Source organism: Lepidochelys olivacea (assembly GCF_965140295.1).
Source record: "Lepidochelys olivacea isolate rLepOli2 genome assembly, chromosome: 18".
Lineage (NCBI taxonomy): Eukaryota > Metazoa > Chordata > Testudines > Cheloniidae > Lepidochelys > Lepidochelys olivacea.
In genome coordinates, this window is record NC_140428.1 from 12944252 (window position 1) to 13014018 (window position 69767).

Consider the following 69767-nt stretch of genomic DNA (forward strand, 5'->3'; position numbering starts at 1 on the left):
CTGGGCTAGTGTTTGCCTCATGGGGCCGCCTCTAAACCCCAGTGGGCCAGAGAACCACTAGGCAGCTGCAGCAGTAGCAATGCCCTTCACCCAAGAGTTCCACAGTGATTGAAGAAGCCCGGGATGTAGGCCAGGCTTACCAACCCCATTTTACAGGTGGGGAAACTGAGGCACAAGGCAGGCAAGTTACTTGCCCTGGGTCAAGTAGATCAAAAGGGGAATAGACAAACCCCAGTGTCATGGCCCCAGTCCCGTTTGTTCTAACCACTAGGCAACACTGCCTAACGCTTCAGAGGCAGTGTGGGTCAATGGTGCAGACACTAGCCTGAAAGTCAGCAGATCTCAGGTTGGCCACGTCTAGATTTTCAGTCCATGGGGTTGCAGCCAGCCCAGGCCAATGGCTAAACCCAGGCAGCCAGCGGCTCTGGATGGGCATTTGGGCTGGACTCTGCCCCTGCGTGGTGCCCATGGAACCACCTCACGTTTCTCAGCAAAGCACAGAACACAAGCAGCCATTCAGGGTTCCACGCTCTGGGTGCAGGGCCCAGCTGGGACAGTGTCTTTGCAGAGTTCGGTATCTTTAGCCTGGCTGCACGTCCTGGATGAATCCTGCCGTAGCCTCATAAACGACAAGCCAAACATTGCCTTTGGCCCGGGCACCAGATTCTGTTGTGCTCGCTGCAGCCATGTGCTGCATTTACACGGAAGGACCGGTATAGGCCGAGGGCTCCTCGTTAAATGGCATGGAGCGCTTGGCTGGGCCGGTCACTTTTTACGGTGGAGACCACCAAAGCAAGCCCCCAGCCAAGTGTTGCTGTAATTACCAGAGCTTCACCGGCCAGGCCTTAATGACACAGCCAGTGCAGGCTGCCTGGGCAATTTGGGGACGTGTGTTAAAATGCAAACAAGCTGCATTTCCAAGGCCAGGACAAAGGGGACTTCTTAAAGAAATGCTTCTCTGGACAAAGGCGGCTCACCTCATGCTGAGCTCTCCAGGGGCCTTAGAACAATGCCGCAGGGAACGGCTGTGTAAAAGCCAGGGCGAGGGGAGCAGGGGCCTCCCTGGATCAGCCTGAAAAGGGTCCGTCAATGAAGACATTAACTTCTCGTGGCGGGAACATTGGCCTGGGTCCCCAGAGGCAGCCTGGGCCCTCACCGACACTCCCACTGAGTTCAGCTGGCACGGCGGGCGCTCAGCACCTCTGGAAATGAGGACTGCTTCCCAGAGAGCCTCAGCAGCCCAGAAGCTCTGGGCCTGGATACCTTGGTGATGGGCCCAGGGGAAGAACCTGAACAGACCAAAGCCACAGGCAAATTATCCCTCCTGTGGTACTAGCAGCAGCCAGGAAGGCACAAGAAGGCCAATTCCCCATCCTCAGGCAGTGGCATCAGACGGGACGGTAGCTGCCCCATCCCCCGAGCGCTTGCCGGGAGCATCTCAAAGGGCTGACCTGAGACATGTCCTAGGCCCTGTATTATGAACAGAGACAGCGGACTCTCCTCTAGCTCAGCCAGCAGGGAGCGGGGCCGCTGGGGCGGGCGGCGTTGGGGGCGATCCCCACTGTGAAGGGTGAGCCGGAGAGTAAGACGCCTCGATTGATTATGGCACTTCCTCGTTTGACGGCTTGCTGGTCTCTTCTGCCTCACCCTATCATTGCTAAAATCCCAGGAGACTCGCTGGCAAAGGAACATCGCTGGTACAAGGACAGAATGAGCTCCGGTGGCAGGGAGTTGAATTCAGACTAGATCTAATGTGCAAATGTCTAGTGAGCATAATTCACAACTGGGCCAATTGCCCTAGGTGGGCCATGGCAGCTTTGTCACGGGGCATCTTTAAATCAGCACTGGATGTGCTCTAGCTCAACCGGCTGCTCCAAGCTTCCTGCAGGAATCGCCAGTTGAGGGTCTTTCCATATCATAGAATCATAGAATATCAGGGTTGGAAGGGACCTCAGGAGGTCATCTAGTCCCACCCCCTGCTCAAAGCAGGAAGCTTTGATGACTATGATGGTCCCTTCTGATTTGACCATCCGCGGATCTATAAAACAGCCTGTGGATTGGGTTCTTCTTTCAATCTAAACATCTTTCTTTAAGGGCTTTTTCCCCTCTCCCTGCCTTATTCGGAGGACTGGGACAGTTGATGGATTTATTTCTTCTTGGCTTTGAAGGAGCAAAAAAGGGCCGTGTTTATCGGTCATTAACCTCCCTCCCTGTTTGCAGAGAGGCCCAGACTCCCGGAAGCCAGAGATAGGAACAATCATTGAATTTTGAACCCAGGGTTTACCCCTCACAGTGCTTTGCTGACCATGATTAGATGAGACGGTTGGGTTTTAAAACATGACATGATGCAGAGGGAAGATGCTCAGGGTGATGCCAGTGCGCTTGACACGACACCGCTAGGGAACGATGCACCGAGGCCAACGCCGCTCGGTTTCCATCTCTGAACCAGGCTTCAATTTAAAGGTGGAATCCGAGCCTAATTGAATTGCTTATGGTTAACAATCAGGGCCGAGACTTTGTGAAATATGCAACTCCTCTGGGCCAAGGGACACTCGCTTGAGAGCTGCTGGCAAGCACAGTGAGGTTACATTCCTGCTCGCTTTCATGCAGACATTGGTTTGGAGAGAGCACATCCGCTTGCAACCACTGTGCTTGCCTCAGCTCGGCTGGATCAACTTAGGGGAGAACCACAGGGTAGGCCCCTTTGAAAGGAAGGCAGACGTGCAGAGCCATTAAGTGACTTGCCCACGGTCAGTGGCAGAGGGCTTGATCCTCAGAGGAAGTGCTTAACTCCTATGGACTCAAATACCTTTGTGGATCGGGGCCTGAACTGGGACTAGGACCCCACAGTCTCAACTGCCAGTCCCTTAGTCCAGAGGCAAACACTGCTTCCTGTTGAGTGGCCCTGGAAGCTTACGGGTTAATTGATTGGTCCCTTTGTGCTGTTTAATTTGCCATTAAACGGACCCCATTAAACTACTGCCATCTTAGTCAGTCTTTGCCACAAATCGTTGCCAGAACTCTGCGAAGAAACAGTCTCTCTGGGAGGCTGCATATGCCTCTGTGCGGAGGAAACTCTTTCCCATGTGCTGACCCCAGCACTGCCCTTTGCCTTTCCAGTTTTATCTTGTTCCTGTCATTTGGGAGTCGTCCTTATGGGAACAGGCCTTCAGCTAGGTCCTCATGTGCAAAGCCTGGCTTATTCCTTTAGGAGCATTCAGCTTCAGAGCTGGGCTGGAGCGATTTGTAAGCCGTGGCTCTAACGCAATCCTTCCAAGGCAGTTTTGCAATCTTAGGAGGACGCTGCTGACTAAGCTGGGCTCGGCCATGCAAATAAATCTCCTTTGCCTAAGAACTGGCTCGGGCAGCTGGCAGCGCCAATTTGTTACTGCGAGCACGGACACGTTCCCACACAGCAAGCAACCCACAGACACCTCTCTGCACGGCGCTGGACACGCAAGGGGAGATCTTGTGCTGGTGCAAAGTCTGGCACTGGTGCAACTCCACTGTGGGTACAGAGCTGCACGGGGGGGCCTCACCCGAGCCATGCAGAGGGGGGGCACAATGGATTCTCTGTGCCACCGGGCCTCTGTCCAGAACCCAAACTGTATTGGCCTTTTCTCATTTGGTCTGAAGAGTGAATCTCCAATGAGAGTCGCACCTCGGAGGTGTCTGACCACCCAGCTGGGCTGAGTGAAGCCCTCGGAGCCCCCGATACACATGCAACAACCCCTGGCTAAGCTGGCAGCAAACACTGAACCTGGCACCTGCTGGCATGATGATTTGACCTGCTGGGGAGCTCAGCAGCTCGGGACAAGCTTCTGCAGGAAGGATGGAGGGAGGTCACACATCGGCAATGGGCTTGTTTACATGGTGGGGTAATGCGCTCCGCAGGCGTGGTTTCCAAAGCACAGTGATGCGCTGGGCATGAGCTGGGCGGTGTAGACCCTGCTGACAAGCTGTAACGTAGTGCAGTGTGAAACAGCGCTGCATTAAAGCACATCAGGGAACCTTTAGTGCACACCAGCAGGGGCTCCACGGACCAATTAATGTGCAACCCCTCTCTGTGCTTTAGAAATCACACCCCGTACAGTGAATCACCCCATGGGGACAATGCAGAGATTTTATCCTAGTAGAACCACGTGGGCAGGGGGTGGGCTGATTTTTACTGATAGTTCTACCAGTACAACTCCTTGTGTGGATGCAGTTAAAACAGCATGCAAACGCTTTATACCAGTATAGCTTATTCTCCTCCCCATCTGGGGCTAGCTATACTGGTTATCAGTGCCACTGCATCCACACCAGTGGGGTTGTACTGCTTTAACGAGCCAGGTTCAATCCAAGGGAGACAGTTTTTGGGTGTCGACAAGCCCAAAGCCTACAGTGTGTGCCCCCTGCCCCTCTTTCCAGAGTGGGCAGCCCCTGGCGACTGCTTCCAGCTTGGGTTCCAATGCCCAACGCACTCCGGGCAGGTCAGCTTGTCTGCATGGCAGCATCACCTGAGTTGGCACTCAAGTGCGATGCTGCTGTGAATTTGAGGTGGCCGGCCAGAGCGGGAGTATAGGGCAAAATCGGAGTGAGCACAACCCATCAGCTGCTAACGGGATCGCTCTGTAATGTGGACGCAGGTTAGCTCCCCTCAAGCGTGGCTTGTCCTTCAGCGCCCCCCCAGAATTCCCCTGCGCCCTACCTAGTCCCTGCATCTGGACCAGAAATCCATCTCAAAGTGGGAGCTGGTTACATAGCGACTGTTTATGCCTTTTAAAAACTCCCTTAACCCACATGCTTAACATCAGCAAGTATTTCAGTCCCATTGAAGGGAACGTCACATGCTTTAATAAATTAGCTGACGCAGTGAAGGTCTCTGCATTGAATCTAGGGGCTGTGGGGTCAATCCCAGCTGATGACCCAAGCAACGGGTCAGTCTGTATTACTGTGTCGATTCTCCAAATGTGGTGCAAGCAATAAAGTAACCCTGTGTGTTCCCTGCACCACACAAGACTGCACACTCAACGGAAAGTATTTTAAAAAAACCCTGCACATTTTATTAAAATCGCAGAACAAATTTTCCTGGAACCCATGAGTAAACTCAGTTCCATTGGCCTGTTTTAATCTGAACAGCAATTTTGAGAAAGGGCAAAACCCCTCTGATTTCCATCAATAAATATAAAAAAATATAATAAATTACATTAAAAAAGTTAACACTGACAGACTAGCATAGGGCATCTAGCAAAACACAAATGAGCACAGGGTGGGGAGCGGAGTGGAAGAATAAATAGAGAGAAGGAAAATGGTTACAAGACCTTGGGCACAGCTATCAACTGTCATCTGCAAAGCTGCTTCACTTGCTACCAGAGCAATGTCAAATTTAAGGCACTGGCATCTGTCCTTCTCTTGTGGTACAGACAGGAGAATAAAACTACTGAGCAAAAGGTCCTTGATACAGCCAGTTGCTTAAAAAGCAAACACACGGGAGCAGCGTATCGGTGCCCGGTGAAAGGAAGTGAGCAAGGAAATAGATTAAGCCAGGCTTTGGTTCAGCCTGGCCAAGATGCAGGTTCCCTGCACCTGGAAAGTTGGTTGTTTTGAAGTTTAAACGTTATCATTTATCATTTTATTTAATCTTCATCCTCTTATAAAGAGCAAAGGAAAAATCAATGTTGCTTTGTCACAGCAAAGTCCCGGCCTACCCTCTGCTTAGAAATGGAGGCCATTCTGGAAAATCCACACACTCCCGCCAGTCAGGAGAGGGTCAGCAAAGCAGGGAACAAAAGACAAGCCCGATGAGCCCCGCTCTGCTTTGGCCAGCTCTGTGCAAGCAGCAGGTGGAGGAAGAGTTCGCCACGGGCCACCTCAGCAAGCACAGAACCTGCCTGACATCCGGCCACGAGGCTGCCCGCAAGGCCTTCCAAGGATGGCAGCTGGTGCCCTGGCCAAACCCAAGGAGGGCATTCCTTCAGAACAGGCTGGGCCTAGCGCCTCCCCCTGGAGCCGGCTAACATTGCAAAGCAGCGGTTGCAGTGTCTAGGCACGCTAGAGATCACCCAATACTAATGGCATGAGAGACTGGCTGACTCTGCTCTGGGCACTGCCATCCAGGCGGTCAGTGTCCTCAGAGGCTCGTGGCTGGGGAACGATGCCAAGCGCACTTCAATTCTCCACTTCAAGTATTTCCCAGTTTGCCCAGCTGCTGAGTGTCGCTTTCTCTCCCGTAGTGATTCCTTCTCCACACAGGTGGCGAAGCGGCCTGGGCTGGGGCTGGCTTCTGCTCAGATAGGGATGCCAACTGTGCTCACTTGCTCCTTCAGCCCCAGCAGGCTGTAGGCGATGCGTTTCTGGTGACCCGGCAGGCGCACCCCGATTTTCTTAATGTCGCTGGGAAACAAAAAAGCAAAGGGGAATGTCAGCCGGGCCCAGCTGCTACCATGATGCATGAATGCCAGGAGTGGGCAAGGGACGGCCTTCCGGTCCAAGCTGGTTTGACCTGCTATCCCCAAGGGGAGAAGGACTCATCTCACATTTACCAAGCGGCCATGAAAGTTGGCCTAGCAGCCCGAGCGTGTGGGGCATGGCCAGGGAAAGGGGGCATGGTTGGAGTGCGCCTGTGCCCCTGCCATCCCTGTCTAGTCATTAGCCTCCCAGGGTCACAGCCAGCTGGCAGAGCTGAGAGCAGCCTTGAGGCTGCCCTAAACTACGCAGCTGATGGTGTTGAACTGGCTTCAGGACCAAGGAGCCACCTGCACCTCTTGTGACCACCACTGAGGACTGGTGTCCTCTCCTGCCTCCTCACGATCTCCCCCTGCCCTATCTTCATCCCCGTTCCTCTCTCGTCTTCTCCTTCCCCCTCGACCCAGCCTGATCCTTCCCTGCGGACAACTGCCGATGGCCCAATCCAAAGCTAGTGAAGCCAAAGGAAAGACTCCCAGGCTCCAGTGGGCTTTGGGGGAGGCCCTGTGTTCCCAGCTGGAGCTGGGAGACTCTTTCTCATGCCCTATCCTGACACTGCTTCCTTTTGGCAGCCCCAGCGCTTGAACAATAAGGGGAGGGCAGACCAGCCTGCCTGTTAATGAGCCTCTCCCTTGTTTCCCTGTAAAGCCAGTTAATTACAGGGTGCGTGCTCAGATCGGCAGCACCTCTTGAGACATCGCTGAGCCACCTTGTGGGCTAGGGCAAGGCCAGCAGAGAAAACAAGCAGCTCCACACACCTCCACAGGTAATTAACAAGGGCAATTAGTCTCGTTGGGCTCTGCAGCATGTCTCCAGGCCCTTCACAAAGGGAGCTTTGTCATCATTGGGGAACTCAGGTAGGTGGGCGTGGTTTTGCCAAAGGTCACAGGCATGGCAGAGCCAGGAACCAGATCCAACACGCCCCCTGCCCAGTGCTATGCTCTAGCCACTAGACAATGCTGCCTCCCTACAAACATAGAGGAACAGGCCAGCAGTCCAGCTAGTCTGCCTTCCAGCCTTGGAAACAGCCAGCTCCAGAAGATGGGTAAACTCCCCCAGCCTTGCTGGCAGCCCAGGAACACCGAGAGGCCCCAACAGAAATCCAGCCCCAGACTCAGCCCTTGCCCTGAACAGCTTAGAGTGGAAAGGGAAACTGAGTCAGGGGGGTGGGGGAGGGGGGTGACTTGCCCAGCAGGCTGGCGGCAGAACTGGGAATAGAGCCCAGGTCTTCTGAGTGCTAATCTAGTGCCCTAGCCACTAGGCCACACTGCCTCCCCTGCATTTAGAGCAGACGCACTGCAGGCAGAGGCTCCCCAGGCTGGGCGGCAGAGAATCCCCTTGGGCAAAGCTGAGCCAGCTTTGTTTAGGGAACGTGATGTTCTGCAGCTATCCCCGGATGCTCTCCCCCATCTCTGTCCCTGGGGCATACAGAAAACATTCCCAGCCTGGTCCAGCAGCCAGCCAGCCCTGCTGTTCACACAGGCTATATTTAATCTACAGGGCTTGGGGTGTTGTTATTTCCTGGGGGATGAGAATTTGGAGGGGGGAGGGAAGGAAAAGAGGGTCCCTCCCCTCCTTCCAAGAGTGCCTGGGGGAGAGCAGGGGGGAGATGACAGCGCTTCTCCCTCCTGGGTGACTCTGAGCAGGGTCCCAGCACGGAGAAGGACGCGGCTTCCCGTGGCTCTGCCAGGAACCACTGCGGGGGTTGGGAGCAGGGAAGGCAGAGGGGCAAAACTGAGCCCAGACCACCAGCTCTAAGGAAAGAGAGAGCCCGAAGGGAGGCTCCATTTCCCCGCGTCGGCCCCTGGCCCAGCCGGGGACGGGGGCAATGCAGAGAGGGGAGGGGGCAGCGGTTAGCAAAGTGCAGTGCACGCAGCAGCTCTGGGCTCAGCCTTCCGGGCCCGGCCCCCCTCTTCTGGGGCCAGCTGGAGCTGGGAGTGCTGGAGAAAGGTGAAACTCTGGGGGGTGGGGAGCTAGCAGGTTTCCCCCACTCTCTCTCAGGGACAGCTGATGGGATCCTGCCCTCCTTGGGCAGAAAACAGGTACGGATGGGGGAGGTAATGCCAGACGGCGACAAGAGCAGGAGAACGACACTGGCAGGGAACCAGAGGTTTCACCAGGGGAACAGGGACAGCTCGGCCCTGGAGAGAAGAAGAGCAGCTCAGCGGGCATCAGCCTGACAGCCCTACGTACCAGCACAAGGGGGACTCTGGTGCCAGGCCCAGTGTTGCCCCTGGATCAGAGCTCTCTCCCCCACACCCAGGGCTCAGTCCCGGTGGCTGGCAAGGATCAAACTGACGGGGCTTTAAGAGCCAGGTGATCTGGCTCTTTTCCGAGTGCCACAGGCAGAGACAATTCGGCTCGCGGTCGGTGCCTGCTGCAGCCTGTCTAACCTGGCCAGTGCTGGAATGCCCAGGACCCACTCGCCCTGGCAAGACACGAAGCAGCCAGTGTGGGAAGCTGGTGCACGCATCTGCCTGCGGAGCCAGAGCCTGCCTGCAGTGAAGGACTGGGCCTGTGGTGAGCAATCAGATCCGCACGGAGCCCTGCCCTGGAAGCCCTCAGAGAGACGTGAGACAAAGGCAGCAGAGGGGGGAGTGTGACTCACTCGTTGCTCATCTGCACCACTTTCTCGATGGCGTTGTAGCCGCACGACAGGAAGTTCTCCGTGTACTGGTTCATTTTGATGGAGTCCAGCCACTCAGAGACTGTCCTGAAGGGAAGGCCCTCCGAGCCGCTGGTGCTGGGCAGGCGGATGGACACCCTGCAAGGACACAAAGCCCCCAGACGTTAGCGTCCCATCTCCCCTGGGCAGGGATGGATTCCTCTGCCCAACACCCAGGGCAGTTAGACCAAGGGGAGCAAGACATGGGGGCAGGTACCCAACAGGTCACTCCTCCTTCCTCCATGAGCCACATGGGTAAAGCACCCCCATCCTCCATCCCCTGAACTGCAGGGAGATTCACACATCCCATCCTCAAGGTAGGGGCATGCTTCCAAGCCCCCGCCATGCCTCTCTTTCATCTCAAAGGCGTCAAACCCCATGGGAGGAGGTGCTGAGCTACAGACGTGTCAGGACTGGAGAGCGGATGGCATGCACTGATGGACTGAGCACAGGGCCGGGAGCCAGGATCCCTGACGTTCCAACCCAGCACTGCCACCAGCTTGCTGGGTGACCATGGATAAAGAGCTTGAGCCGTGCCTCAGTTTCCCCATCTGTCAGAGGAAGGTGGGGGTAACAAATCCCCGCTCCATGGGGCAGGGTGGCTGGGAGGCTTAATTGCAGCATGTCTGTAAAGGGCTGAGTCAATGCTAAATGCTTTTTAACTACTGCTCGTTGTTAGTCTGGTGGGGGCTCGCTGGGCCCAGCTGCTTCACAGCTTTCACAGGAGCTTGGCTTCAAGGGGATCCCTGGGGGACGCGATGGGGGACAGAAGCCGTGGGAGAGCCCTGGCTGCCTGCACGCTGCAGTGAGAGGGTTCCCACCCCTGCCAGTCTGTGCTCCAGGCGTCCCACATCTGCTGCCCCATGGCCTGCACTGGTTCAGCCTTGGCATGGCCCTGTTGGCTCGAGGCCTGGGTTTGGCCCTGTGTCCCCTACACTTGGTCCGAGCCCTGCCCCCGGGCACCAGCCAGTTGGCAGCCCATCCCATTAGCACCACCTGGAATTCCCCGACCCCGAGGCGCACAGGTCTTCACCTCCCTGCAGCAGCCTCCTGCCAGTGCCACAAAGCGCTCAGGGACACTGGCGCGCTGCACCCAGCCCTCGCTTGCTTTCACAGCTCCTGTTGCGGTTCCCACCCTCTGCAGGCCAGGACCCTGCAGAAACACCCTCCCCTATCGCCCACGTTGCCTGGTCGGCTGCCCTGCCTCCTCTGGGACCAGCCCGGCCTGAGCCCCTGCTGCCAGGCCCTTATTTGATGGTGCCAGCTGTACATGGCTCAGTGTCTTGTCCTCAGGAAGCAGAGGCGGCTTGGACCAGCTGCCTCCTGCTGCCCTGGGTTTGCGAACCCCACCCTCCACCCAGAGCAAGCTCTGGCTGAGCAGGGCCCAGGGCCCGGTGGGTGAGCTCCGGACAGGGGGCATGTGGAGAGGGCTGGTGGCCAGCTGCCTACCGAGGGTCGAAGTCCGCCATGGTCTTGAGCGACTCGGGGGCCCGGATGAGCTTGTCAAGGATGCTGACGATGTCGTTGAACTTGGGCCGGCGGCTCCTCTCCTGCTGCCAGCACTGCATCATCAGCTGGTAGATGGCGGAAGGGCACTCCATGGGGGCTGGCAGCCGGAAGCCTTCGTTGATGGCTTTCATGACCTGCCAAGGGAAGGCGCACGGAGGGTGAGAGACGTGGCCTGCAGATCAGAGGCACTCACCTCTCACGTGCTGGCAAGGCGAACGCAGCTAGCTCTGTGCCATGCGTTGCAGTCAAGGGGGTGGCCTCCCAGCCTGGTGCTGCGGAGAGCTGCCCGGAGGCATGTGGGGCAGGCAGGCGGGGAGCTCTCCCATAAATCCCTGGCTAGACAGGGAGCGTCTCCTTGTCTCTTGCTTTGAGAATGGACACATGGCTCAGACCATCCCAGAGAGCCCCACAGGTGGTCAGAGCGCCTTGTTCATCACCCGCCGAGCAACCCAAGTTGTGCCTGGAGCATACACCAGGCTGAGTAAGGCGGGGCCTCATGCTGCCCGTCGTGGGGGCTCAGGAAAGCCCCTTGCCATGTTAACCACACCCATTCCAGATGCCCAAGGAGGCAGCACCATGGTGCTGCCAGGCTAACAGCCGTGCAGGCTTCCCCCGCGGTGCCTTGTGATGTGTCCCCTGCTCAGCCCAAAGGAGGAGCTCCGTCTTCATGGCCCATTCGCTCCCTGGCCCTGCAGCTGCTATTGCTGGCCACAGCGGTGGGCTTTGTCCTGTGGGCATCTGTCCCCGGAAGTCTGGACCCCCCAGTGCATTTCACATGGGCCACAAAGGACCATCAGACGGGGCAGCATTGGACAAACAAGCCAGGCTGGAGTCTGGTCCCTAGCCCCTCCCCGTGCCTCCATCCAGGCCTCTCGGATATCCAAGCCCTTCAAGACAGGTGATGGATGGGTGGAGAGACATGGACAGACAGACACTTTTATCCTCCCCCCAGATGCCGACCATTGTGTTGTCAGTGCCAGGGCAGTGGGCACAGCGAATAGCTGGTGCGTGGGGCCGGATCCCCACTCTACGGACATGCAGCGGCCATTCCCAGCAGGAGCCTAGCTGTCCATCCCCATAGGGCCGTTCAGACAGACAGGCCGGCTCTGCCCCCGTCCCCCGCCAGCTGTGCTCACCTCATGGTTGGAGAGCTCCCAGTAGGGCCGCTCGCCGTAGGACATCACCTCCCACATGACGATGCCGTAGCTCCATACGTCGCTGGCCGAGGTGAACTTCCGGTAGGAGATGGCTTCCGGGGCTGTCCAGCGGATGGGGATCTTGCCGCCCTGCGAGAACCACACAGCCCAGGGATTGACACTGCTGCCTGCTTGCTCCATCCCTGGCTTATACCGAGGGAGGGTGCAACCCACAGGGCTTCCTCCTGTGCCCACGACTGGGCATGCCGGAGCTTGCTGGACCCAGAGGGGGCTACGCGGGGGGCCGCACCAGCAGGGCCCAGACCAAGCTGGGCTCAGGCTCAAGGAGCCAGGCGGGCTCTCATGGCCACGCAGCCCCACGGGGACCGACTGTAACTGATGCGCTGCAGGATTCTAGTGCAGGCGGAAACGTGATCCTTGCTGGGTGTGGGGAGAAAGAGTTTCTCTGACATCCCATCAGCCCCAGCCAACATGCCCACTTAGTGTAGGTCCTTCGCCAACAAAGAGAGGCAGGCACAGGCCCCGGCTGCAGTCCCTCCATGCCGGAAGGAGCTCAGCTGCCCCCAGCCCAGGGGTTTGTCCACCCACCGTGGCTGAGGGAGCAGATTTCCAGGGGGGCTCCCTTCGTGATCTTGGGGACTCTTCTACTGCCCTTCGCCATCCTGAGAATGGGGTGGGATCAGCCCATGCCCCAGGGGGGAAGGGGGGAGTCATCTGCGTTCCCCTGTGTCCACCAGCTGGGACTTGTTCCCTGGGAGAGACAGAACAAACTCCTCTTGGCCAAGGGGAGCACTGTAAGGGCAGTGGGAGCAGCAGGGGCGTTCTCCAAACTCCCGCTAGCACCAGGAACAGTCAGGCCTGGATCTGCCGCAATGGTGCTGGCTCCAACCTCACTTTGTGCCCTGTGTCCCATCGTCAACCCTGCTGTGTCTGCCCCAGCTCGGAGGGACCCTTACACTTGAATTCTGATTTACTGCGGCTGCCAATTCTTGGATCCTGTCTGGCGTTACCTGTCCTCTCTCCCACTCTCTTGCAAGCCTAAGCAAGGGCTGTATCAGGGGAGCTGGCTGGGGGGGCCTGAAGACTGGATTAGCAGGAGGGGCTGCAGGTTGGGATACAGGGGCATCCGTGGACCTAAATCAGGGAGCAGGGCTGGAATAGCAGGAGGGGCTGCGGGCTGGGATTGAGGGGCTTTGACAGAGCTATGTAGCCAGAGATGTTGGGGGCCTTATGCCCCAGAATAGCAGGAGGACTCAGTCTCCCAACCACAGAAGACACCCAATGACCCCAGGGGAGCAGGGTAGTGCAGTCGACAGCACTTACGCTGGTGGTGTACGTGGCCTCGGGATCATCCTCCAGGACGCGGGATAGGCCGAAGTCGGACACCTTGCAGACCAGCTGGCTGTTGACGAGGATGTTGCGGGCAGCCAGGTCCCGGTGCACATAGTTCATGCTGGCAAGGTACTTCATGCCCGCAGCGATGCCCCGCAGCATGCCCACTAGCTGGATCATGCAGAACTCACCGTCCTTCTCCTGCATGACGAGAAGAGATGTGCTCAGGACGGCAGGGAGTTAAGCCAATCGCTTTCCCCGCAGGCACTGTGCTCCTATCACCATCTCGCGTTTACATGGCTCCTTGAACCCAGAGCATGCCACAAACTATATCTATGCCATGCAGCCAGAATGCAGCCACCTCTGGGGTGGAGGGTGGCTGCCCATCAGTGCACAGAACAATGAGGGGGACACGAATCCAAACCCAAAGGAAGGGCCGGGAGGGTCTTTAACCCCATGTGGAACCCCAGGAGTTATAGGCTTGGCTCCCCTACAGCACACTGCATGTAAATCTACGGGCTTGACTGTCCTTTCCCTGCACCTGCAAAGGATTGTGGGATATGGTGGTTTGTGGGTTGCTGAGCAAAAAATATTGAAGAGCACTGGGTTAGACAGTCCGGCTCTTTTTCTTATTAAGTGGTGGTAAGAAAAGCAGACATTTAAAGAGCCAATTCCCTGCCTTGTATTCCCACTCACATGATTCAGATCAGGAGCATTCTGACAACCCAGTGGACTTTGCATCACTGATGCAGCTCGTTTAATTTTGCATTTTGCTCAACTCCAGACATGGGACGGGGGCTGCTCAGTTTCATCGGTTTCACCTCCCATCTGGAATGCACTAGCCCAGGGTGGAGATGCCCGGGATGCAAAGGCTGTAGTGGAGAGTTTCATAGACTCTCATCAGCCCACATGCTTACACCTGAAAAACTGAAAAAGCAAATAACTAAGGCAGAAGTTCACCCTAACTGGTAAATCTTGATGATTCTCTTCCTTGTTATCTGACAAAACCGAAATCCGAGGGTGTGGCCTTCAGTTCTCGACAGCATCCCTTTAAAAATGAGTGGGCCTAGCTAGGACTGAATTGTGCTTCTCCACTCTCTGTTCATGAGCGAGGAACCACAACACCTACCCGCAGGAACTTGTCCAGGGCTCCGTTTTCCATGTATTCAGTGATGATCATGAAAGGTTTGTCTGAAAAGAAAAGGGTAAATCACGAGAAGTCCTGGCAGAGCTCCCTCCCGCAGGCCCCAGCACGCCTGGTGACAGCCCGTGGGCGTTTGTGCACACAGAGCAGGAAGGGGAGCCGGGTGCTGGTCATGGGGCGGAGGGGTGGCTGGATCAGCCTCCCAGGAGAAGAAGCCCAGATAAGGTGATCAAGATTCCGCTGAGCGTGGGCGTCATCTGCGCTGATGGGCACATGGCAGGGAACATGACTGGGAAAGGGTCATGCTTGTGGGAGGGGTCCACTGTAGTGTGGCTAGTAGCCAAGCTGGCCACCACATTCTGCTTCAAGCAGCTGTTCTGGTGCAACCCCAGGATTCGGGTACCTTTTGGTAGGAATGATCCTGCTCAAAGTCCTGTAGTGAGGGGCGAGGGGATTTTTTAAACTGGTTTTCAGAACAGCGACTTTCCACGAGTCGCCCCAGCACAAACCTTGCCATTTTTGAAGCTAAATCAGTGCTCTTGGCAGGAAAACTACTGGCTGTCACCCAGGGATCCCTCAGGTGAGAAGGGGCCATGGGGGGCGTACAGGATCGGGGGGTGCTTACACTTGGAGACGACGCCCTCCAGCCGGATGATGTTGTGATGACAGAACTGGCCCATGATACTGGCCTCGCTCAGGAAGTCGATGCGCTGCTTCTCTGTGTAGCCAACCTTCAGGGTCTTGATTGCCACCGGGACGTCCTTCTTCCCGTGTTTCAGTGTCCCCTTGTAAACTTCCCCGAATTCGCCTGGCAGGAGAAAAGGAGAAGCGGGTGATCTTCCTGAGGCTACTGCAGACCTGGGCATGTCCACTGCTGGGCAACGCAAAGGAAATGCCCATCTGCCTCTTCTGTGATGGGAAAACCCCTTCAACTACTGGCTGCACCAGGAGGCCATATCCCTCCTACACCAATCACAGCCTGCTTGAGGAAGGCGGGCCCCACCTGCACCAGCCGCTTGCAGCAGAAAGAGGGAGCAACCTACCTGCACCGATCACCTTCTGCCGGGTAATGCACGAGGGGTGAATCTCGGTTGTAAATTTCAGCACTGCTTGGTTGGGGTCTTCGTAGGTGTGAGGGTCCACGTAGGTCTTCAGGGGCTTCAGCTGTTCTGTGGGGCGGAGGGAGGGAGGGGACACATGGAAGCAGGCATGAGGCTGGGGCTCAGGACCCCAGCGAGATCTCATCCTACTGAAAGTACAGTTCAACTCATGGCCGTTGGAAGCCCAGCCGTCCCGGCCTCCTCAGCCCAACACCCGTTTCCTCCCCCTGCTGCAGACAGGGGCTCCACCGACGTCAGGCTGGCAGAGTCTCCCTTGAGCCTGCACAGATATTTACGGGTCACACTGCGGGTTCCTGTTCACTCACTGGGATTGGCTCCAAGGGCCCCGCTCTCGAGGTGGCTCGAGAGGCCACAGCACAGACAGTGCAGCCGAGCTACACCCCGCATGGACACCACCGGGGACTCACACTAGGGCCTTTCTTCAGCAGCAGGCTGTGGGGCCAGCAGGCCTCTCACAGGGGGCCGGGGCTTGCAGGGCCACATTCTGCCCAGCCCCTGCATGGGCAGATGAGGAAAGACACGGACTGCGCTGGGTCTGCTCACCGCCTTGTGGGGTAAGCACCACCTTGTGGGGTAAGCCTCCATAGGGTGCAGGGGCCCTGTCTCCACCCTCCCTGCCCCAGCTGGCAGAGCTAGCTGAGCATAGAGCTGGGATCTGCCACACTCGTCTCTAAGGGGCACATGCTCCCTGCCAGCCCCCGGGAGCAGACTCCGTGGCGTGGATCCGACCCAGCTGCCGCTGGAGTCTCTCACTCACCAGACTTGGAGAAGTAAACATCCTCGGACGACTGACGGGTCCGTGAGCGCCTTCTCCTACAACAACAAGGAGGGTTAGGCCTGGAGATGTTCCCCACTGCATCCCGAATCAGATGACCAGCAGCCCCCCATGAGAGAACATATCAGACAAGCTCATCTCCCCCACATCCTTCTTTGCTGTCTTGAAGAGACCCCAGATTGATCCAGCCGCCCGCCCTGACTCTTAATATGGGACCAGATACTGGGGAGTCCTGCCTTCAGCCCTTCCTTGGACAAAGCTCCCAGTGACACCCAGGCTGGGTAACCAGTGAGTAAGGACCTGAGGGCCTAGTGGGAACAGACTAGTCTGTTTCACTTCTGTCTCTGGTCAGTTTCACATCCGGGCTCTCCTGCCATGATGTCTGGGTTGCAAAAAGTCAGACCCTTAAGCAAACATGTTGGTTGCTCTTACACAGCCTAAGCTGGACCCAGCCCTGCCCAGGTACGTCTCAGCGGACGACGCCAGGTCAGCAGCGGGGAATCACGGGGTAACTAACGCCTGGGCTGGCAGCAAGGCTCAGGTTAGCTGCCCCAATACTGCCCCCTCCGCAGCTCCAGGCCAGTGGGTGCAGCGTCTGTGAGGGAAGGGAGGTCCAATGGGGAAGGGACAGGCAGCCACTCCTGGGCTATGGATGCTCTAATGACAAAGGGGGATGCAAATACCTTCGGTGAAGGTAGAGGACGACAGCTACCAAGGCCAGTATCAAAATGATCCCAGAGATAGAGCCGCCGACCATGGCCGCCGTGTTCATGCCCTCGGAGCCTGCAGGAGGAAGGAAAGACGGTGAAGGAAGCCACGGGGAAACTAACCCCACATTCCCAGCATGGCTCCTTACTGGCCGGGCTCTGCCCAGGCCTCTCCAAGGGTGGCGGGAGAGGAGTCCTTCGGCTACTGAGATTTAGCTATGTCCAGGCAGAGTGAGCACTCGCTCCCTCTGTCGCTCTTGGCTCCCTTCATTCTGATCTCTGTCCTGCACTGAGTGTCGGTACGTTTCGAAGGTGGGGCACAAGGAGTTGGAAGCCACGTGTGGCAACTGATCAGAGCTGGGAACTCAGAGACAGGACACCTGAGTTCTAGTCCCATAGACTCTGCCATCGACTTGCTGCGTGGCCAGGGGCAAGTCACTTCTCTTCCCCGTGCCTCAGTTTCCCCAGCTGGGGAAATGGAGGTAGTAACAGTGGGATCTGCCGCTCCCTCACATACTCACCCTCAGCACGCGTCTCAAACTCATACTCCATGCTGTAGGTCCCCTGGCCTTCTTGTGTCAGGGCCTGGACCCGCACCAAGTACTTGGTGCCCGGTGTGAGCTTGGAGAGGGTCACCGAGTTCCCTTCAGAGCGCAGGACCGAGTAGCTGTTCTCATCCATCTTCAGAAAGCAAAACACACAACCCCCACCACAAAGATCAGCAGCCTCGCGGGACCAGGCAGTGCCTCAGAACCCAGCATGTGCAGACTGGGCCCTGCTGGCAGCCCGGGATGGGAGAGGGGCGAGCCAGTGACAGCATCATCCTGGCTCAAGGATCAGTGGCTGAGGCCAAGCCAGTAAGGACAATCTGGCTTCACTACCAGGCACCCCCAGTGACCTGATGTCCCTCTGAGTATTCCTGGGGGCCACTCCAACAGCTTGATTCAGGCTGTGGCTTGTGCATCCGAGCCAGGACCTCCCCTTCCAACTGGCTCTATGGGCAGATCCACGAGGAAGCTGTGGGCCCCCCTCCTTTCCCTCCCTGCCCTCTAAGCCCAGAGGGGCGTGACTAGCTCGGAAAGTGAATGGCCAGCGCTACCTTCTTGCTGTAGGTGACCTCATACTTCCAGACGCGGCTCTGCTGCCGGGGCTGGACGGTCCAGGAGATGCTCAGGCTGGTTTCAGTCTGGCTGTCCAAATTCACCGATGTCACCCGGGGAGGCTCTGGCCAGTGGAGAAGAAGGCGACAGTCAGGTGGGTGCTACGAGGCGTGAAACCATCACCTCAATCATTGGGTGGAAGGATGTGGGGCCCAGCAGCCCCCGAGGCTTTGGCAGAGCTGCCCATACACAGGCATGGCCAGTCCAAACATCTAACTATGCACAAGTCCTTCTGCTTTACCATACTCACCAGCAGATGGTCTCCTCTGCTGCACTGGTGACTTCAGCTGCTTTACCGCACCCGATCTCACCCCTTCTCTGATGCCTGCCGAGCCCCACCAAACCCCATACCTGGCGTTCACAGCTTTCCCATGTTAACCAGTGCACCTCCCTCATAGGATCATAGAATATCAGGGTTGGAAGGGACCTCAGGAGGTCATCTAGTCCAACCCCCTGCTCAAAGCAGGACCAATCCCCAATTTTTGCCCCAGATCCCCAAACGGCCCCCTCAAGGATTGAACTCACAACCCTGGGTTTAACAGGCCAATGCACAAACCACTGAGCTATCCCTCATCTGTATATAAATCCCACCTCCCCAGCCAAATGTAACAGGCATGTTGATACAAGCCCACCAGTTATACATCCTGACCGCCCCTTACCTGTCTGGTTGACGCTGATGCTCGCACTGCCATAGCTGTGGCTGGTGCCGTAGGCGGACACCCCGTTCCTGGCCTCTACCGTGAAGGTGTAATTAACATGTGGCTCCAGGTCGCTGACAGTCAGAGACGTCCTGGTCAGCCCCTGGGGCTGGTCCGAGTAGCGGATGCTGTTGTCACAGGGCCGACAGTCCCTCGACTCCGGCGAGCACTGCTCACAAGTGACACTGTAGGTGACGTCCTTACGGCCCCCCGTGTCGCGGGGCGGGGACCAGCGCAGCTGCACCTTGGCACCCAAGCCGATGGCCATGATGTTGTGGGGGGCGGAAGGGGGACCTGGATGGGGGAGGGGAAAGGTCATAGTGCCATGGGTGATGGTGCCAAGGGCATTTCCTTTTGGGGGCAGGGTAAAGAGAGCACATGGCTCCCAGAGCAGAGAGGAGCTGGAGTGACAAGCTTGGAACTTCTGGAACTGGAAGAGGGAGACCCAACCGACATGCCCCATCCCCAGCCTGGGGAAGAGCAGCCAGATCCATCCCGCCCTGGGGAAGAGCAGCCAGATTCATCCCCTGTGGCTGCCCCCACCAATATATTCGCTATTTGAATGATGTCACTACCAGAAGTGCCGCCCCCAAAGGAGCGGGATGTTTCACTGAGCATGAGGGGCAGGACTTCCTGTCATTTGGGGTGTTCCCATGGCAGGCAATGAGACTGAGTTCATCCCAGCTCTCAGGGGGTGGTGCTCACTGGGCTGAGGTGATCTAAGGGTCTAGACTGGGCTGTCTCATAGCCAGCCTGACGATTCACAGCCTCATAAGGATGAGGGGGAGGAGCTTTACGTGGGCTACTGGAAAGAGTTGCAGGGCGGTCTGGTTCTCAGAGCTGGGGACTGGGAGGCAGGACTCCTGGGTTCTAGTCCCAGCTCTGCCACTGGCTCACTGTGTGACAATGGGCAAGTCACCTGACTGCTCTGTGCCTCAGTTTCTCCACTTATAAAACATGGAGGAGCCCTTACTTACCTCCCACGCTGAAAGCACAAATACTCACAAAACGCCCTGAGATCCTTAGGGGTCAGTACAGGTCTAGATGAGCTGAGGGTTACTATTACAGGTCGGGAAAATGGAGCAGGCTCTGACCTGTCCCAGGGGCAGCTGGGATGGGAACGCGGGTGATAATAGCAGAGGTTTGTCACCACAGCAAGGTCTCATACTCACGGGTGCAGGGAAAAGACACTGGATCCTCTACTGCCCGGAAATAGCCTTCCTCACATGGGCACTCGGTGGAACCTTCAGGAGAGGAGAGTGTGTGCGGGGGACACTTGGAGCAGGCATCACCAGAGATGTCCGGCTTGAAGAACCCAGCAGGGCAGGCTGCGAGGGGAGAGCAAGGCACAGGTTAGGCAATGCGGACACTCATGGGGGTAACAACCATTCACAGCCCTGAATGTGCACTGGGCAACGCATCCTGCTCTCGTGGAGCCTCCCCGGAGCACAGCCTGACCCCCTGGGATCCAGGAGAAAGCAGGAGATGCAAAGTGATGGAGGAAACATGGGAAGGACTGCAAAAGGAGACGGTGACCAGTGGGTCTGCAGAGCCCGGGGATAGCTCCTCGGACGGCCTAACAACCAGGATGCTGGGAGGTGGCGTTGCAGTTAGCGGGAAGGAGGCAGTGTGGGGCACTACCGTGGGTATGCACAGCCTCCAACGCTGGCCCCCCAAGGCACGTTGATGGGGTGGATGTTTCCAGGAGGGGCAGGATTGGGGGCTTCCTTTCTAAAAGTAACTGAGAGCCACAATGTAAGCGTGGAGACCAGCCGGGGTGTGGGGACAGGGCTGGACTTTCCGAGGCCTGGGGTAGGTTTAGCTTTCGGTGTTAACCTCCTCCATCCAGACGCAGATCTCCCCTTTGCCGCAGAGATCGGGGCAGCTCTGCAGCCTCAACTCCTGCTCCCATCAGTCCCGGCTCACCGAAGGCAGATGGGGGAGATTTCCCCTCCGTGCCTGCCCAGCCTCTCCTCCGGTATTATTAATGGGACAGGCCAACAGACACACGCACGTTTCCAATCCAAGAACAGTACATTCCTCCCCCAACCTGGCACTTCAAACTTCCCCCCTCCAGGCTTGCAGCCAACCCCAGGAGGGGGACTGCTCAGGGCCCCCACCTGAATGAGCAGCCGCTGACTGACGTGAGGACTCCCGCTCTCCAGAGAGCAGCCCCCAGAGTAGGAACGGATCCAGATACATGCAACAAGAGGACAACGCTTAGGCTGTCAGCTCTTTGGGGCGGGGCAGTTTGTACAGCACCTATCATAACGGGCCCCCACTGTCTGCTTGGGGTCTTGACCGTAATGCCAACCAATCATAACGGCGCTACAGAGAACAAGCCTATGGCTCCCACCAACACTGGGGGGGGGGGTTCCGCAGCAACAGGGATGAGAAAACCGTGTGTAAATGCAGGAGAATGTGGCTGACAAACCACAGAAATTGGCCAGGGGGAATCAGGGGCAGATACGGACCCTCAAATTAATTTTCACTCGGTTTTGGGAGGTAACACAGTCCTCATCCACATGCTGATTTTATCCCGCTTTAACCCTGCCAGTTAGAGGGGCAACTTTTTACCAGTGTGGTTACACCAGTATAACCCCCAGTGTGCACACAGTTGTACCAGCACAGAGGTGCCTTATACGGGTGTGCCTTTTCCCCATCCCTCCAGCTATACCAGTCTACGGCACCTTTCTACCATTATGGCCTGCACACAAGGGGGTGGTCCCGCTGTAACTAGACCTAGACCGGAGTTGAAGTGCCACAAGAACTGTGTAGACAAGGCCCTATCTCAAGGTGATGGGGGCCCCATGGGACAACAAAAGGCTAAGTTACCCCACACACAAACGCCCCCCGCCCCCGCCCCAATGGTTGGGTTGGGATTGTTTGCAGACTCAGTTAGTTTCTTTTCTTTGGTATCTTTGAACAAAGAGAGTAGCAGGGGTGGGGGGAAGCCTGACTCATTCCCCATCCGATCTGGGTTTTCCACAGGAACCCAATTTCCGCCTCTTCACCCCGCCCCAGGCTGTGAGGGTTGCTTCCTCCAGCAATCCAAAGAGGAAGCGGTTTCGGAAGCCACACGGCGTGGCTTTTCAGGAAGGCCCTTTCCTCCACTCTGCCCGGGGCAGTGATGCTGGGCACTGATCCCCCCTCTCGGTTGTCGTGTTTCTTTAATAAAAGCACAAAGATCTCGACCAAATGCTCTGACGGCCCTGGCCCCAGAGCCCATCTGCAGGCAGCTAAGCAAACAAGGGGCCTGCAGGCCAGCCCAGCGGTGCTGTGCCCGCAGTGGTGGGGGGTTATGCGAAGGGGTGTTGTAGATGTTCACAAACCCCTTCCCCCACAGCAGCTAAGTACCTCTCCAGCCCTAATGTTAGGAAAGTTTCCCCTCCCGACTGCCTCTTTTCCCGGCCATTAAAGAAAAAAACAACACTTCTCCCAAAGCGAGGCTGCCTATTTCATGTGTGGTCTCCCCTTGCCCCGCTGTGTGGCTTTGGCTGCACCTTGAAACAATAGGGCAGTAAACCTGTCAGGATTTCACTGGTGCCCAGAGGCTGCCTTCCTTCCCCAGAGCAGGGCAGGACGGGGAGGGGGCAGGAGGGACCCTGGGCCTCTCTGGAGCAATTAGACTTATAGGAATTAACTTCCAACTATTAAACACTGATGATGGCTGAGATTCGATAGATAGATAGATAGATAGATAGATAGATAGATAGATAGATAGATAGATAGATAGATAGAGTGTATGGGGATAGATAGAATCATAGAATCTCAGGGTTGGAAGGGACTTCAGGAGGTCATCTAGTCCCACCCCTGCTCAAAGCAGGACCAATCCCCAACTAAATCATCCCAGCCAGGGCTTTGTCAAGCCTGACCTTAAAAACTTCAAAGGAGGGAGATTCCACCATAGGAGATAGATAGATAGATAGATAGATAGATAGATAGATAGATAGATAGATAGATAGATAGATGCAGAATGCAGGGTCTGACTCACTCAGACCCCTGTGAGCTGCACAGGGTATGGACTCCTCTTTGTATCCCCTAGACGGAAGGTGGGGGTGAAGCTTTCATGGAGGGGGGGTGGGACTCTGGCAGCAGGAGGAGAGGCTAAGAATATCTGTGTTTATTTCCCCGAGATAAACTCCTTTGTTTCCTGCTCACTGGGCTCCCTTTCACAGAGGCCAGTAGGCTCCAGCACTGCTCCGGGAGCTCAGAGAATCTCTCTGCACAAAGGGCAAATTCCATTTTCCATCCCCGCCCCCCATCTTTGGCAGGAAGCGCCTCCATCCGACCAGGGAGAGATCACAGGGGCAGCTCACAGGCACGTGGCAAGTGGCCAGGGGAGCAAGGTGCTCGCTGGCCTGCCCTGAGGGCGAGGAAGCCAGTTGGGTTGGGAGCCACTGCCAGGATGTGCAGCCCTGCCAGTGGCACCGACTGGCCAGTCCCTCCCTCCCTGCCCCCAGGGCACTCCGCAGGCGCTCAGCTCCTACAGGCATGGGGGCAGAATCAGACAGACAGTGACGGGCGCAAAGCACGCAGACAGGCCTCACACTTGCCACGCAATGCCAGAAACGACCCCCCGTTGAGCTTCCATGGAGGGCCTCCAGGAACTGAGGCTCCTTGAGGGTTCATGGTCCCACAGCAGCTGGGGCCTGTCCTACCCAACCTTTGGGGTAGCCCCCATAACACTGTAGCCTTCCTCAGGTCCCAGAGCCCCAGGTAACTGCTGTGAGCTGGTTGGGGGGGTGGGGGGGGAGAGGAGTGTGGAACGGTTACGTCCCTGTCACCCAAGCTCTGCGCATCTGAAGGCCTCCTGGGCTCCCAGGCAAGGTGCTAGTGAACCCAGTTGCCATTGTTCCTACAGAGGGGTGGCCCATAGACACTATGGGTCCCAGCATGCAATGCTCCACCTGGCACCAAACAAAGGGGCAGCCCAGGGCGTGCCGTGCCGTGCTCCCCTGTGATACCAGCGGAGCTGCACCAGTGGGCAGCCATCCTGCCCTGCACGCTGTGGCCTCGAGTCTCTGCAGGCTGCACCACTGGGCTCAAATGAAGGGGCAGCCGCGCTCTGGGTGCTGGATTTCTGTGAGCCACGTCTGGGCCTCGTGGTCAGGACTCGCTCCGCCGCAGCTGGCAGAGGACCCCCAAAAGACCAAGGACACCCACTGCGGGGCCTGTCAATTAAGCACGTCTGACTCACCGCCAGAGACAGCAGGAAGAGCAGGGCCTGCCTGGGACAAAGGGAGGCGTCAGCCCGCATGGGTCACAGTCCCAAAGGACTGTCTGACTTAATGAGGGAGAACATCAACAGGCGGGGTCCCTATACCCCCCACCCCCAACACACACACATACACACTCCTGCAGACACAATGCCTCCATTCAGCCAGCATAGAGCTAGTGTCTGCACTGGGGAGGGGGTGCAAACCCTTAGCAAGTCTTGTTTTCCCAGGAGGATGGGGGTGGCGGATGGGCTGGGGGGAGGGAGGGGAAAACACAAGTAAGGCATGAGAGGAAGACGGATGGAGTGTGGCTGACAAACAAGAACATGGGGGAGGGGGAAGCAGGCACCGAGCTGCCCAGGAGAGGAGGGAAGACATCTGTCAATGCCAAAGGGTCGGGGGCTCGAGTGGGTGGCACCGGCAAGCCAGGCCGGCTGGCACGGGACATGCCCCGGGGAATGCTTGTGCAACTACACTCCGCACACGTGCTTTGGCGCCCGGGCACTCTCCGCTGGGTCTCGCTGTGCAGCTGGCTACCAAGGGGGGAGGGGTGGGGGCCAGGATGAATGAGGGTGCATTGCTGGGGGGAGCACCACAGGGTCCTGCCCTAAAGCTTCTCTCAGCGTGCCCAGGAATGGAAAGGGGGCACTATGCATATCCCTTTGAGCAGCTGATGAAGAAAGAATGAGGAGGAGTGGAAGGGAGCAGAGTCCTGCCTAATGTCAGCATGGGGTGGTTTGGTCCTTGGCTGAGGAAAGCTCCCCTGGGGGGTCTGGCCCACCCCACCCCAGGAAGCCCACCATGTACCAGCTGGAGGCAGAGGGGACTGGACGGCAGCAAGGATGCGGTCACCATGGTGACCCACTGGGCCTACGCCACGGTCAAGCCTGGCCTTGAGGAAAGGGGGTACACGGCCTGCAGTTCTGGGGTGACCTCCGCAGTACCGGGGAGGGGCCGGAGAGCCCTCTACGGGCTGAGGAGAGGGAGCGGAGTCTGTATGAACAACCCTTTCCCTTTGGTTGTTGGCTTGGGAAAGGGGGGACAGTACAGGCCCTCTGAGATCCACCTTTGCCCCCTGATCCCCTCCTCAATGGCTACACACCGGGGTGATCTGTGCTTCTAAAAGAAGTGGGCTCAATGGGGAGGGGGCAGAACTTCTCCCCCACCCCCCATCCTGGGCCAAGCCTAGTGCTCCTGTGGCAACACAGGGCTGCCCCCCGAGACTGGCACCCTGGGGGTGGGGGGCTGCACCTGGGCCCTACAGCTTGAGCGAAGGGGGCACAGGGTGAGATGGGGTCACTCAGACGCACGCACATGGCTGCACCGCTCGCGCCCCCCTGGAATCCAGGGCCTTGCCAGCTGATTCCAGCCTGCCCCTTGCAGCACCAGGCTGTGCATTTCAGGAGGGAGCTGCCATCCCCCAAGGGGCCAGGCTTACCAAGCGGATTTCCCTGCACTCTGGAGTGGAGCTGTGTCCACCGGAGACCGAGCTGGCCAGGTTGGCCCTGACCCCAACTCCATCACGGCCCGCTGGCAAACAGCGAAGTGCAGGGAGCAGATCATGGTTTGAAAAGGCCAGGTAGGGGCTGCTGGCACAGCTGGGTTCCCCTCTATCTTCCCCTGCAACGCCAGAGCCCAGGCCCCGCTAATGCCGGGACGTATCCAGCCGGGGTGGGAGGAAGGCGCAAAAACCGCCGGCATCAGGCGATGGGATCGGTTCACAGAGCGCCCACGGTGCTGGAAGGCTTCTTATCTGGCTGGAGATCCGGCACTGAACGGAAGCTTTATGCAAACCCATGGATTATCTCCCATCACATTCCTGACCCCAACAAAATGGAGGAGGCCCCTCCCACTCCCTCCCTAGCCCCCAACCCTTTATCTCCTGTTTGTTTCATTCCCTTCCTCTCCACCCCCGGGGAAGGCTGAGCTCTGCAGGGAGCGGGGGCTGGCAGCAGATGGTGCCCCCGTCACGGCCTATTCTGTGTGTGGGTTGTGAAGGCCCCTCTGCTCACAGTGCCCTCCCAGGTAAACTTGGGGTGGGGGTGAACCCCAGCTTGCTGCTTTCCATCACCCCTTATCCGGCTGCTTTCTCCCCTGGACTCGCCGGTCCAAGGCTGGCTGTGGGGGCGCCCAGGTCCATCGTGAGGATCCCAGGGTAATACTGTGGCCCAGCGCCCTCCACTCCCACTGACAGCAGCCATGGCTGGCTCAGCACCAGGCAGGGTCTGAGTTGGCACAAAGCTCCCTTTAAGTTCGGGGGTCTATGACCCAGGCCCTGCTAGGTGGCCAGCGCAGGGACCGACCCTCCATGCCCTTCTCCAGGGCAGAGTCCCCACAACTCAGGGGCGGCTGACCAGCCCGTGACATGGTTGGACTGGGCTTGGGACAACCCTGGACTAAGCCAGGCATGGCCCAGGCAGGGGTGGGACAAGCTTCCCCACACAACTCTGCCATTCCAAGTTTGGGCTCCCTGCCAGCATCCCTCAATCCCGACCCGCAGCCCCCAGCTATCCCAGCCTTGAGCTCCCCACATAGCCCTGCCAGCACCCTTCAATCCTGACCCGCAGCCCCCAGCTATCCCAGCCCTGGGCTCCCCACCCACAACTCTGCCATTCCACGCCTGGGCCCCATGTGGGCAGTTCTGCCAGCGCCCCTCAATCCTGACCCGTAGCCACCTGCTATACCAGCCCTGAGCTCCCCATCCACAGCTCTGTGAGCCCCCCTCAATCCCGCTGAGCCCTCCACTGCTATTGTAGCCCTAGGATTCTCCTGTGTACGAAGCAGAGACGCAATCCTCTGTTCCTGACTCGGGGGCAAACATCTGAAAGAGCTGAATCTCCAGAGAGACGCCACACCCCGCACCCCAAGGCCTTGATCCCAGCCCACCTGCTCCCAGCAGCCGGGGAACCCGGCCAGGAGACAGTGCACCTGGGGAAAGGCACTTCCCAATTTATTGCTGCTTCCCTGGAGCCCCTGGAAAAGGCAGATTGGTGTCTCACAGGCCATCCCAGCGCCAGGGTCGCAAGGCTGGGGCAATTTATAGCTGCCACTCAACCTCCTTGGTAATTGCCAGAGACCTCTTGTCTCTGAGGCAGGCAGCAAGATCCATAAACACCCCCCACCCCGATCCCCAGACCCCCAGTCACACCTGGCCTCTCCTTGGGTGCAGTTCTCCAGACACAGAGGGATTCATAGCTTAACTGGGCTCAGGGACTGTAAGGACAATGCCAACCCACGCCCCCGCCCCACCCCTGCTCCAACAGTCCTGGGCCTGTCCCTGAAGGTCCCCGAGCACACCTTCCCCTCCAAGAGTAGGGCTGAGACCAACAAACTCGAGTCACTTGTGACCCAAGGCAGGTGTCAGAGGGAGCCTGATGCATTGACCTGTCAAGCTCCCACTTTGCACAAGGGAAATTAGGGAGAAAATGGAACCCCAGGAGCCTGTGGTTTGAGGTCAAGAGGCTCCTGTCGGCTGCAGAGCTGGCCGAGGCCGTACTAAGACGGGACGGCCTTTAGCAGCCCCCCGGGCTCAGCAATTTGTGGTGGGAGGGGCAGCTCCCTTCCCCCCCATCCCAGCTCCCCCTGCCTGGCCAGGGGGCTCTTGGGCCATGTGGGGGCTTAGCACCATCCTCCACCCAGCTGGGCCGGAGGGAGCCGGGCGGCCACAGCAGGCGGAGAGGGCGTAGGCCCTGCACGGCCCATGAGCCCCACCATCCAGGGGGTTGAGCCGCAGAGCCGGGCAGTGGTGCTGGAGCGAGGGCACAGGCAGCCCAAGGGGAGGGGAACAGCTGGATCACAGCAGCTGTCAGACGTGACATGGCTCACCCCTGGCACCTTAACTGCCCTCCTGTGGGGCCAGCGAGGCCCTGATCCAGGGAGGGGGGCCAATCCAGAGCCCAGATGCGGCTCAGGCCCCCACAGACACCAGGGCAGAGCAGGGCTCCGTTCTCCGCTCCTCTTCCACACCTGGCGGCCGATATTTCTCAGGCCCAAGGCAAGGAGCTGACAGCAGCTGGGCAGCTGAGGACTGAACGGGCCGTGGAGTCTCTCCTACAGGGATCCCTCCGGGGGGCACTGGGGCAGGGGCATGCCGGGCTGCTGCCCATGCTGGGCTTGTCGGGGGGAGGGGGGGTGTGTGGCAAAAAGACACTCAGGGCCAATAGACACCCAGGGGGTGTCTCTGGGGGACGTGCTGGGCTAGGAAGAACAGCCCCAGCACCAGGCGGGACATGGCCTGGGTTTTCAGCCCCCTCCCGCCGCAGAACGGCTCCATCCCCCACCCCCACCCCCACCCCACTGTCCCAGGACTCGTGACTGCTTTGTTTGCAGCTAATCCCCATAAATCAAACCCTTCCCTGCTCCTTGACCTGCATGACCCCGGACTCCCCCCGAGCTGTCGAGGGTCGACAGCAAGTATGTGTGGGAGGGAGTTAAGATGGTCGATTCCACCCTGCCAAGGTCTGAGTTCCCCCCCACCCCCCAGCACCACTTTTTGCATTGCCGAGGTTTATCCTGCCGGCTCCTCTCCCACTGCATTCCTCACCACTCATGTCATGAGGGAGCTGCAAGGCCAGCACAGGCATCTGCTCCATGGCCGGACCCCCTGCCCCCTCCCCCACCGCTCCCAACACTGATGCCTATTGTTTAGGAGGGTTTTATCGGGGAGGCTCAGATCTCTGCTCTCCGGTTTGCTGGTGCCCCTCCCGGAGCAGGGAAACAGCCTTGAGATCCGGCCCAGTGGGGCGCCCCCAAGGGGGAGCAGGGCAGAGAAGAGAATGAATGGAAATAGAAGCATTTGCCCAGGGCTGGGAGAGCAGGGGGGCTGCGGGGCAGGGTTCAGGGCCATCAGCCGAGCTGTGTTGGGAGCCCAGGGCTGAGATATCACGTGGCCACAGGTCAGGGTTGAGGTTGATTGTCAGTTCTGTGTGTGCCCAGGCCCAGGGCTGGGGGTCAGGACTGAGAGGCATCACTAGATCTGGGGGCTAAGAGGGCGCTCAGGGCTGGAATAGCCGGATTGAGAATAGTAAGCGGGGTGGGGGTGGAGGGTGCAGATCGGGACTGGGGGGCACCAGCAGAGCTGAGTGTGGGAGCCCACAATAACACTGGTATCGCCTGGGGAGTTCTGCACAGCCCCTGCCCGTGCTGCCCCAGCCCCAGCAGCCTCGTACACACGAGATCTTCCCCCCCCACTCCCCCCCACGTGCACCCCCGTCCGGGCGCCCTTACCTTTGCAGCTCTCCTCCACTTTCTCGTAGCCCGCCCGGCACAGGCACTGCCCGATGGGCACCAGCCATTCCCCATCCGAGTTGCAATGCATGCTGGGCTCCTCGCTGGCCACCGCGTCCTCCACACACGTGCCCCTGACCTTGGCCAGCGCCTGCGAGTCGGCGCCGGCGATGGTCTCGGGGAAAAGCGCCATGTTCTGCAGCACGCTGGGGCACTTCTTGTAGTAGATGCGGACGGAGAGCAGGGCCACGCAGGCCCCGATGTCCTGGAAGGCCAGGTAAAAGCCCTTGCGGCTCAGAGGCCCCACTGAGCGCACCTCCATGTTGAGCTTGACGTTGCGGGAGGCGAAGTCGTCACGCACGGTGATCTCATCGGGCGCAATGGTGGCGATCTTCCTGAACTGGCGCTTCTGGAAGTTGGTGCCATAGTCCACATCCGACTCGGCGTAGTACAGGTTGAAGGTCTCCTTGCAGGAGCTGGCCCCACCCGGGAAGCTGTTGCAGTCCCGCACCGTGAACTTCAGCTCGATGAAGATGCGCTCAGCCTCGCTGCGGTAGATCCAGTTGGTCCGCAGCCAGTTGTCCTGGTCGCCTTCCATCACGTTGCAGACTGAGTAGATGTAGATGAGGGATTCATTCATGACGTTCTGGAGGAGGTCCCACTGCCCGGGGGAGACGAGGGGTTACATGAGAGCAAAATGGGCTGGAGCCTAGGCACTGCGAGCCCAGCTCCTCTATCGGATGGTCGGAAGAAGGTGCAAGAAACCCTGCAGGGCCCCTGGTTAAGTTTCTTCCTGACCCCCTCAGCTGGAGGTTGGCTCATGCCCTGAAGCGGGGAGCTGGGACCTGGTGAACCCTACCTCGGCTCCGCCCTGCAACTGAAGGCAGCCCCGGGCGGTTTGATCCCAATACTGCCCTGCAATTACACCCGGTCTCAGCATGCTCGCCCCAAGCCCGCCCCCTCCGCTGCCTATTGCCTGTCCTCCTACAGACACCCTGCCATTGTCCATGGATGGATATTGACCCTCGACCCTCCGGTGCGCTCGTCAGGTCAAGAGACCAACCTTGGTTTTACAGATGGAGAAACTGAGGCTTGTGGTGGTTCAGGCCCCACATTATTAAGGGGCCTCTGATTCTGGGTGCCCAATACAAGCCCGCAAAGTGCAAACACAGAGCTCGGACCAAGCTGCCCACTCCCTGCTGGAGCCAGTGCTGTCGACCAGTTCTCACCCCGTCCACGGGGGGGCGCTGCTCCCAAATTATTCCAGATGCTGGAAATTAAATTAAATCTCATCCCATTCCTGGGAAGCCTGGCCAGCCAAAGACACTCTGACCCCAGCGCTCCTTGACATCAGTGAGTATCTTTCCACCGGGAGCGAGATCAGGCTGTCAGCATGGCTAGGGCGGAGGCGGGGCTGGGGCTGCGGCTGGAGCCAGCCGGGTTCCACCTGGCTCTTGGAAATAACCGAGGTTTAGCAAACCCAGGGGATTAACTTGTCAGCACAGTCCTGCGGGCGGGCGGAGGGCAGAACACACTGGCCAATTAACCTCCTGACATGGCCCACCGGAGGGCAGGAGATAGGAAACCTGCCACGAAAGACCAAAACAAATAGCTGCTCGGGTTGGGGTTGGGGGAGGAAGAGGAAAGGGCAGCCACCCTGGGGGTCTCCGCACTGCTGCAAACAAGGGACATCTGATCCCACCCAGCAACCCCCTGGCCTCCTCGCCCCCTGCCCACCCCATGTGGCTCCCCCTGGGGAGCCAGGGGCTGGAATGTTTCCTGGCAGTCCGGCAGGGCCGCAGGAGAGAGTCCCCCAAGACTGAATGTTCAGAGTGTGTTGAGAGCTCCAGCCGCCCTCCGGCCCGTCCCCAGTGCACCGACCTGAATACTGGCCCTAGGTGCCGCACACCCCGTTGTGCCGAAGCCGCTCACTCCTGCAGCCCCACTGCAGACTTGCCCCTGCTAGTCTGGCCTTGAGCCTCCCCACACAGCTCTGCTGATACCCTGCAGCTGGTGCTTAGCCCCTCATGCGCCGCATCCCCCCTGTAATGGGGTGGCCACGGGGGCCCCCAGAGTATAACCCCCCCACCTTGATCTCTGCTCCCTGATCAAGGAAACGGGGGAGGGGGCAGGCTCTGATCCCAATGACCTCAGGGAAATCCACAGCAGTCTCTCTAGCATCGGTGGTGGCACGCTGGATGGCTGGAGCTCAGCGCCTGGCCCAGGATGTGCGACCTGGGGCCGTATAGAGGAGGGGTCAATGGATGGGGGGTGAAGGCATTGGGGCGGTCCAGGGTTGGTCTGCCTGTGTGCACTCAAGCCCAGATCCTCATAGATGCCTAACTCCCACTGGGGGTCTGGTCTTAGTCAGTAAGTGCAGTGCCCCGCCCTCCACCCCGAGCAGCAATAAGACCCTACCTGATCTCTAGCCTACGTTGCTTCCAAAGACCCCACCACAGAGACCTGCCAAGCAAGGCCATGCCTTCCTTCCAGAGCCTGATCTTGGGCTCCTTGCTGGGAGAAATGCCCCCCGTGCCCTTCCCTGCATCGGGACATGCGCTGCCCCACAGGACAGCTCCCGGCGGGCAGGGCCCAGCTCTTTCCTGAGGCCCCCAGCACAGCTCTACCCCCTCTAGGGCCAAGAATTCAGGTTCCTTCCCATCCCCGTCCTGCTTTTCTGACCAAGAGCCTCCCCCGGGAGGTTACCACCGCCTCCCGCAGGGGCAGTCCCCGAGCCAGGGTGCCGGAGAACAGGGAAGAGGCAGTTCCTGAAAGTCTCGGTGGGGAGGGGGAGGAATCCAGACGTGGCCCCTCCCAGCAGGCAGTGATGAGCCGATTTTCTCCAAATACGCCGATACAGCCCAGCTCTATTACAGCCTCCAGCCACAGCATTCAAGGGGAAAGTCTAGCAGTTAGAGCAGGGGGCCCAGGAGTCAGGGGTCCTGAGGCTGGTTAGAGTGGAGGGACAGAAGCCAGGGGACCTGGGTCTGGTTAGAACTTGGGGCGGGGAAGACCAGGAGCCAGGGAACCGAGTCTGGTTAGAGCCGGGGGGACCAGGAGCCAGGGGACCAGGATTTAATTCCTGACTTTTCCACTGGCTCAAGATGTGAGCACATCTCTTCCCCTCCCTGTGCCTCAGTTTCCCAATCTGTACAAGGGGACAATCACAGTGACCTACCTCACCAGCGTAAGTGGGGTGGGGGCGGGGAGGTTAATCCCGACTGAAAAGTGCTTTGAGCTCATCACAGCAAAGGGGCTCTCAAAGGGCCAGAGTCACGCACGGATTGGTTTGAACTGACCTGATAACTTTAAAAAGGGGCTGCAATAAAGCAGTGACTGCGGTGAGCCCTTAAAGCCACCACCCAAAGCCCCAGGGCTGCCCAGCCTTCTCCCCAGGCCCCCTGAGATCACGGACGAGATCACAACCCCCATCTTCGGACAATAAACCGAACCTGCTTATGGAAGGACAAACCGCCCCGCTCTCCAACTTGTGCTTTGGCCCTGGGCCCATGTTATGTTTAAAGCAAACATACCCTGTACAGCCCACCCAATTCACATCACGCCCAATGGCAGAGTTGGGCACTCCCTCTCGAGGAGAGGGCTGAGTTTGAAAAACTCCCCACCCATCACTAGCCAGCATTGCTGGGCCAGATTCTGCTGTCGTTTACACTAGAGTGGTTACTCTGGATTTAAACTTAATTGAGGGTGGGCAGGATCCAGAAAGGAAAGGCAAAGAATTCCCTAAGCCCTGGCTGCTACTCCCAGAGGGTCTGGTCACCAATCGAGGCATGGACACCTCCTGTGTCCTCTGCCTCCCAACAGACGTCGAAGCGGATTCTCCTCTCACTAACCTCAGGGTGAATCAGGAGCGGATCTAGGGAGTGAGCCCCTCCCCCCCGCCCCCGAGAGCTCCCGCCTAGCGCTAGGGATTCAGACTTACCCCCTTCCCATAGGGATGGGTCAGCCAGCCAAGCTCCCCGTGGGCTTTGGCAAAATCCAGCAGGACAACTGAAAGGGAAAGCAAACAAACATGGTTAGACCAGGGGAGGGGGAATATACAACCCAGCCGCAGGCACCTCATCTCACCGACAGACAACCAGATGTCTGGCGCATTCACCGAGCCCAGCCGAGGGAGAAACCCCCCCAGATCAGAACCCTCCACTCTCGCACAGTGGCGTAGCACTTTGCATGGGTGTGAGCAAGGGTGCAAGGCCAGAGGCTGGTTTCATTCACGCCTATTTAACGCCAGCACCTGCCGTGCAGCGGGGAGAAAACCCCTCTTTGTTAAAGATCCAGCAGCCACACCCCCTCAAAGCTCCGGCAACCTTTGTTTTAAACAAACCTCTCGCGCCTCCTGCGGGCACCACAAGGGACCATAAAGGGCCCAGCCCCATGGCTCAGCTCAGCCCTTGCCCCGACAAGTGTTGGCTCCCGGCTTTGGCTACGCCGAGGAGCCAATGGTGGCTGTTCCCCAGAGTGGGGCAATACGAAATCTGGGTGGCCCTGCAGCTCAGCGCAGAGCCGGAGCAGGACAGCTCTGCCCAGGAGTAACCTCTCAACGCAGGCACCTGCCTCCTATGGCCTTGGCCTCTACTCTCCCCCGCGCCTTTAGGCTGGGTCCCCAAAGCTGCAGGGGCTGCAGCAGCATCATGGCCCCAGTGCTGGGCAGTCACCATCAGGGTGGAGACACCAGCACCCTTATCTCACGCTTATCTCAGGGCTGCTTTTTTATTTGCCCTCATTCCCATTATCTGAGCAGCTGACTAACGAGCTAGAGGCTTTTTATTTAGGAACAGGGCGGCAGCCGGAGAGGAAAGGGCAGAGAATCCAAAGGTGCAGGAGGGAAGTTTCGGCAAAGGTCAGGCTGGCCCAGCTCTGTTCACGGCTAAGAGGAAGCCAGGTCGGGTTAGACAATAGGGCCAAATCATCCCTGGCATAACCCCAGTGAAGATGATGGTGTTATGCCAGAGATGAATCTGCGCTAGCTGGTATAAGAATTACGAGGCTACCAGCCCTCATGCTTCAGGGCACCAGCTCAGCAAAGGTCAGGCAGGAATTTCCTCCCCCATCACTGCAGTAGCAGGTCTGATGCCTTTCTCGGAAGCATGCGGCTTCGGAGACAGGATAGCAGGCAGGATGCCCCTTTGCTCTGCTAACTCCTGTGCTGGCAGCATCCAATTCAGCCCTTCCTGCTGCACGCCCACCCCAACTCGCTGGTCCTTCACCCCAAACAGGCATGATCCCTGTCGCCTCCAGGGTTTTCCTCTTTAGCGTTCCCATTCTCCAGTTTTTTTTCCACTGTGTGAAAAGGAGCCACGGCGCTGGGGGAACGAAATCTCTTCCAGATGCCGGTTTGGATCCAGTGGCTGCTCGCAGCTGCCAAGACTGCAAACCATTCATTAACATTACGCTGCAGCTTGCAAACCAACCCTGTTGCCTCCGAGGGGGCTTGGAACGGGGTGGGGGTGGAGGGTGTCTGTCTCCATTCTCTGGGTCTCAGCACATGTGCTGGGCTAGGATTGCTGGAGGAAGCCTCACCTCACTTGTTCTGCTCTTGCTTATTCCCTGACTTGCAGCACTGTAACCCCATTGCCTTCCTGCTTTACTCCGCTGGGAGTGAGAGCAGAATCAGCCCCAGGAGCTAGGCCTTGCTTGGTGATATCTGTGCCTGGAAGAAAGACTGGGGTGGGGAGGGGGTAACCCTCATTTTCCTAGCTCTGGCTCCTAAAAGCATTGCTGTAACCACAAAACCCTCCCATCTTCACACACCGTACTGCCAACCTGTGTAACTCACAGCTGCAGGATTTCTAAGCATTTCCGCAGCCTCATCACTCCAAGTACTTCTTAATTCATTACCAACAGATTTACCCGCATAACCCCCTGAGTGTGATTGGGGGAGAGTGATTACCCTCATTCTAAAGTGGGGAAACTGAGGCTCAGAAGGAGTAAACGACTTGCCTAAGATCACCCAGGGAGCCTGTGGAAAAGCCGGGACCAGAAGCCAGTCCTCCTGAGTCTCAGCCCAGGGCTTTCACCACAAGGCCATCTTTTTTTCTCATCAAGGCAAACATTGTGGTTGGGAGTCTTTGAGAGGACGAGTCTATTTTGCAACCACAAGTGAAAACTGGAGCCATGCAAAGTGAAGGTAATGACAACAAGGCAGATCATGGCACAGGGGTCAGGAAAGAAATACACCCCTAACCCCACCAGCTGGAGCACTGCACCATTGTATAGGCACATTACAGACAGGTAGCCTCAGGCAGTGGCCACTGTTGTCCTTGACTGGCCAGTGATGGGATCTGCCATGGCCACCCCCTGTCCTCAGCCAGCCAAACCCTCATAAGACATGTTCAGACATGCCGGGGCCGGAGCCTCTTGTCCCCATTAGCACAGGGGCGGAGGCTGGAACCTGCCAAGGGATCAGATGGATTTGAAAAGAGGAAGGAAAGAAGAAAAGAAAAATAAATAACCCAGCAGCCGCATGACAGAGGCAGTGAAATCAAAGGGCGAGCGGCCCAGGCCTGAACGGAAGCAATTACCCAGCCCATCTGGGCCCTGCCAAGCCCCGGTGAATCAGCCAGCCAGGAATGTGTTAGCATCAGGGATCTCTGAGCAAGCAGTGGAGGGCATCGGGCTGGCCAGAGGCGCATGCACCCCATGGGCTCCGGACTCGTGCTGTAAGGAACCTAGGGTTCAGGCAGGGGAAGGGGCCCGACTCTCCCTTCTCAGATCTGTGAGAGCCAGGGGCAGCCAGGGGGAGGAGCGCCAAGCCTGAGGTCTCGGTGCCAGGGCTGTAGCCTGGACACCGAGGGGCCCCAGGCTGCGTGGGACGGGCTGCAGTCCCCCAGCCCACCCCGCTATAACTCACTGCTGGGATGGGCGGGGGGGAATCTCTTTATGGTTATTCTCCCAGGGCAGCACAGCTGGCTCCATGCCCTCCCTCCCTCTATAAAGCAGCACTGGCCAGACCACCCTGCTCCAGCTTCCCTTAAAGAAACACGCCCCCTTGCCAGCCCCGCCAGGTGGGCATGAGGAACAGCAGGGCCTCTGCTCCTCCCAAAGCACCTGCAGCTCCTGCTACCCACCAGCTGGCTTCTGGGGAGGGGGGTTTGCAGCGGAAAGAGCTGGGCTCTGCCCGCGGCATGGGCGTGCTCCCTGCCTCGACGTCTCAGGATAGGGCTACGTGGCACTCAAAGTCCCGCGGCTGGCCCGGGTCAGCTGACACCAGCTCACAGGGCTGTACAGTTGCAGCGTAGACGCCCAGGCTCAGGGGTCTCTGAGGCCAGGCACCAGGCCGCGCCTGACCGTCTACACTGCAGGTTTATAGCCCTGCCGCCCGAGACAGCTGATCCGGGCCGCGAGACCTGTGGCTGCGTTTTATCACAGTGTTGATGTACCCTCAGAGCTAACCGGATGGCCCCTTGGTGGGGCTGGATTGCAGGAGGACCAAACAGATCAGGCAATCCACGCCCTGCACCCCAGAGAGTCCCTAAACCCTGTTGCACCCCCCACACGTGACCCAGCTTGGGCCCCGCTTTTCCAACAAGCTCCTGCATTTCGGCTCCCACCCAGGGCAGTTGCTGAAGGTTGCTGCAGACCCCATTTCTTCTTCACAGGTCCCTGCTTATCCCAGCCGAGCGCCCCCTCCGCGTTACCTGCAGTGGTGCAGTTAAGGGCGGGTCCCTGGATCGGGGCAAGTTCAGGGTGGATCCGTGGGGCGGACTGGATCTGGGAAGCAGGCTGGGCAGTGAGCCCCCTTTGGTTCTGTGGATCCATCTTTTGCTACCTGCCTTTGGGCCCCAGACCAGTCCTAGGGCTGGAAATGCCTTTAATCCAGGGACAGATGAACCCAGGCCTAAGAAGAGCCCCAGCAGGGAGCTTGGGGGTGGCGTTCAGGCCCACCCGGTTAACATGGGACAGCCCAGCTCCACAGGCTCCTCCCATCCCATCTCTTTGATCCAGGTGCCAGCACCCCAATCTGTGCAGGAATAAAGAATGTGGGAGGCTAGTGCTGCAGGTCCGATCCGAATACACTCCCTGACACAGGAGGTCTCTCCCGGCTGTCCTGCACCCCCAGGCCCCCTCCTCCCCCGTGGCAGTGAGGCAAGGCACAGCCAGGATCTCGCACCCTGGCAGTGAGCTGAGTTTGAGAGTTCTCACCCCGAGCACCAGTCCCACCCCCCTGCATATTGGCTAGCAGCAGGGGCGAGCCCCTGGCCCACACAGGGAGAGGGCACGCCCTCCTGCTCCTGCTGCAGGTTGCACCTGGCAAGTCACGGCAGGTTTTGAAGGACCAGCCAAGGAGTTAAAGCCACGCTGATGACTGGTCTGATACAGGGGCTTTCTCCTGTATGCCAGGCTCCTGTGCGCCTGGGATGGGGTGGGTCTCGTGAGTGACACCCCTGAGCTGGGCAGCTGTTGGGAGGAGAGTTTAGCACCCTGGGCACAGGAGGGCCTGTGATAAACACAAAGAGGATTCATCCTCCAGGCTGCCGGCTACATACAGACCCTGGGGTTCCCTCTGGTCCCCACACTAATTAACTCAGCCTGTGCCGCTTAAAGTCACCACCCAGCATCTCCTTCTGTCCCGATCTGAGCCCTGCACTCCTGGAAAGGGCTGGCTATCTCTTAACCCAGCAAGGTTCCTGGGGCACCATCACCCTCCCCTTGCAGCACATGGAGGTGACCGATCCTAGCGTCCTGTTTCCTGGCCCGACCCGCTGAGCATTGCTACATCGCATGCTGGGACCTGCCCCTCCACCAGCCACGCTTCCATATGAAAGATAAGGGTGGCTGCAATCCGGTGTGTACAGGCTCACCAACGCGGCTCTCGGCAGGAACCCCCAGCCCGGAGGAGCTGGCTGCATGGGAGCTCAGAAACCGGGCTGTGCATGGAGTCGACACCTCACCGGGGATCTCAATCTGCCCAGCTAACGTAGACCCCACTGGCTTATTTCAACGCAAAGGTGGGCTCAGCTGGTTTCCATCCCCATCATTGCATGGCGCCTGGTGGTGCTACTTCCTCCGCTTTCTTCACCCATTTATCTTCCTCCCCCTCCGGCACTTTGCAAAGATTCATCTGAATCTCCCAGCATTATCGCCCCGTTTTGTAGCTGACAGGGCAGCTGCAGGGCTGATTGCTCCCCTGCGCCTCTGCTGGGGAAACTGAGGCATGGAGCGAGGCAGTGATGCCGCACAGTGAATCTGTGGCAGAGCCTGGAAGCCGGATCTCTTGACTCACAGCCCCAGCCTTTGCAAGCACCAGTTTCAGGCCCAGCTTAAATCCCCTTTGACTTTGGAGGCATTTAGGCCCTGATTCCCAAAAGGATCTAGGTTCCTAACTTCCAGTGGGAGTTAGGAACCTAAATACCTTTGAGGATCTGAGCTTAGTGCTTTCCTGGACTTCAGCATGTGGCGGATTGGGGCCTCAGTGAGCAAAGCTCCCCCATCTGCCATGCATGCTCTGTAACTTTAGCTATCTCCCGCTCCAGCCTATTCGGAAGGCGATGTGAATAATACAAACATCTCAGTGGGCCGAGCCCAGCCACCGAAGCAGCCCCAGCTCCGAGGTTTCATTTGCAAGTCGCCTTTTAAGTGTTTTACGCAAGAGGGGGAAAAAACCCCAGTCACAGTCGGTCTGTCTGTTTGTCTGTCTGTCTGTGCTTGTGCTGTCATCCAGGCAAAGCTTTCACAGGCTGGAAGAGATTCCCCCCATTTCCCCCCACACACATTTAAATCCTTTCTCCCCCTCCCTTTTCAGTGCCTTGTTTAATCTGTTTAATTGGCTATTAAAAACATTAAATCAACAAAGGAAAAATCCTATTTGAGAAGCTAAGTGATCTGCTCAAGGCCACAAAGGCTGATAAAATGGGACACCCCCCCCGCCACCGCATGAGTTGCCCCACTGAGAACACCTGAGACCTGTCTACACTATAGCTTCTATCTTTGGTGGAGAATTATCTACCCTATTCTAGCCAATGCAGCCCAGCCCTGAGAGGGAGCTGGTTGTCAGAGCAGGGATTAGCTCTCTAGTTTTGTAGATCTGCATTCAGACCCTCAGAGCACCTTATCTGTAGTAACCGTGCTCTGGACTAATGGCAAGGGTCTCCTCTGGCCCCTCCACTGTGGACTTCACCTAGCATGTTTTGCTCTCCTTACATATGGAGGAACTCCAGGTTTTTTCCCTAATGCAGAATCGTTACTCCAAAGGGGGAATAGAATAGTACTGTCAAGATCCGTCATGCAGATCGGAGAGGAGAATTTCACCCTTGAATATACTTCTCAGGTTATAGCCCAAGGACTGATTGAAAGCACATGTTCTTAAAGCAGCTGATTTCCCCTAGTATATTGCAGCATAAAAAGCATAAAAATAGACCTCAGGAATTTACCGAGTAACTAGCCCTCTTCTATTCCACAGCAATGTTAATTGGAAGCTGCAATTTGGAAAGAGATTAGTCCACATTAGACACCAATTACTTCTGGCACTTGGAAAACAACAAACGCAAACGTTAATCTGAAAACCTGCAGCTACCTTCCAGCGGCTGCTTCTGGGGGGGAGAGAATCAAGCTGCCCAGGGAAGCTGATGTAGCGATGCCTGGTTTTAAGGATGGTTGAATAGCCGAAAGCAGCTACTAGTGGTGGGTGGCCAAACCGAGAGGCAGCAAAATCAAAGCCTGGGCACCCAAAAACTGAGCTCCCCTGCTGAGTGCTTAAAAATCCAAACGCCCCAAATTAGCAGCTGCTATTCAATTGTTGGGGGGAGGGTGTGTGTTTTGCCTTAAATCTCTATTTATGTCATAGATTCTTTCTGAGCAATTACAGCCCATCTGCCCAAGTGTGCGTATTATTCCATGCCTAAGCCACATTCGGCTTGTTTTTTTTAAAAGAAATCCAATAACTCAGCATGGGACCAAAACCATCCTGGTGTCACGTGCCCACGCCGAGGGTTTGGATTTCTTTACAACACTTTTTGTTTAAGATACACACTCACAAAATTTCAGAGTTCGATACAGCTGCTCCCTTTTCTAATGGCTTCTTTGAATGACAGACAGGTCCAGACAAACATCCTCGATCCCAACGTTCAGCTCTAGGTGGGAATTTCACAAGTAGCCCCAGATCTCAATGATGGAGAGAACTCAAACATCAGATCGGAACAGCCCCATGCGTTGGGAAAGGTCTGAGCTGAATCTGGAGCCGATCAGAAGTTGGGAGCCATCCCGGGGAGCCGCCAAGCCGCGTGCCGGAGTTGTTCTCTGGACCTAAGCCAAAGCTCAAAGCCAGTGGGAGTCTGACCACTGCGCAGATCAGTTACTGACCCCTGCGAGCTTGTCTGCACACAGGGTTTTGTAGCCCTCTGATGACTACATCAGTTTAGAAACAGATCTCGTTAAAGCAGTACCTGGATGCACAGTTATAACCAGTATGAAGGTGCGTCTGCTTACTCAGGACCCAGAAATAAGACAAACCCCTAGAAGCACCCTTGTCCTGGTCATTGTAATCACTTAGCACGAAGAGGTGAGTGAAGGATGGGGAAAAGTTTATTTGATTTTTAAACAACTCTTAATATTGTCCTAAATATTCCAGGCAGGAATTCTGCTTCAATCTGCTTTGATTTTTCTCCCAGGGCAGCAATCCCCAGGAGTGTAGGTGAAATCCTAGAACGCTGGGAATATTTCAGACATGGGCCCAAACCCAAAAGCCTCGATCCAAACCCCGGAAAGGCTCTCTGTCGGACCTCGGCCCCACCTGGCTGGAAGCTTTACATGGTAAAAGTACGGATTGGAAGTTGGGATCAATTTGCCTCTAGCCCCCCCCCCCCAAAAAATGGAATTTAATAATTCTGTCTTCAGAGGGCCAGAGTCAATCTGGAGCAGCTTTACTAAAAATCAGTGGGGTTAACTTCAGATTTATTCTGGTGTCACTGAAAGCAGAATCTGGCCCTCTCTCTGATATATCCTGGGTGTGTCCGGGGGTTTCTAAATCAGGAGAAAGACCACTCATGCAATTTACATTTTTACAAAAGCAGCATTCAGGCCACACATTAACACTGTCTCTCAATAAACACTGCATGGAAAGAAGGAATCTTCTGGACAAAACAAGGAAAGCGCCCCCCCCCATACACACCCTTTAATGGTTCACACCATGCAACGCAACACCTCATGCACCTTCCGACCAGTGAGTCAGCCCCCTCCCCTCCTGCCTGGCCCTGCCATGGGCTTGTGCGGCCCAATCTGGGCGAGCCAGGCGGTTGTGTAACCGAGGTGTCACTGCTCGCACTTCCAGCCCAAGAGTGACATCGCCCTGAATCAGCCGCCCTGGGCGAAGTGGGGCAATCGCGACTTCTCCCGGGCGCCAGGGGACTTCCAAAGAATCGGAGCAGGCAGAAGGGCCCCCTCGCCTTTCCCCGGGTATTTGAAGGCGGGGAAGATCCATTCACCCGGGGCGAGTTTCTCCCACCTACCCCCGGCAGCAGGCTCCTCCACCGAACCACCCCCACGCGTGACACTTCCCAGCCTCTGCTGGCCGAAATGTGCCTCCTCGCTAATCCCCGCTCCTAGCCAATCCGCCAAGGTCCGCGCTGGTATGAGCGCTCCTCCTGATCCGGAGTCGCACCCAATCCCAGGCGCCGCTAAAACAACCTGCCTGTGAGACAGCGAGGTGCCGACAGGGGTTTATCAAACTTGCCCGGTGCCCTGCAAATCTTTCCCGCGGCCGGTTTTTCCTTCGGGCCCCTCCGCATTCCGCCCCTTTCCAAGCCACGAAAGGGGGCTGTGGCCCCAGCCTCGGCTCTCAGCCCCTCTCTGCTCCACACACGTGTCGGGGGCCCCACGCGAGGCGATCGGCGGCGGATCAACCCGAGATAAGGGCAGGGACAGACACTCGTTCCTCCCCGCTTCCTCCACCCCAGCAAGGGGCGCCGAGTTTCCAGGGAGCCGGCGGGAGGGGTGGGACCCGGCATGTCAATTGCATCTGGAGGAACAAGGCTTAAAAACCCAGGGCAAAGCCTCGCTCTTACCTTCTTTGGCCCGGGAGCTGAGCAGGGCGCTGGGGAGCAGCAGGAGGGCGAAGTAGAAGGGCGCTTGTGCCCATCGGCTCCTCATGTTTCTGGCTTCGGGCCCTCGGGAGAGGTTGGGACGATCCGAGTCTCTCCGGCGGCGGCGGCGGCTGCTGGTTCCTTATCTGCGCCCTCCTGCCATGAGCAACTTAATGGGAGTTTGTGGGAAACTTCAGTCCTGTTCATTCATGCCCTGAGCTGATGTCACCCAAGCCACTCCCTGAGGAATGCCTTAAAGAGACAGCACCAAAATGAGCGAGCAAAGGGGGAGTAATCAGACCTAGCGCGTTTGCAAGGAGCTTTGATCTTTTATCACCTCTCATCTCGGTGCCATTCTGTTCACCCCATGGGGAGGGAAATCCTCCTACTGGGCAGCAAAGCTTCAGGTGGGGGCATATGGTAGATCCTTGGGAACAGAGCAAGATGAGAAATGCTGTCCATCCCACCTCCTCCTTAGGGACAAGGACACATTTGGGTGTGAAAGTAGAATGTATTTAAGAGATCTCGCACCCTTTTGCAGCTGGACTCCTGGTACACACACAGAAATATCCTCCCTCGCCTCCCACTAGCACCTGACCACACACACACACACAGTTTAGTTCAAAGGAGACAAATAATTGGGAGGAAATGTCCTTGTAATATTTTAATCCTCCAGCAAACTTTCCACATTCCCTTGATGTAATTCACACTGTTACACTGAGATATTGACTTTCTTTTCACCTGCTCAGAAATCTTTTTTTTTTTTTAATGTCTCATCCTTTCCCCTGCAGCTGGGTACAGTTTTGGTTTTTTGGTTTTTTTAAGTGCCTGGGGCAGAACTTGCACTAGGGGCTGGATTTTCAAACCTGCCCAGTCCAGTACTCAGAATCAGAACCCCGTCTGTAGACGCACTCAGCATGCTGGGGGCAGAGCACTTTTTAAAATCCAGCTCTGGTTCTGGGTGCCGAGCACTTGAAACACCGGCCCCAAGCGCTTCAGAAAAATCACCCCGTATGCTGTTCTGTCAACACCATGTGTCATGTGGACCCTCCAAAGCAGCCTGAAAATTCCACTGAAATTCTATTTGACCTGGTCATCAGTGTCTCACCCCAGTAAACCGGCAGGCAGTGAAGCAATGCCAGAGCAAAGCCTGGGGGCAAGCAGGTCCTGACTTCTCTGCGGAGGATGATTTTTCTGTGATTCTGCTCTTGATGCCAATGGCTCCACAGACACTGGTGGGACTCCACCGACTTCCCTGGAGTGATGGCTGAGGGGGGGTTGGAGGAGACTCAAGACATTGGGCAGACTGGGGCTCCCACTTTGGCTGGCTTCACACAAGGTGCTGGCTACAGTGATGTCAGCTTTAAGCCCAGAATGAGTCGTGCAAAGATCCAGGGGGCTGTTCACATGCTTAACCTTGTTCTTGAGCACTGGGACCAGCAGGTGACGTGAGATCAGAATCTGTTCCTTAGCACTAGGAACCATCCTACCAAAACACAACGCGGTGGAATCATTCCCTACTATGTATTCGTGATTTTATATCGAGTTGATGTAGCCCGCAGTCCTGCACTCTGACCAGCTGAGAACAGCCCCCCCAGGGGCCCCTTCCAAACAGCCTTTACAAATGAAAGATTATAGGCGAGCCTTATAAAAAATAATCGAGGGTGGTATTTATGCTGCCACCATAAACCCTAATGAAGAAGGAACTCTCCCATAAAGTCCAGGGAAGGGCCCGAGGTGCTCAATACCATTCCAAGCCGACAAAGCGCTCGTAAAACTCCAGCCTTAACCTCGTGTTTAGTGTATTGGGAAGTGTAATGTGATGGCAACACCATTCCGGGAGGCGTGAATTACAATAACGTCCCATGATCCCTTATCACGGCCTAAGTCAAGCCTCCGAGGGTTTGCCTTGAGCTCCTAGCTGCTGCAGGGCCTGTCAACCCAGTGGGGTTTATTCAAGTGGAAAGCATACTACAGCTGGGCCTGATCCTGCCAGCTTGGTTCCAGCAGGAAAGGCCCTGATCCCACAGCTTGATGCCTTCCTATTGAAGTCCAAGAGGCTTTGTGTGGCAGCTTGCATGCAACAAGCACCAGGATTGAGGCCCAGCTGGCTTCCATAGAGTTCAATGCATCCAGGGTTCGCAGGATAGGCAGCCCAAATAAATCACTGTAAGATGTGACTTCCAGACCTGGACATTAACCTGTGACTGCAGAGACCACCGTGACTTTTCCACTGCACACTCGCCCCGTTCCCTGCTGTTACCTAGTCCTCCCACCGTTTCTCCAGTCACGTTTTGTCTAGCTCCTACACTGTGAACTCTTGAGGGTAGGAACTGTCTTTGTATTACTGGCAGCACAATCCGTCCTTGAGCCCTGTCTGAGGGACCTCGATGCAATATACTACTAATAATTTGGGGGTGAGGATCTAGCTGGAATAACATGTAAAATCCCAGGACAAAATCAAGGTTTTCATGTTTCATTTGAGGGATCGCCCCAAAGGGTTCAATCTGACAAGAAGAAGAAGAAAAGTTTTGAAATGTAGCCGGGAGTGGGGGGCTGCGCTCAGGAATGAGGCTCCCCTGCATTCTGAACTGATCCTGTTTTCAAGCAATACCCACAAACTGCTCAAAAATTTCAGGACTGTGGGGAGTTTCAAATATCCCATGTTTTCAATGTGAACCAGGTGGTTTCATCTTGCATCACATAATCGTCTAACATGAAATTGCAACATTTGTTCAGCAACATTGTGCAGGGTAATGTTATCCTCTTATCTCCTTTCCATAGTTGACATAGAGCAGCGTGGATTTGGTACAAAACTGAGCGTTGTATGGGCTGAATTCTGCCCTTGGTTAGACATGACATGCTGCTCCATGGACTTCAATGGGGACCAGACTTGTCCCTGCAAAGTGCCAAGCAAAGATCAATGAGGTTCAGGAACTAGACATGCAGAGTCTGATTCAGATCAGGACTAAGGTGCACTGACAGCTGTTGGGAGCAGGAAACTCAGGACTGGACTAGCAGGAGCTGGAGGTCAGGATTGAGGGGCGTCGGCAGAGATGTGTGTGGGGACCCCGGGACTGGAATCGTAGAGGGGCTGCCGAACAGCAGTAAGGTGCAGTCCCACAGTTGTGCGGCAGTTTGCAGAGCTGCTACCGTCCTGAGGTTCAGGAAGTTTCCAGTCCTCAAGGGAGGGAGTGTCATTTTTTACAGGAACTCGGTGTCATTCAATGGAATTCACCCTGCAGGGCAAGAGATCCTCTGCCACATGAGTAGGATGGTAAGATGCCAGGATAGTACCTACAGTATCCCTGGCTCCAGGATTATCGGTCCCAGATGGAGCATGATCCCCTTGCTCCCCCTGCTAGTGCTCAGATGGGGTGTAACAAGCGGGCACGGCTGGCTTTGCTAATATCTGAGTGGGCGCAGCGGCTCATTGCACTGAGCTGTTTGAAGTCCCCGTGGGGTAATTAATTGCTGCTCTTTCTCTCCCCTCATGCAGTCTGCTGCCGGTTCCAGTTGCTTTCAAGGTGAGGTGACTTCCTGCCTGGATCGGGCACGTTTCACGGTAGCCTTTGAAGTAGATTCCTGCAAAATCCTACCCATTAGCCAGCAAGTGAAACTGTAACTCCCGCCTGCCTGGGGTTTGCCAGCCACACCTTGATCTCTGGGTTCGGTGCCAGAGGCTCTCGTGCTATTTGCCGGGTCTCTTGCTATTTTTGGTTTGGAATTCCAGGTTTGATTTCTCTGGTCCGTCTAAGTGAGGAAGGGACCAAGTTAGAGCCAGGTGCCGTGGGACCTTCCCCCATACGCCTGCCCTGCAACAGCCTCGCTATTCCAGCCTGCCCCATCCTAACCCTGCCAATGCCTCTTTCTATTTCTGACCAGCAGCAGCCTCTGCTTTGCTAGTCCCAACAGCTTGGCTGCCGCACCTCCGTCCTTCTCTGCCACATCCCTTGACGGTCCAGTCCTGCCTTCCCACCCGCGTGCCTTCCCAGGCCCGAACAGCTCTGCTGAGGCCTTTGATCTTGACCGGCTGCTCCCTGTGCTATTCCCACCCTGAGCTCTGGACCTATGCCAGGGTTGCCAGTGTCAATGATTTTAGTGCAAGTCTTGTGGTATTTGGTGCTTTTCTTAAAACCCCAGCTCCTGCAGTCATGTGACAACTTTCACTGTAAAAAGACAGCAGAGTGCAGGGAGGAAAGAGTTAAACAGGACCAGGGCCACTGAGTCAGTTTACGTTTTATTCATTCAGAAAAAGGTTGATTGACAGCGTTATAGGGGGGAGAGAGAGACAGACTATCCAATTGTGTTTCTCCTTTCAATGGCAGGGGGAGTGGCCACAGAGGGGGCGTGGCCAGGCAGGTACTTGGCATCCACCTGGCAGCCTTGGCGTGGACACAGGGAGGGGCTGAGCCATGGGGGCCCTGGAAGCAGCCCCATTTCACCGGGGTTATCCCTGCACACAAGGGGCCATTCATGAGGATGCCCTCTCCAGCCTTTCACATCCTGAGAGGCCGGTGGGTAAACACAGGCCATGGACTCGTGACCCCGCTAAGTGGCAACTTATCTCGGCACACTAACAAGCCCGTTCGCCCTCCCCTTCCCCTTTCATCCTTCTAGCAACCGGACAATTTTTCTTGCCCTGTTCCAATCAGTTTTCCCAAGGACTCTGGCACCTACCTGGGGCTGGGCGGAGAGCCTGCAGGAACCGTAGTGTGTGGGAAAGCCCAGGGCCCACAGGGGATCCTGGGGGGGAGTTCAGCACATGGACAGGGGCCAAAGCATCACCCTCAGTCCTATCATCAAAGGAGACCTCACCTCTACATCCAGATCAACATGGCTGGGAGGTGGCAACATCTGTGAGCTTCTCGGGCAGGGATTGTGCAGGACAGCAAACCCAGTGCTTCTGCATTGGATCTAGGATGTGCTGATGGTGGGGTGCAAGGTAGGGCTTGAACCTTCAGCCCTGAAGCTCCGCATGCTCCCCTCTCCACTGCTCCCAAAAGAAACCTGGGTTCAAGTCTTGGTCTCTGTGGCTCCCTGAGATGGGCGAAGCTAGACGGCTGGGAAGGGAGTGAATCCCTCCTGTCACTCACTCAGCAGCGCCCCCTCTGGCTGAGCAAACCACATCATCTGGGACAGCTTTTGTCCGCCAGGTCGATGCGGGTGCCACCAAGGCTGCAAGTGTGGGGCTGAGGTAGGTTCTGTGGGGCTTCCACAGGAAACTTCTCCTCCCTTCCATAAAATGCCCTGAGGACTCCTGGTTTCCCCAAATCTCTGTCGAGACCATTCATTCATTCTCCTCCTCTACCGCAATCCCTTTCACCACGGTTTACCCCAGAGCGGCCAAGAACTGATTGCCCTCATTTATCTAGCCCTCGTCTTAATCTCGCTCTGCATCGCTATTTATCCCGGAGCTGGGCCAGAACAGTGTGCCCTGAGCCAGAAGTGAAAGCACGGCTGACATCTGGTCAAGAGCCAAACGACCCACTGGAGACAGCGAAGGACCCAGCCCGCAGAGAAAAGATTTTAAAAGACTAAAACTCAAAGCTGCTAGTTACCTCCTTTAATTATCATCTGCGGTTCTTCTTCCAAAAGCTGCACATTAACAGGGCTTAGCGCAAAGGAAATGAGGCTTAAATGGAGCCAAAGAAGCACAGAAATATGTAGGGCTTTGACCCATCTTCCCAAGGGGTCCCGGGTGGCTCAGAGAACTGGCAATAAGATGCAGCAGTGTTCCCCTGCAGCTCAATGGTTGGCATGCCTGCAAGCTCAGGATCGGGAAAGGGCTGTTCCCGTCTACTAAGCTGTTCACCGGCCTCTGTGAAATGAGTTTGATGGGACTCAACATTTTTCCTAGTGGGAATCCAAACCCACCAGTGCTCTTGGCGCTAAGTGTCCCCTGCGCTGGCAGTTTCAGCAGAGAGGCCTAAGGCTGGACAGATGAGGAGACAGAATTAGGAGTTTAAGTGGGCTCAGTTTTCCAGAGTGACTAGTGATTTTGGGTGCCTCTGCTTGGGGGGCAACTTGAGACACCTTAAAAGGGCTTGATCTTCAGCACCTGACCGCTGAAAATCATTAGTCATTGCTGAAAATGTAGGATTTGGCTCAGCGCTGAGGCATTCCAGGGGGAATTCGGTGCCTGGTCTGTAGATAGACGGACGATTCCATGCTCCAGGGCTGTGAGACGTCCAGCATTCCCAGTGTGAAAGAAGGCAGAATGAAATAAACAGGGGGAGAGGCTCCCAGCCTGCTCCTCACCAAGGGGCTGCAGATTGCAAGGTCCAGAGAGGACTGGAAAGCTACAGGTTGGGGTGTGGAATGCAGCCGTTCACAGCCAGGAATGCAAATGCCAGAGATAACACAGCTCTTGGCTAACAGGGACTTAGCTCCCCTGCCCTGCTTGGAGGTCAGCAAGCAAGGCAGCTGGAGATAGCCGCACATCAGGAGATAGGAAGCCGTTTCAGGCCTGTGTCAAGCCATTTCACAGCAATCAGCAATTAAACGGCTTGTTAACCTTTCAACCCAGCCCCCTCCCCTTGCTCGCAGCCCTGGAACAAGGTCCCTTGAGGAGCCTGGAGAGCTGGTCGCCAGGCAAATCTAACAGGCCGGTTTCCAAAGCCAGGCCCGGGCACAGGAGTGGGGTAGGGGCAAGGGGAGCCCATTGTTCCTGCTCTGAGGGCCTGACTCAATGCCCAGGGGAGTCAGCGGGAGCTTTTCCCCCTGATTTCAGTGCGCAGTGGAGCAGGGCTGGGCCAAGAGTGGCTGCGAGTCCTTTGCCTTGGCTGCGCCATGGTGGGTTAGTCACGTCGCAGGAGGAGGAGCTGCTCCAGTCCTGCGCCCCATAGCACCCCACAGAGACAGGACCGTGCTTAATCTCTTATTCAGGGACACGCCCTAGGTCACGCGGGGAGCCTGTGGCAAAGCAGGGCATAGACCCCAGGTTGCCCAAGCCCCAGGCTGGCGCCCTGCCCACCAGGCCACCCTTCCTCCTACAGTCTAGGATGACGGTTCCCTCCTTATCTCCAGGCTCTTTGCTTCACCATGTGCTGAGGCAGGGTAAGGCCCCTCCTTGCTCCCATCCAGCAAGGCAGGGGAGGGACCACCAGCTGCTGGGCGACACTGGGGAAGGACTCCATGTGGGAGCAGAGCCGTTAGAGATGGGAAAGGCCCAGCGGGCTCCTGAGGCCCATCTCCCGCCTCCTAGCACAGCGGCCCCCATCACCGTTACCATGGTGCCCCAGTGCTTTGCCCAGCACCATTTGTAATGAGCCTCTCTGGGGCCTCCATCTCCTCAGAGCCACGCGAGATAGACAGAAAAGCCTACTGGGTCCCATGTTGCCCATTACTGGGTCTCCGTGCATACATGTTCCTTACCGTCTATTGCTCACTGGCCCGTCTAGCTGGTCCCCTGGAAGAATATCTCGGAGTGTGACTACCAGGGGAAGGCTCCCCCTCCGGGCTTGGGGGAGCTCCGGGGAGCAGAGCAGGGAGAGCGCAAAGAATCACCCTCACGCAGCAGGATCTTCACCCAGCTTTACCAGCCTTGGGCCGGAGCTTCCCCAGCTCCAGAGCAGAGCCGTTGTTATGATCTGCACTGGCTGGGGCAGCAGCCGACACGGACTGGGACATTAAAGGCAGCCCACGAAGGAGGCCGCTGGCTTCAGAAGGTGTTTGGCTCCTTCTGCAACATAGCGAGGCCCAGGATGGCCAACGTGCCGCCTACGGGGCAGCCGAACGCAGTCCCGGGGTTTGCTGTTTGTCTGGGGAGAGACAAGGCCCTGGCAGACTCTAGGTTCAGGGGCGTAGGCAAGGGGCTAAAATCACAGCGGCTGAATGGTTTTGCCACACTCCAGTTATTGTCGCAGGGCATCCCCTGAAAACGGACCCTAGGCTTTCTCCAGCCAGGTGAGCACTGCTCCATTTGCCCCACTGGCTCTGGTAGTCAGGCCGGGGGGTAGGGCTCTCCTGCAGGGGGCTCTGGCTCCTTGCTGCCCTGGTTGGGAGGGCTCTCCCCTTGCTGTGATGGGGAATTGTGCATGGCTGGGAGCCACCCAGCCTGGCCATTTCCCAAAGGCTGTGGATCCACATGGGGACTTTTAAACCTCTCTAGAGAGACCTGGGATAGGTCCAGCCAGCTGTCACTCCTCAGGGGCTGACTTTCAGAGCCTCCTGATTGGCTCTTCTCTGCTCTCCTTTCCCCCCCTCTCCTGCTCAAGGGCCTCGCGGGCCTCCTGGAAAAGCCCAGCCATCATGGCGCTCGGCAAGACTCCTTGGCTTCCCTTTTGCAGCCTCATACCCCAGGCCCATCCACCCCTGGGTGGGCTCAAAGGGCTTCCATCTTCTTGGCCGCCATTTCCTTGCCAGAGTCGTCGGGGGAGAGGAACAGAGACCCGAAAAGCAATTGTTTTCCAGAGGTATCAACCGACCGGCTGTTGGCTGCCCCCCTTCTCCCCACAGCCGCGTTCCAGACGGATCTAGTAGGGGTACAGCAACTATAGGGTGCAAGCAAGAGGCTCAACGGGTCAGCTTGCCAGGGAGCACTGGGTGCAAGCTGCAAAGCTCATTAGGGTCTGTCTACACAGAGGGATAGCTCAGTGGTTTGAGCATTGGCCTGCTAAACCCAGGGTTGTGAGTTCAATCCTTGAGGGGGCCATTTAGGGAACTGGGGCAAAAATTGGGGATTGGTCCTGCTTTGAGCAGGGGGTTGGACTAGATGACCTCCTGAGGTCCCTTCCAACCCTGAGATTCTATGATTCTATGATACACTACGGCAGGGTCTACACTACTGCAGCTGTGTTGTCATAGCCCTGTCGTGCGGACGCGTCCCGCATTGCCAAAGGGGGTTTCCCTGTCAGTGTGGCTAGTCCGTCTCTCCGAGAGGCGTAGCTAGGTCGGTGGAAGACTCCTTCCACCCACCTCGCTGCCGCTATACCAGGGGCCAGGGGGGCCTAACTATAGTGTTCAAGGTGCAAAATTTTCCACAGCTCTGAGTGACGTAGGTGCAGACCAGCCCATAGCCTCCTAACTTCCCTCGAAAGCTGAGTACGGTTCCCAGAGCTGAAGAAGAGCGCTCGCTGGGTGGCTCAAAAGCGTGTCTCTCCCACCCCCAGACGCTAGTCCAACAAGAGATACTCCCTTGCACACCCTGTCTCTCTCATCTCCTGGGATGAACACAGCTACAGCCATGCTGCATTGAAACCCCTGGGGGTTAGGTGCTTAAGCAGAAGTTAGGTTGCTTCGTGCGTTCCACCCATGGTGTGTGTGGTTTTAGGTCTGCACCATCCTCACTGAGCCGTGACTGAGGGGAGCCCAAAACCAAAGTGTCTGTTTTCAAGGTGCAAAAAGGAAATCACTGTAGTCATGAATGCAACCCCTGCATTCTTCAGGAGGGAGGGGTGCCCCCCAGCACTGTCTATGCCTACAGGCACCCAGCATGCAACGTGGCTGGCTGCTTTGTGCAAGATGGAACGTGGCGTGTTAGAACCGGTAGTCTTGTGGGCACCACCTTTATTAAAGGTGGGTGCAGTCGGGTCCATAAGGTGCCAGCTAGGTGGGGCACCCATGCCTACCCTGAGCCAGTCCTTCTCTGCCCATCCCCGCCTGCATTCCGAGGGCCAGCCTGGCCCCCCTCCTCGCAACCATCCGGCCTGCTAAATCGCCTCCCAGCGCCCCCCGCTTCCTGCATCCGCCTTGTAAACCAGGTGCTGCTCCTCACAGCCCCTGCCATGGGCGGCCTGCGTTTTATGGGCCTCGGCTCATTCAAAGGGAGAAAACCCCAGGCCCCCTCGTAAAGCTGTTAATGGGAGAAGGGGGAGGAAGCTGTTTGTGTATCACTGGGGGAGGAGGGCGCAAACAGTCTGAATAGGGCACTGGTGTCACACAGGGCTGCTTCCTCTGTCGTTAAATCTCCATAAAGCCTTGGATGTGCTGGCGGGCAGGCGGAGGGGGGTCACTATCCACCATCCTGCCACCCACCCCACTGTCAGCCATCCGCACCCCACTCGGGGGCAACACAAAGCAGGGGCTCCCCACTGCGCCGACTCAGACAGGTCAGGTCAGCCCCCTACCCTGGACCAGGCTTCCCTCTGACTTCTGAAGCCGCGCGGCTCCTCTTGAAGCTGTACAACCCTGCCATGGATCAGTGCTCAGGAAGACGTTAACGCTAAGCTAAAATCAGCCCCTCTGGAACTGAAATTCAAGCGCTCACAAAGGTGCTGGCACTGGCTTCGCTAACCCAGTTTAGACACCGATTTAAGCTGAACTGGTTTCAGGCTGTGTGTGTGGACAAGGCCTATGCTTTAGATACACCAAGATGGGGCCAGGCTGCAAAATCAGGATCCAGCTTCCAGCTGTGCCCTGGTTTCGGGGCGTTTGGATTCAGTAACAGACGTCCTAGCGGGATGGGGGCGACTGGTACCACCTGGTTTGGGATGCAGGTGGCTAGCTCCAGGCGTCTGGCTCCGGATGAGCTCACCTCTGCCCCCTGTGTCAGATCCTGTGTGATTCTGACTCCAGACTGCACATCATAGGGCGTGACAGGCGCCAGCCCCCTCAGCCAAACAGCCACAATCAATCCCTTTGCCCCACGAGCGCAGCCAGTGGTTTATGCCAGCTTGCCAAGGGGGAAGCCCTGAAGCAACGGCCAATGGGCACAGTCCACCCTCAGGAATTCAGCAAACAATCCACAAGGAAATGGAGGGTCTGATCCCGCCACCTTTGTTACAAATGGCCAAGTGCATCACCGATGTCAGTGGACAGGCCTGGGCCCTAGGGAGGGCGGCAAAGACCCTCCTGGATCTGGGAACAGAGTTCAGAAGGGGGGGGGGGGATTTTCCACCCCTGCCGGTGCAGCAGCCAGGTGGGGCTGGGAAGACATTTCTACCCCCGGCAGCCAGCTGGCCGCAATTCCTAAGGGAGCCTGCGAGGGGCTGCTGTAGTACGGCACGTTTCCTGGTCACACTGGGCCAATTTCATCCCTGCGGCAGCTCCCTGGGAGTTCCTGGAAGGATTGGCTCCCACTCACTTCATCCAGAAATCAGTAGCCAGGAACCTTTGGCTACTCTGTGGCTCCTTCCAGCCAATGATCGAGCACTTTACACAACCCCCTGGAGGCAGGGCAGCATTGTTATCCTCACCTAACGGATGGGGAAACTGAGGCACAGCGAGCTTGCCCAAGCTCACCCAAGAAGACAGTGGCAGAAAACTCTCCAGGGCAGGGCCTGTCTCCTTTGTTACTTGTCTATACAGTGCTTAGCAGAACGGGGCCCGGAGCCACGAATGGGATTCCCGAGCACTGCCACAATACAACCAAATCATCAGCATCTTCGCCACCGTCAGAGCCTCGGCTCTGGGCTGCCAGGCCTGCGTCTTAGCCACACCACGGCTCTGCCTCCCGTAACTCACTCATGTCCCCTCTTGGACCCACACTTCCCCCTGTCCCGCGCCAGCCGGCTGCTCCCTCACTGGCATTAGCGTCGACGAGCGGCCTCCCGATCGCTGACTCAGGGAAACACGGTACCCAAACTGTTACTCCTGCTTGGCGGAAAGTGCGCCCTGCCCCCCCTTTCTGTGTCCCACTGCGGGGGGAGGAGGGGCAGCGGGAAGCTGGGCTGGGTCCAGTAGGAGCTGACGCAAACGAAACATTTCCTGCCATTTGGGGGAAAGCTGTGGTTAGCGTCATTTTTCCATGTTCGCTGCAGTGTCCGTGCGCCCCAGCCAGGGACCGAGGCCCTGCTCAGCAGGAAAGATTAATGTCTCCACCGTGGCCGCGGCTGTGGTCAGGGGCCCGTCACGCCAGGCACTGGGCAGGCACATATTTAACGCCCTGTGACTCGAGGGTAACACGCTCCGTGGGCAGGCACCAGCCTCCCTCAGCAGGGCCAGTCAGCCCCACCACAAGGCAGCTGCCCCACTCTGGGGCGCAGGGGGGAGCATGGGCGACCCCCGCCCCAGCCGCCCAGCTCTGGGGCGTAGGGCAGAACGTGGGAAACCCCAAGCCGCCAGGCTCTGGGGCGCAGGGCAGAGGGTGGGTGACCCCACCCCCAGCTGCCCGGCTCTGGGGCGCAGGGCGGAGTGTGTGTCCTCCCCCCAGCCACCCGGCTCTGGTGTGTAGGGTGGAGCATGGGTTACCCCCAGCTGCCCGGCTCTGTAGGGCGGAGTGTGAGGTTACCCCCCAGCAGCCAGGCTCTGGGGTGTAGGGCGGAGTGCGATGTTACCCCCAGCGCCTGGCTCTGGGGTGTAGGGCAGCCTGGAAATGAACTGCTCTGGCTTTCTGCTAACTCAAGGTGTCTGCAAATGACACTGTGCAGCCACACCCGCTCCCAGGAGCGACAGATGATGGGCTGCCAGTCCTTGCCCACAAGCCTCCAGGGCGCCCGGTCTTCTCATCTACCAGTCTTCTGTGTGAGACAGTCCCTGCCCAAAAGAACTTAAGCTAAGCTGGCATGATAGACAAAGGGTGGGAGGGGAAACTGAGGCACAAGGCAGTGATGTGACTTCCCCAAGGTCACACAGCAGGCCGGGGCAGGGCCGGGAATACAAAGTGGTCTCTCAGGTCTTAGGCCAGGGCCCTCACCACTGGGCTGGGCTGCCTCTCAGAAAACCATGCTCTTTGGGAGGGGGTCCAGCCCCACAAGATGGACTGGATCCCTCCTGAGCACTCCAACCCAGCGCTATTCAGACAAGATGCAGAAACACCTCTGAAAAGCACTGAACCCCAAGCTCCGGAGTCCGGCCCGTCACTAGTCCCACCTTGTGCACAGCTGAGAAGGAGCAGTTCGTGTCATTCTCTGCATTGGTTCAATGAGGGACGTCATCCTCATGGTTCGTGACTGCACAGGTGCAGAACCCAGGTGAGATGCAGCCACCTCTGGGGTGAGAAGCAACCTCGCACGGTGCCTCACAGACAGGGGAGGGAACAAGGAAGATGTTGTCCCAGAAGATTGGGGCAGACGCAGACCCCTGGCACAAAACACGTGCACACACTTACACTAGGTGCCCTTGGGTTCACCTGGATAGTCTAAGCCTCCTAGAGACGTACTCTGAAACCCACCGGCGGGTCTGCGGGGGAGACCCCAGAGCAGGGGGAGGAGGAGTTTCTGCTGCTCGCGTCCACCCTGCTCTTGGCGAGTCTCCCTGCAGCAGCAAGCCAGCTGCTCTCCCAGTCACCCCCTCTCCACCACTGGGACTGGCAGCTTCGGGGTAGCTGCTGGGGAGGCCCAAGAGAGGAGGGCAAGTTCTGTGGGGTGAAAGCTGGCCATCTCAGCAGATTTCAGAGTAACAGCCATGTTAGTCTGTATTCGCAAAAAGAAAAGGAGTACTTGTGGCACCTTAGAGACTAACCAATTTATTTGAGCATGAGCTTTCGTGAGCTACAGCTCACTTCATCTCAGCAGAGGGCCCCTTAGACCTGGGCTTGGGGAGTGGGCCCCCGGCTGAGGGCCAGGTTGGGATCTCAGTTACCCTGGTGTAAAGCAGAGACACCCCACTGAGCCACCCCAGTAACTGAGTCCAGAGCCTGGCCCCATGCCTGCCAGGATCAGTGGGGGGCCGTTGGCACCTCCAGGGCGCAGGTCTCTGCCGTTCTCTTGAGGACGCCAGCCCAGCAGCAGGACGGGTGATAGCGATCGGGTGTGCTGGAATGCGGATCCGGCCCAGCTGGCGCTTCCTGCCCCCGGAGCTGCAAAAGTCCTTCCTTCCTGCCCCAAAGGACGGCACGGGAGGCGGGGCGGGTCGGCACTTGGCCGTGGGAGTTTCTGCGATTCCTGTAGCTTCCGGACGCTGCTCCTGGCGCTTGGCTAAAGCTGAATGGGCAGCGGCCAAAAGGCCGATGGAATGGCTGCTCCGGTCATGGCTATCAGGAGGTGGGACTTTGGAACAGTACTTCATGCCACCCCAGCATCTTCCCACCCTGATCACAGCGCTTTGATGCCTAACCCCTCTTCCCTGACGGGGCAGCAGGGAATGGCTGCCCCCCGTCTCCTGCTGGGGAAGCTGGGGCCCAGGATCACGCTGCACGGGAGGAGAAGCACTGGAAATAGACCCAGCATCCTGATCCCTTCTCCCCTTCTCTGGCAGGCCTTCCTGGAGCAAGGACTAGAGCTCAGCCTGCTAATCCCGTACTCTAGCCACGAGGCCCCATTCCCTCCCAGAGCTGAGAACAGAACCCAGGCATCCTAGCCCCCAGTCCCCTGCCCACCAGACTCAGCCCCCTTTATCTATTAACCCTCTGTTCACCAGAGGGGCCAACAGGAACCAGGCCTTCCCTTCCCCAGTGGCAGCACCGCAGGGCAGGCAGGGTGTGAGACTGTGTGCCCTGGTTCTTTAAATGTGTCGCAAGGAGCCAGGCCGCTGGAGGGGTGGGGGAGAGCAGAGGCAGAAGCTCTTCCGTGAAGCTTTGGGGATAAAGCTGCTTCCCTCCTGCCGCCAGAGCTCCTTGTTCAGTGTCAGAAGAAAGCGGCTCTCCCCGACGTTCTTGGCCATTGGCCCACAGGAAGGTCACTCACCTGCCCACTGCCACGGAGCGCAAGGGAGCCGCTTCCCGAAATGGCCGTGCCAAGGAGACAGGACCTTCCCAGCCCAGCCCTTGTGCCTGCCCCAGACAACGCCTGCAGCCAGAGAGCCCCTTTCACAGGCATGGCAGGCCGCCCTCTAGCTGACACTGGCATCCATTGCCGGGCAGGGTGTGCCCAGCTCAGGAAAGGGCAGGATGAAAGAGGAGGCAGATGCATGCACAGGAGCCAAACCTTCTCTCCCCTGGAGCTGTGCCTGTACCAGGAAGCTGCTTGGGAATTACCGAGGGCTGGCAGGAGCCCTCCCACACTCTGGAAGCACAGCACAGCTGTAGAGAAGGCGTGGGTAGAGACTAGGCGACAGCTTCTGGGCACGCAGGCTGCTGGGGATGACCTGGCAAATCCTGCCATGGTTGCCATCTCCCCTGCTTTCCTGGCAGTGCCAGAGCAGGATCCCTGCCCAGCCTCACACAATCCATGCAGCCTCCCGTCCATGCAACGTGGTCCATCGCACAGGCGCGGGTCCTATCCCCGACTCACGCTGTGCCCAGGGGCGAGTCGCTGCCCTGCCGGGTGCCTCAGTTTCCCCATCTGCAAAATGGGGCTGAGGTTGCCCCTGAGATCGATTATTTGAATGCTCTTATGGTCTAGCCTGGAGATGGGTGGGGAGCCCAAACATCTAGGGCTGGGGGCACCTGAGGACTCCCCTCTCCCAGCCCCCCAGGGCTCCTGATGTGCTGGGGAGATGAGCTGCAAGAATGTTCCTTGATGTCCTGGGGTCACTACACCCTCACCCTAGTGCTCGGCTTTATCGACAGCAGCGCACACACCCCCAGCGCCTTCTCTTGCGCCCACATTTCCTGCTGAGGCCAAACAGCCAGCTTGTGGGGCGAGGGAGAGAAAACTTCCAGGCCTCCCCAGAGCCTGGAAAACTAGAGAGGCAGGAGGCCTGGAGTCTTTTGGATCCAGGGGTCCAATGCATCTCACGACATAGATACTGATCCCCTGCTGCCAGAAGAGAGATTTACACTGCTGTCCACTGGGTGCTGTCCTGACCTTGGTAGCATCTGGCACTCACCTTGCATGGCTGTCAGTGAGGGCACAAGGTGCCAAGAGACATGATCACATACACCCCCTCTTAAGAGGCAAAACGCCCCATTTCCCTGTCTGGTGTCGCTGATTCACATCTGGCTTTACCGATGCAGGGGGATTCTCTGGCACAGTGATGCCGTCTGGCTCCTGTCTCATGGGACTTGGCGGGGGAAGGCGCTGTGGCTGGGTGTGTTCCTCTGCACCTGGCTATCTCTGGCTGGTAGACCAGCCATTGCAGGCCAGTCAACCAGTATAGCTAGGGTTCACAATGCAGTCTGTCTGCAGCCCAGGAGCAGGGCCCTTGGTTCTGGGCTGCAGCTTGGATCCCATAAGTGTGGGGAGAAGGGGTTGTCGCAAGGCGGAGGGCTGCAAGAGAGTCTGGTGGGCTGCAGCAGGGGTTTCGACAGGGCGCTGACCTTGCTTCAGGCCATGCACACCCTGTATCCAGCTGTCCTTGCTGCGTGTGGGTGTGGGGGGGTTCCCATCGGCTGGCACCTCCCCAGGCCGCTGGCAGGAATGGGGACCAGCCTAGATCTGGACAGCCCGGATCGGTGGTGTCAGGCTCCAGCCCAGAACCTCCCAGCGAGCTTCAGATCCACAAGCCAAACAGCCCAGCGCTTTGGGGCAGCAGGGTTATTGGGCCCAATGTTGCTGGAGTCCCCTTGGCCAGTTCCACACCGGAGCCAGGACCCATTCTCTGCCAGGCTGCTCCAGGGCCTGTACTGTCACATTCCCAGCGAGCAGAGAGGCTCCCGAATTGGGGCACTGTGCCTTTAAGGTTCTCCCTGGGCTCTGGGACTGTTTAGCGTTCGGCTCCGCTCTGTCTGGACAAGTGGAACGGAACAGCTGGCTCCCCGGATGGGGCAGGTGCTCGGCCGCGGTCAGCTTCTGTCTCCTCCTGTTCTCTTAATCTCCACCGACAGGAGGACAGGAGGCTAGGAAAGGCATTGTCGCGGGCAGGTTCCCCCAGTGCCAGGATAAGCAGCACAGGGAGATGCAGGGCTCCGGCCACAAAATCCGGATTTGGGCCCATATGAGGATCCGGATCCCTTTGGGGCTGGAGGTATTTGGGGCCAGGGTTTGGCTCCAGCCTTCAACCAGCTTTTCGGTATGCCGCATGCAAAGGGTCTGATTTTTGCTCCACGCAGGTGTAAATCAGGAGTCACCCCACTGGAATGAATGGGATAAATGCAGGGGAAGCGGGAGGAGAATCTGGCCCACTGGATCTGCTCTGAGTCCCAGCAGGCAGGAACAAGGGCCCAGATCATCCTTGCCGTGTGTCTTGGGTCTGCCCCGGCGTGAAAAGTGCTGCTGTGCTGAGCTCACAGACACTGTGGCCACGTCCCATGTGCTTTTCAGGACAGTGGCCGCGTCCCCAGCTCTTGCGATTTCAGCACGAGTCTCATGGCATTTGGTGGGCTTCCATCAAGCCCCAGCTCCCAGAGTCACGGGATGTGGTGAGAATCTCAGCTGCCATTGGGTAAAAAAGCAGGTTTTCAGCCCCTGTGGTTGGGGCGAAAAGCTTGAAAATGGGACCTGAGTGGGACTTAAAGCCAGAAAAACCCCGCACAATTATTTTAAAAACCCTCAAACTTCGGGCCTGACTCGTGAGTTCCGCAATGCTGCCACCATGACTCCGGGCTCCATGTGGCTGCTCCGGCTAAGCCACGGCCCCTCGGGGCCATACAAGGCTCCCAGTGCTTAAAGGGGGCTGTACAAAGCAGGCCCGATCCCAGACTGGAGCAAACGCCCCCAGGGACTGGCCCAAACGTCCCCACCCAGTGCTAGGTGCAGTTCTTTCACCTCCTTCTCTAAAGTACACACAGAGCAACATGTACAGTAAAACCGAAAACCCTCCCAAAACAAACCACTCCTCGGCACACACGTCACCCTGGGGAGCGACCAAACCCCACATGACAGATGTCAACCGTCTCGCTTAATGTCTGACAGGGAGGCCCTCAGCTGCTGTGGTGGGGGAGTGCGATAAGGCCCTGTAGCTCCTGCTCTCAGACTGGCCCATGGGCAGTGCCAGGGGCTCCTCTCATGGCACAGAAGAGCCTGCCGGTCTTCAATGGGCGTAGCCCAGGGGCTTTAAGTGCTTCCCTGACTCCCCCAAACCCTGTCTCTGCCCTTGCGAGAGGCAGCTTCTGACCCTTCCCTGGCTGGAATTCAGCCCTGATCAGATTTGCAGCCAAGAGCCGGGAGGACAAAGGGATAGGGTGCGGGGAGGACTCAGGCCTAGCCAACGTGAAATCCCACAGCCCGGGAGGGGCCCAGAGAGGGAGCATGGGGGTGGGGGAGCTTTCCCCAGCAGTTCCTGTGTGCACTGCAGTGGGGGAGGAAGCGGCTGTGTAGCACAATACACAATAGCCCGGGTGCAGGAGCAGAGCCTGCAGCTCGCCAGCTGTCGCCCGGGGAGCGAAACAGGTGCTTCCTTCTGGTCGCCTGGATTCCCCGGGCGGGATCCGAGAGGCAGGCTGGTCCAAGGCACATCTGGGCAGGCTGCATGCTGTAGGTCCCTCAGCCAGGGCTTCACGGCTCCTAGCCCACCACTGCCAGCACCCACGGGATGGGAGATCAGAGAGGGCCGAAGCGTGAAACGTGGCTCCCTGGAAATTCCCAGGGTGTCACAATCTGGGAATCTGGGCCCGTCCCCTCTCTGCCTGTGATCACAGATTTAGGGGTGGAGGAGCGATGCTGGAGGAGAACAGCGGCCCCAGAGAGATCCCGAGTTGGAGAGCGGGTCAGGGAGCTTTAAGAAACAGTGTTCTGGGGACAGCCACATGCCATGGGGTAAGCCCGTGAGAAGGGCTAGAGCCACTGTGGAAACGGGCAGGGAACCCCGGGGTCCTGGAGCCAGGCTGAGCAGCCCGTTGCTCACCCGCTGCATTACTGTGTGTGCTCTGCCGCCCAGCGGGGTGACCGACAAGGCAGGACCCCGAGAATCGCACAGGAGGATTGGAAGAGCTTAGAGCTGAGGCTGCCAAGCTGTGAACCGCCTGGATCATCCCAACAAAGAGCCCCCAGGAAATGAACGCAAGGAAGGGCTGGCGGAATTAGCAAGGCAGAGAAGTGCCACAGTGAAAGGGCTGTAGGGACCCCTCCAGCTTTGCAGGGGGGTGGGGGGGCACAAACAGAAAAGCAGTCCCCTCTTGGGCTTCGTCATGGTGACTCATTCTGCAGGCCCCCCCCCATTCAGCGCTGGGGAAAGTGGAGCACTGGGGCCAGTTCTGTCTGTTGAGGGGTGCACACAGACCCCATGGACTGGAGGATCTGAGCACCTCACACCCTGTAACGGAGCTTGCTCTGACACCCCTAGGCCGGGACGTTAGCCCCACTGCACCGATGGGGAGCTGTGCCCCCGAGAGGGCAGGGGACTTTCCCAAAGCCACAGTGGGCGGCTGCGGGAGCGCTGGGCACTGACCCCTGGTCTGTGGCTTTCTGGAGTAAATTAAAGCCCCTAAGAGGCAGATTCTGATCTCGGTTATGCTGGCATAAATCTGGAGTAACTGCACTGGCATCAACCCTGGCACCAAGGAGGGCAGAGGTGGATCTCCAGGTGTCAGTGTGAGCCCCGGGCTGGCGACATGGAGCGTGCCATGGGGTGAGAGGAGCAATTGCTCCTGCTCCTGCAGGGGACCCTGGGGCTCTCAGGCAGGGGAGCAGCTCCCTGGAATCTGCCAGATGGGGGAGCCCCCTTCCATATGAACCAATCAGCTGCGATGAAGAGAGAGGGGATAAGTTACACAGCAGGGGCCTGGATCACCCTGGGGCAGGACAGCTGGGAGGCAGCCGGGTGGTGTGGGAAGCCCTGACGGTTACCTTAGCTTGGCTCCTAATACCACAGATGCGGGGAGCCCGTGCCGCTCTGCCCTAGCCGCACCCCCCAATCTGCCCCTGCTGCTGCCCTCCAGTCTTGGGGGTTTACACTGGCCCATGTGGGCCCTTTGCACCAGCCTGGCAGTTGAGCCGCCGGCCAATGATGAATTGGCCGGCGGGTTGATCAGAAAAGGGGTGCAATGGCTGGAACGTTGAGATGGCGGGGATCTGGCAGGTGGGGGCTGCAAAGGGAGGGGGACACATAATGGGGGCTGTCAGAGTGGTATACCGGGACATTAATCCAGAAGCCTCAATCTTTCCCCCTCTTTTTCCCCTCTGCATGTGCATTACAGCCCTTTTACACCAGATACCAGATTTGTGCCACTTACACCCTGCCGCTGCTGCCCCGCCCCCCCCCGCCACGGGTACTGGCCCCTCCTATCACCTCACTGCTGAGTGATCCAGCTGCTCCCCTCCACCCACACCACTGGAATGGGGTCTCCACGGAGGCCTTAGGGGAGGGCTGAGTGCATGCTGGGGCCCCCTCCTCTTCCCGTTGCTGAGCCTGGCATGGCTACACCCCCCTGATCGGGGCTCCCCTCCTGATGCGCCAACCAGAGGAGACAGGCCTGTGAATCCAGGAACCCTGCAGCTGGGAGGGCAGAGCTGGGAGGGGAACAATAAAGATAAAGGAAATATGAAGAGGGATGGAAGCCGCTGATGGGAAGATCAAAGCTGGGGAAGATAAAAGAAATGGGGGAAAGGGCCTGATCTAAAGCAAATACATGTCTGGCGGCAGGAGGCAAGCAGCAGGGATGTGGGGGAAAGGGTGCCACAGGCCAGTGCACAAGGCGAGCGAGGAATTTCCATGCCAGCCCACGGAGAAAGGAGCCACGCCAGCCATACAGCACAGCTGGGCCATAATGGGGCAGCTGCCACGGCTGCCTGCACCCTGCGCTCCAGGGGATTGTGGGAGTGGTTCCCATCACACGCCTGGTTCATCAATGTGCCACGGCCTGTCTGTGCCAGCCAGGTCGGGGCAAAGGTGCCAAAGCACAGGGAATGCCCCTGGGGCAGAAGGTCCCTGCGCCAGGCACAGAGCCAGCGTTGCCCTCTGGATGCCACCTCCCTGGCCCAGGGCCGTTTGAGGGCAGGCTCTGGGCAGAGCAGGGGCAGGGCTGGAGGCAGGATGGGGTGGATCACTAGCTCCTGGCCAGTGTGGGTGGGTCTGCACCCATGCAGCACCCCCTAGGGACCACTGCAGCAGGGGCTCAACATAGGGCAGCCCCTCGGCTGGGTTGAGCAGTGCCAGGGGTTCCCACAGCGCCTGGGCAGGGGAGGCGGCCCGGCTTCCTCTCCGCCCTCTGTCTCCGCTAGGGCTCCCATGGGTGCAGCAATGGGGGCAAATCTGATGCCAAGGCCAAGTGCAGACAAGGTGGCAGCGCTTGCCATGGGTCCCAGTGGTGTAAACGCAGAGCCGCTGCTCCAGATTTACCCCCCCTCTGTGGGCCAAGAGCCCAGCCTTGCTCTATATATGGCCTGAAATTCCTCCCCTGCCCAGGCTGAGCCACCAGGATTTCCTGCAGGTGACAGAGTGGCTCCTCCCGCTGACTCACGCCAGGCCGAGGAGCCCATGGCCCCCCACCGCCCCCACAGCGCAGGGCCACGCTCTGCTTAGCAACCGGCCTCCACAAACACAGCCCGCCTTCCCACCCCAGAGGAGCCGCAGCGGGACACGCCCCCGGGAGAAATGCAGCCGGCATTCCAGGCCCACTGCACGTGGGAGGAAGGACGGGTGCTCGCAGTGCAGAGCGGGAAGGGGGAAACCCAGGGAGGGGTATGAGAGACCCCAAAGGGCCGAGACGTCTATTCTGCCCCTCCCCGCACGGCTCTGGTACAGTCCCCTTTGCAGGTAGCCTCTGTTCATTGCACCAGGCTTGGCTGGGACGTCCCCAAGTGAGGCGAGCCCTGCTGCCCCTCAGGGCTGCTGCGTGGGGACAGTGCTGGCATCCCATGCATCTCTCTCCTGCGGGGGGGAGCCGGGAGCTGGCTTGCCCCATTAATCCCTCCAGCTGGGTAGCTGCTTCCAACACCCGATGCTCATGAAACCTTCTCTCGCTGTTAGAGACGGGCCAGAGCCCCAGATCCAAACACTGGGGGTGTGAATCCTATGGCTGGGGTCCCTCTCTGCCCACCATGCACTGGGGCAGTTCACCCAGCTCTCTGCCTGGCACTGCACTGCCCCATTCCGGAGCATGCCTGGCAATGACTCAGCAGAGCCCAGCTCCGCTCATCACACTTTAGGAATCTGCTCGCAGGGCTCTCAGTGAGTAATGGCAAACGTTCCCTCGCCTGTCGTCTTTAACCCCTTGCTGCCTGCATGCCTCACCCTTCAGACACCCTGGCCCCATCTCTGCTGTTTCTCTGCACGCGTTGGCACGGACGGGGCTGTCGGCACAGGCTGGGAAAGGTGCCGCAGGATCCGTGGAAGCTCTGGCTGGGAGGGGGGGATGTTTTCCCCCTCGGGGACCCAGGCATTTCATGGGAGGTACATGCCAGTGGCTCGGCCCCTCGGCTGGATCCCAGCATGGGAGTAAAGGGCAAGAGGTGTCACTTCTTTAAAGGGGCAGCAGCTTCAGCCCAGTGGGCAGGAGGAGATGTGGCCACTGCAAGAGAAAGGGCGACGCGTGGAAACCAAGCAATGGGGTCTTCGGTCAGCTAGCAATATTGTGTGCACCACTGCCCTCTGCTGCAAGGGATCAGAACTGCTCCACTGCCTGTTCTGGCCTTGTACTGCTGACCGCTCGTGGGGATTCTCCTTTAGCTCAAGAGGCAGGGGTGGGTGCTGTTGGCACAGGATGGACTGAGTTCTAGCCGTGACCACTGGGGGAGTCCTAGGTACCCACACATCCGTTACGATCCTAGGAGGCCCCAAGAGCAGCGATAACTGCAGAGCGTGGCCCCTTTGCACGGCCTCAGACCAGGGGCCTGGAGCGCCACTGGAGACATTGCACCCAGCGGGAGCCGTGCCGAGGCTGTCGCCGGGAGGAACCGACTGTGACGCCGCACGGCCTCGCCGTGCCATGGGGGGGCCTGGTTTTGTTTGGCCGTCCTGCGCCCACCTCTGCGGGGCCCTTTGCAGGGGGAGCAGAGCCCCAGGGCCTTGTGCCACCGCCTCCCTGAGGGCTGAGCGCAGCCGAACCAGGGGCGGGGGTAGCGAGATCCGCCCTGCGAGCCGCCCGCCCGCAGCGAGAGGGGCTGGCAGCACAAAGCAGCCTGGGATGAGCCGATCTCCTGTGTTTTGTTAGGCGGACAAAGCGCGCAAAGCCCCGGGGCTCAGGCGCTGAATAGGGGAGCTGGTTCCCAGCGCGGTCCCGGGCCAAGGCCGGCAGTCTGTAGCCAGGCCGCATTATCCCCCAGACCTGATGAGGCTGACACTTCCTTTTCAGCCGGCCCTGGCGACGGCCTTAGCAACACAAACAGGAAGTTCAGAGGTTGCTGGCGGAGGCCAGGGATTAGCTGGCAGGGGAGGAGGGGATGCCAGGGGTGTGAAGGGCAGCCTCTTACCTGTCAATAGCACTCGTCACCCTGGGCCCTTTGCAGCCAGACCCCACTAGATCCCAGCGACAGCCACATAAACCTAGCCAGATCCCAGCCAGGTGCACGCAACGCTGCCAGATCCCAGCCAGGTGCACGCAGCCCGGCCAGATCCCAGCCAGGTGCACGCAGCGCTGCCAGATCCCAGCCAGCTGCACGCAGCCCAGCCAGATCCCAGCCGGGTGCACGCAACACTGCCAGATCCCAGCCGGGTGCACGCAACACTGCCAGATCCCAGCCAGGTGCACGCAGCGCTGCCAGATCCCAGCCAGGTGCACGCAGCGCTGCCAGATCCCAGCCAGGTGTACGCAGCGCTGCCAGATCCCAGCCAGCTGCACGCAGCCCAGCCAGATCCCAGCCGGGTGCACGCAACACTGCCAGATCCCAGCCAGGTGCACGCAGCGCTGCCAGATCCCAGCCAGGTGCACGCAACGCTGCCAGATCCCAGCCGGGTGCACGCAGCCCGGCCAGATCCCAGCCAGCTGCATGCCTGCCTTTAAATGAGGAGCGAGCCCCAGGCAGCCGTGCAGGGGCTGAGTTGATCCAGCCTCAGCCTGTGGCAATAACTGAAGGTGTCAACTCAACACTCTTCGCTGGGGCGCGGGGGAGAGAGATGTCGGGAGCATCAGGCAGGCTGCAGGGGTTGGGCACACGCGGACACAAGCAGCCTCCTCATTTTCCTCTGGGACACCCCTGATTTTCAGGACACCCCTCATTTTCCTCTGGGAGCCATTTTGCCTCCCACTTGCTTCTCGGATTATTGCCCCTCCATGCCTGGCTTTTGCTGCGCCACGACATGCCTCCTCAGCACACGTGCCCGTGCACTGCTCCGCTCTGTCATCTCCACGGCAGGTCCCCGCCATGCGGCAAGCTGGGACAGGAACCAGCTATGCTGTGCCCCGGGCTCTGCAGCTGGAGGGCTGCCACGTGGGCTCTTTGGACCTTTGCAAGCTGATGGACCAAGGCACGGGTGGGTGCTCCCCCCGGGCCATACCCACTCGAATTGGTCCAGAACCAAGGCCGGGTCTATGTAACCCACTGGGGACTGTGTGCTGTGGGTCCCTCTCCACGCTGCTCTGCAGGGGATGTGAGTGGGCACGGCTCCCAGCTGCGGTGCTGCAGCTCACAGGCTTAGCGCTGGAGGTCCCTGGTTCAATCGCCGCTGGGTTGGCCATGAGCGTGGCCACTGCATCTACACGGAGCGTTCCATGAAAAGAGCCCACCGAGGCCCAAGGTCACGCAGCGGGAGGGGCTGAACCAGGGGAGATTGGTCCTTCCTCCCGTCTTCCTGCTCTAACCTCAGACAGGGTACGCCCCCTGGTTCTCTCTAGGGTGGTGACCCAGCTTGGCAAAAGGAAGAAATCCTCACCAGGCCCCAGACGTGACCACCATGGAGGGGAAGGGAGCCTGGTCCCTTTACGCTCTCACCTTGATGCTGCAGACCCAAGTGGCACAGAGCAAATTGCACGTCGGGCACCCCACTGCTACCTAGACCGTTCTGGGTTAGTGCCCATGGGGCAGGCACGACCCCTGGTGGCATGAAGCCAAGGAGGTTGGTGCCTCTGGCCCCAGACCCACCTCCCTTCTGTCAGTGACACCCACGGCCAATCGGTCCCTCCAAGTGGTGTTGGCAGGAGGGCAGCAGGATGGTACGGGTTCAGGTACCCAGAAGAGCTGGGCAGGCCCCGCCAGCCACCACGCCGACACCATGAATGTTGCCTGGCAGGAACTGCTCGGAAAGCGACCTTGTGGATGCCACAGACGCCAGCTGGGGTGCGAGCACCAAGCCAAGAAACATTTTGGGGCACAGCAGCACTGGTGGAATAAAGGGGGAGCTCAAATCCAAACCTTGGCAAAGAGGGAGCCTGAGAGCTCTTGGGAGGAGGCTGGGGCACGGGGGCAGATCCATTCCCAGTAAGGGGGCAGAGCTGGCCATTTGCTGCGGTGTCTGGCCTTTTGCGTGGGGGCGGCTCTCTCTTGGTGCCACTGACACAGGGAGCAGGACTGGGAAGCAGCTGGCAGGGGGAAGGGACCCAGCGGGATTCCTCACTTGGGATGCCCAGAGGCACAATGGGACAGTGGGCGGGAAGAGACAGCAGGAGACAGGCAGCCAGATCAGCCCAGCTAATGAAACACGCAGGGAAGCCCAAGCAGGTGAAATTGCAGCAAGAGTCCAGGGTCACGCCAGTGGCAGGTTAAATATAGCCCAGGAGCTGGCGCTGCCAAGCGCAGCCGGATGGGGGTGCCGCCACCCTGCCACCTTGCGTCACCACCAGGCCAAACAGAGGCCTTGTAATGGGTCAGCACCAGAAGGACACGCACACTGGGCAGCGGGGGCGGGGGAGCTAGAAAGATTTTCACTCCCTGAAATGCTTTCGGGGCAAAATTACCATGAAATGCCCCATTTCTTGCAGCCGTCCTGGTGCCCCCTTTCTGACTGCACTGAGCAAGGATTGAACCCAGGGGCCAGGGCTGCTGGACTCTTTCCACCGTCCCAGCCTGGAGACTCTTGCTCTGCTCAGCTCCCCTTCCTGCTGGTATGGCCACAGCACAATGCTGGCCTTGCATCATTTCAGGAGCGAGGCAAGAATCACCTCGAGGTGGCGCCATTTCCTCCTCGCCTCGTCATAATTAGGCTTGGCAGGATTCGATTTTTATCCGTAAAGGTCACTTTCAGCAGGCACACCCAAACCCAGGGCAACATGCTGCCATTGCGAATGGAAACATGCCGCTCGGCAAGTGAGAGAGGTGCTGCCTGAGAGCTCGGTAGAGTTTGATGTAAGGATATTTTGCCGTGTATCTGTTGGCATGTGACATGGCGAAGTTGTGTGAGGAAGCTCTGACTTTTTGAATCTCAACAGCGACTGTCATTAAATAATCATTGACATGGATTAGAAACAATTAAAAATGCTTTCAAACAGACAGTGATGTTATCTGTGGGAATCAGGGCCGGATTTATCAAATAGACAGTGATGTTATCTGTGGGAATCAGGGCTGGATGAATCGTTTGTGGGCCCCGCCCCCCCCGGACCGTGGCCCCGCCCCTGCTCTGCCCACACTCTGCACCGAGGCCCCACCCCCACTCAGCCTCTTCCCCCCAAGGCCCTGCCTGCCGCTCACGTGGGGGGGGGGGGGTGGAGAGGAGCAAGCAGTGGGCAGGGCTTCAGGCAGAGCACAGGCAGCGTGGGGGGGGCCCCCTCTGAATGTGGGCCAGGCCCCACTGGCACCATTGTAAACCTGCCTGGTACTGGTCAGAATTATAAACAAGAGAAATTGAATCCTGCCAAGCCCAGCTCTGTGTCCCCGCTGCTCTCCCCCGGGCAGCTCCTTCCTATTTCACCCCCAAACTCATGTCCTTCCTGCTGCTCTCAGTCCCTGCCTGCTGGCGGGGTGACGGCCCAGGCCAGAGACAGCCAGGCTGCAGCCAGCAGGCAGCCATGGCTCTGTGCCTAGGGCTCAACATCACCGGGGGCATTCAAGGGCCCAAAGGGGAGATGCACACACAGCTCTGACCTGCTGCCAGGTGTCCTCGTGCCCTCCCTGCAGCCAGGGAGTGGCTGCCCCGTGCTCTGTCCACACCCCGGCCAGGCCCTGCTCCTGGGCAGAGGAACTCCAAAGGAGGTCAATAGGTCTTAAGTGCAATGACCTTTTTCTCACTTCCTCCTCCTCTCCTGATGGAGGCTGTTGCATAAGGAACATTCCCTGAGGCTCCTTACTCAGTGAGCAATTGCTCAGTTTACTCAGTGAGTAAATTGCTCAGTGAGCAATTAGCAACCGAAACCACCTGCAAATGGAAGAGGCTAATATCCGGGCTGCTCAGACCAGCAGGGTTACTGGCTGAAGGCCCGGGTTGCTAACAGCGGCACTGAGCCGCCGGACACCAAAGCAGCAATGGAAATGTCCCACGCAGCAGGAGGAGCAGGCGATCTCAAAGCCTCCGGGGAATGGTGAGGCTCCAGGGGGTCGTCAGTGGCACCGTACCCCCAGGCAGGAGTGGGCACAGCCTTTGGCTAAAGCCATTCCTGCCAGGGAAGGCTGGGATTGAAGGAGGCCATGACAGTGCTCTGTGCCACCAGCCCTGCATCCACCCTGCTGCACCCCTAACAGTCCCAGGGAACCACCGTGCAACCACCCTGCTGCACCATTATCCCACTGCACCCCTAACAGTCCTGGGGCCCACCTTGCAACCACCCTGCAGCACCATTATCCCACTGCACCCCTAACAATCCCAGGGAACCACCGTGCAACCACCCTGCTGCACCATTATCCCACTGCACCCCTAACAGTCCTGGGGCCCACCTTGCAACTGCCCTGCAGCACCATTATCCCATTGCTCCCCTAACAATCCCAGGGAACCACCGTGCAACCACCCTGCTGCACCATTATCCCACTGCACCCCTAACAGTCCTGGGGCCCACCCTGCAACCGCCCTGCAGCACCATTATCCCACTGCACCCCTAACAATCCCAGGGAACCACCGTGCAACCACCCTGCTGCACCATTATCCCACTGCACCCCTAACAGTCCTGGGGCCCACCCTGCAACCGCCCTG

General features: G+C 58.0%; 1 protein-coding gene across 1 annotated transcript; it reads right to left on the reverse strand.

The window, feature by feature from the left end:
• Positions 1 to 5020: 5020 nt before the first annotated feature.
• Positions 5021 to 42378, reverse strand: EPHA2 (EPH receptor A2). Its single transcript, XM_084651535.1, has 17 exons — positions 42177 to 42378; positions 33101 to 33168; positions 29161 to 29821; positions 19888 to 20043; positions 18677 to 19009; positions 17957 to 18081; positions 17379 to 17538; positions 16834 to 16933; positions 16133 to 16188; positions 15298 to 15423; positions 14880 to 15062; positions 14240 to 14301; positions 13102 to 13311; positions 11758 to 11907; positions 10562 to 10755; positions 9056 to 9211; positions 5021 to 6375 (listed from the first exon to the last, which is right to left on the reverse strand). The coding sequence occupies exons 1-17, from the start codon at positions 42259 to 42261 to the stop codon at positions 6270 to 6272; spliced, it is 2931 nt and encodes a 976-aa protein (XP_084507661.1). The 5' UTR covers positions 42262 to 42378; the 3' UTR covers positions 5021 to 6269.
• Between the last annotated feature and the right edge of the window lie 27389 nt (positions 42379 to 69767).

What these genes read in the sequence shown, in the direction of transcription:
- EPHA2 (XM_084651535.1), bottom strand. Translation starts at nt 42,261, where the DNA reads ATGAGGAGCCGATGGGCACAAGCGCCCTTCTACTTCGCCCTCCTGCTG. An exon ending in AGTGTCTTTTCCCTGCACCC is followed by an intron (nt 19,010 to 19,887) that starts GTGAGTATGAGA and finishes TCCCCCATCCAG; the next exon opens with GTCCCCCTTCCGCCCCCCAC. An exon ending in AGGTCACCTACAGCAAGAAG is followed by an intron (nt 17,539 to 17,956) that starts GTAGCGCTGGCC and finishes TGCTTTCTGAAG; the next exon opens with ATGGATGAGAACAGCTACTC.